Genomic DNA, 72,089 nt, shown 5'->3' on the forward strand with positions numbered 1-72,089 from the left:
TTTCACAGTAACAGAGCTGGTGTTCCCAGGATAATTTTCATTCCACTTTAAACCGTAATGGTTCACAAGAGAAATAAGTACGCTCAGTTAGTGTGGCTGCACAGTTTGGATATTGTCCTTGGCACAATAAAGTGGATCAGAGAAGTGCCGGCCAACTTGGGTTTTGTAGATGGGCTGGGTAGACAGCACAGTGTGGGACTCCCTCCCTTTCTCTCCCCGTCGCCTCTCCCAGACTCACTCGCCTCTGTGCTTTAGGGAAGGTCATGGTATTATTAGGTATATTATATTATATTATATTATATTATATATTTATATATATTAAATATAATATTTAATAATTGTATAAGAATTATAATTATTATTATAATTAGGTTTATTTATTTATCAACTTATTTAATGGAGGTAGTGGGGATTGAACTCAGGACCTCGTGCATGCTAATCATACATTCTGCCTCTGATGCTCCCCACTATAATGTACAGATACTGTAGAATCAAATCTGTGTTTGAGCCACAGCTCTGTAACTTACCTACATTTATGGTTGTCTCAATAGCAAATTCTTACTAAATTTCATCTTTCTTATCTAAAAATGGGATAATATTAATATCTTCCCCATAGTATTGTTGGAATGATTAGAAAGGATAACATATGCTAAGTGCTTGGCACAGAGTAAGCAAGTTAATTGTTCTTGTTGTTGTGGAAATGTAACTTGGTTGAAAATTATGAAATAAAATCGATAGCAAGAAAAATAACCCAAAAAACCAAACACCTGCACTGGGTAGATTTTAGTGCCTCTACTTAGGATGTCAAGCAAATGATGGCTCATTCTCTGTCAGTGACTCTATATCATGCTGTCTGGTCCAAGATCCAATGACAACAGAGTTAGTAAATGAGGGTATGTGGGTTAGATTATGGTGCTTTTTATGATTAAACTTCAGACTATGAGGGGAAAAAGACAGCACAATCATTACATTCAGTCAGATGTCTCATTGGGTGGGTTGAAGGCACTAAATATGGCTGGGAATCATCAGGAACAAGACAACAACAATCCATTCAATGATGGAGCTGCATTTGTGCAAGTGGTACCCATACTGAGGTCAGTCGCCTGAGGCACTTTGCTTGGTTGCTAGGCAACAAGGGACCTGCTATTCTGTAGTCTATCGATATCAATATTAAGCTCTAACCAAGCCACACTCCTGGCTCCACTTACGTGATGGCTGCATGGAAGTGCTGGGGAACAGAGAGGATTATGTAATGTGGAAAAAGTGAGAGTCGGCGGCATACAGCAAGGCATCATCTTTGCAGCAGGAGTGATTCAATAGGGATCATCTGCTTGTTATGGTTCCTGCTTAAATTGAAGATCTTATGGGAAGCATACTAAGTAGTCCCATATAACCAATAACCAACTCACTAATGCATTTACTTTGATCTTAGAGAGAAACGCTTAACTTCTGAAGTCCCCAAACAGGTGTCAACAGAGCTACATTTCAGAATATTCTTGGTTATAAAGGTACTTGCCCTAGAATTTGCGTGGTTCTCTACCTAGAAAGGAAGTAAGCATTGCACTAGGCTATCAAATAACCTCTCCATTTTTTTTTTAGCAGTGTGAATTGTTCCTATACTAGCTTCAAGGGAGTCGATGATGTAAAAGCCAATAATCTAGTATTTTAATCTGATTTCCTTAAATATGTTATCTATTAAAACAGAAATAACAAACAATAGGTTGTATTTACTTGGAAATAGAATTATCAACTGGACAGTCAGTGTAATTAGAGTATTACATGTTTGGGTACAAGACCCGTATGGGTTTTGCCTGAAATCAAATAGTAGCTATAACTGGCCACAAGAATCACCAAAAGAGGCTAATTAGATAGAAATATAGAACATTAGAAAAAGGCAAAAAGGAGACATATGGAAGTTTTTGAGATTTTGAGTCAATTTTGTGACCATAGGACAGAAGCTATGAGGAAAAGCTGGGGGAAAATGCAACAGTATAAAGGAAACTGAGGGAGTACCAGCGTAACTGCAAGTGCACAGATTGGTCACAATTAGTCACTGCTCATTTGCAACGTCCGTCATCATAAGTGTTTTGACACAAAGAAACCTTTGGTTTTATCTTCCTTCTATCCTTCTGGTTTCCACATGTGACTTTTAGAGAACTGGTCTGCACACCCAGGCCACTGAGCTCTTTGGAGATGTTAATGGAGATGCTCACAGAGCCACCAAAGGACAGGATTTCACTAGCTGTTGTTGGAAACTAATGGCGAGAGTGAAAAAAAGGCGCCTACAGAAATTATATTGGTGGGGTTCCTGGGCTGGTGCCTGGAACCCCAGCCAGGTCATAGCTAGGCCAATTAAACTGTGGCCACTGAGCCAACACCAGCATCTGCCAGGTCAGGCTCAAGCTCCTCTCTCAGCTCCACATGGGTTTGGTCCAGGCCAGACACCCTAGCAGTGCCTCACAATAATGCAAAACAGCTTGTACTGAAAACTTAGCCTTGCTCATGTCAGAGATGTCTTTGCTGATGTCTGGAAGATTACTCAAGGAGAAAAACATGTCTAGTCAAAACAGGGGTGAATGGACCTAAGCTTATGAGTAATCAAAAGATCAGGTGAACAGACAAGAATTTTTCAAAGGACCTGGATGTAGCCTCACATGACCAACTCATTGACCTTTACACTGCTCTTAGCCACAGATTCTCTTTCTAGAACAGACCAGAAGAGTCAGGAGAGAATCAAATCAAATGACTCATGGAGCCACCCTGCTTTTTCACAAATATTTACTGAGAAATTCCTCTGCTTTGGACACAGGGCTAGGTATTATGTGCTGGGTATAAAGCAGAGGGTAAAACAGATACACTTGCTTGTTCTGAAAAGTTGAGACTGTTCTCAACTAAGACATTAGCAAATAGAACCAAGTAGAACTTCTACATCATACTATATCCCAGCTGAATAGGCTATGTTCAAGTAATGCAAGGATGGTTCAACAACAATAAATCTATTAATATCATTATCCATAGTAATAGGTCAAAGGAGAAAAACCCATTTGATCACTTTTGCACAGGTTCCAAAATGCCATTTGAAAGACTTCAGGATTCAATAAAAATTGTTATTAAGTAGTAGATATAACTTGCCCCAAGAAAAGTCATTTATAGTCCTATAAATGAATAAGACTGTCCTATATAAGAATCAGACATATCCCATTTATAAAAATAACAAAAAATAAATGTATCAGATAAACTTAACAAAAATATTTAAGATATAAAGAAAACTTTAAAATTCTATTCTCAAAAAGAAAACTTGAAGAAATAGAAATCATACCATCATCTTAGGCAGAAATATTTAATATGGTAGAGATATTAATTCACACTAACTTGATTAAAAGTGATCTTAATCATAATAGTAAGTCTTCTGTCTCTGTCTGTTTCTTGTTTGCTCACACTCTTTTATTTTTTCCCCCAGAAATTGACAAGCTGGTTTGAGAGTACATACGGAAAAATAAACTAAATCAAATCAAATGAAGGTTAAATTTAAAGAGCTAAAATCTGAAAAATAGGAGATCCAGTGACTTGACCAATTCATAGAGAGATTAAAAATAAAAACTACAGCAATTAAACAATTTTGTTCTAGCATAGGCAAACAACAATGGCACAGAGTCTAGAAATAACTGTAAATGTCCAAGTAGACTCATATTTATATATGAGATATATATGTATATATGATAAAGAAAGACTTTTCAAACTGGAGAGGAAAACTCGGATTATTCAAATAAGGAGTTCTGAAATAACTAGCCACTTGGAGAACATATTAAGGTTGTCGCACTCTTCCCATTGGACAGCTCAAAGACTTAAACACATGTATTAAAAGAGCGAAACCAATAAAGTACTACAAGAAACAAGAAAAAAAAATCCTAGAGTGGTGAAGTTTTTCTTAAGCAAGATACTGGACACAAAAGGCAGACGAGATATAAAGGATTAACTTAAATCATTAAAAACAAAAAAACAAAAACTTCTGCATGACAGAAACTAGAATTGGGAAAAACGTTTTCAATACACATAAAAAGTAGCTAATTTTTAAATATTAAAAGAGCTCTTATAAGAAGATGAATATCAATTACGCAGAGAAAAATGGGACTGGGGAAAAACATGAGTTTTCAGTTTATAAACAAAGAAACATAAATGGCTTATAAACATGAAAAGATATTCAACTTACTCAAAGGTTGAGATATGTTCCCTCTATATCCACTTTGGCGAGAGTTTTTATCATAAATGGGTGTTGAGTTTTATCAAATGCTTTTTCTGCATCGATTGAGATGATCATGTGGTTTTTGTCCTTTCTCTTGTTGATGTGATGTATTATTGATTGATTTGTGTATGTTGAACCAGCCTTGTGTCCCTGGGATGAACCCCACCTGGTCATGATGTATAATCTTTTTTATGTGTTGTTGAAGTAAGCCAGAAAGAGAAAGAAAAATACCATATGAGATCGCTCATATGTGGAATCTAAAAAACAAAAACAAAAACAAACAAACAAAAAAAAAACAAAGCATAAATACAGGACAGAAATAGACTCATAGACAGAGAATACAGACTTGTGGTTGCCAGGGGGGTGGAGGGTGGGAAGGGATAGACTGGGATTTCAAAATTGTAGAATAGATAAACAAGATTACACTGTATAGCACAGGGAAATATACACAAAATGTTATGATAACTCACAGAGAAAAAAATGTGATAATGAGTGTGTATATGTCCATGAATGACTGAAAAATTGTGCTGAACACTGGAATTTGACACAACATTGTAAAATGATTATAAATCAATAAAAAATGTTAAAAAAAAAACTTACTCAAAGGTAAAACAACTGAAAGAATAAGATATTGTTTTTCACCAGTCTAATTGGCAAAGATGAAAATATTTAATGGTATACATTGTGGTCAAGAGTGTGGACAAACAGGCTAGCTCAGACCCTGCTGGTAGAACTATAAATTCATACAAACTCCCAGGAAAGCAGCTTGGGAATACATGTCAAATTTAAATGCGCATATTCCTTGACCCAGCCAAGTAAAATCTGCCTATCTAATACATATATTTCACTTCAACATTTCTGCCAAACCAGAAAAAAACCTAAATAGCCATCAACAGGGGACAATGAATATACCTACAGTTTTAGAAGTATTAACATAGAAAGATGCCCAAGGTATATATTATATTTAAGAAGCAAAAATAAATCAGTATTATTCTATTTGTTGAAAATTAAGATACCAAATATATGCTTGTATATGCATACACTATTTCCGCAAAAACATATAAGAAACCATTAACCAGTTATCTCTGATTATTGGGGCTCGGGAATTGGGAGTTATGAAAGGAAGCAATCTGCCTTTTGTATCTTTACATATTACTTGACCTTTTTCTTTGCCATGCATATTTACTGCTTTCTTATAAAAAAGAGTTTTCCTACTTGGCTGCACTGTACTTTTTAAACAAGGATGACTCATGTAATAGTATTGTTTTGGATAAAGGCTGAACTTGCTGCAAATGTGGATTTTGCCATCCAAGCCCTCTCTTATCTGAATGAAATAAACTCCAATCTTTGTGAAATATGCTTCGATGGCAAGCCGGCTTTTAAAGACTGAAGTAATCTCTCTTCAAAAGCATTCACTTCAAAAACCTACAACTGGGTACATTTTTGAAATATGGTTTTTTCCCCCAAGATAAATAATAATTCTCCAAGCAACATGACTGACAAAACTTCTGTATATGTGTATGCTTTAATTAAGAGATATATTTTATAATAAAGAAAAATCCAGTAAAGATCTACTAGTAATAAATATGGTGTTGTAGCGATAAGCAGAAGTGATGAAATTTCCATGATGCTCTATTACCTGGAAGAGGTTGAGTTGTTGAGACATTAGAGGAAACTGAAATAAAAACAAGCACCTGAATATGATGTATTATAGATGGAATTTAATTTTTAAAGAATAGTCTGTATTTTTTATACACCATGGCCACTTTCATTACCGTTCAAATTTTAGCATCACCAAATTAGCATATAATTGGTCTGTAATCTGTATTTAAAAGTGACTTAAAGTTTTGGTATTTTCATCTATAAAGACCTAATAAAGGGATTTAAAAACTCAAATGCAAAAATAAGCGCAGCACAACAGGCAGTCACCACGTTGCTCAATTTCTCATGATTTAAGAGGGGTTTTGAGCTGTTTCTGGGCTGGAACTGCAAAGGAACCATTCTGTCTATAAGGCATCTTAATAATGATCAGATGTTTCAACTTGGACCTGATGAATGAAGAGCGAGAACAGCCAGTCCTCTATTATGCTGTGAAGTCAGATGACAATTGGTAATCAGGAACAAAGATTAATAAGCAAACTTGAGTTTTTATCTGAAGTATAAAATTAGAAAGCATGAAGTCTGTAGATGTCGGTCAAACGGTTTTTTAATTCAGTGAATTTTTCCTGGGTTAGACAAGGTAATAATTTATTACTGTTTCCACTAGTATCAGATTTTGCATTCTAATACAAATTGAGGTTAGAGGTGGACAAAACTATGTCTGTGGCAACGTGTTCAATCACTCCTAATGTCTTCAGTTAGAACAAGACGACAGCAAGCCACATGGAATTTAACACTGATCTGGGCCAAACGAGAGAGAATGCATTCAAACCTTCCGAAAGGGAACAATCTAAGCTGTTCAACTTTCACCCGGCTTGTTTAGCACTGCTAGTCCAGAGGGGATGTCGGGATGGGTGAGAAAGCAAGCCACTGTGTAACCGAGTAGAAAGCATCCCAGACCAGGAAAGAAGAGCTCAGGGTCCTCATTCTGGCTCTGCCAGGTGTTAGCCGGGTGACTTGGGGGAAACTGCTGAGTCTCTGGCTAGCTCAGTTTCTCATTTGAGAAATGAAGGGATTAAATTAGGCTTTTAAGAGCCTTTCTAATTCATAGTCCATAAATAACACTAGAAAACGATGGCAGAGAATCTGAAGAAATAGGTGGCTATTGTGTTACCACTAATGACTACATCAGCACATGGGGAGAGAAACGTTCCCTTTCAGTGACTTCCCCTAAAACGTGTAGCATGATTGACTCAAGTACGCGTGAGTACTATCAGCACCGTGCTGGGGCTGCATGCTATGTTGGTGAGTAAAAGACATGGCCCTACCCTTGTGGCGTGTGTGTTGTCGTGTGATCAGGTGGGGCTAGAGGGCAGTGGAGTGAGACCCCAACAATTAGGACAAATTAAATTCTAGCTTCATATACCTTGGCAAAGTCTTCTAAAAAGCAAATACCCAAATCATGAGACTGACACACTTCATGTTAATGGGACATGGCAAATTGAGAGTGTGGTACACATGAATCACTTCTCAAATTAATCCATGTGTGTTGCCAATGCTGCCTTTTCTCTAAACAAAACAGAACAATATTTTGTATTCAGCAGTTGTCAGTGGTAATATTATAAACTTGTCTTCAAGTTATTATAGATACGTTGTAAAATAAAACAAGTCATTATGTTACTGTTGTTAAGAACCCAGATTTTCAGCATGAAAGGAAACACATGACAGCATAAAACCAAAGGGAAAAAAAAACTTTTAAATATTATTTGGAAACATCAATAGGAACTCATGAATTTTTTCTCTCTTAATTTTTATGTCTTAGCTTTGTCTACTGCAGAGGCTTAGAGGCAATGATCATCCAGGAGTGATAAGCAACCCTAGCATGCAGATTGTGATCTCCAAGCGCTCTCTCTAAGAGGAACCAGAGTTCTCAGAAAAGGCTGAGGCTAGGTCTGAAACAGGAGGTGAAAGAGATAATCCTGGGAAACCGTGTTGGGCTCGTCAGCAAGGAAGCCAACACACTAAGAAGGATTATGTCAACAGACACAGGAGCCAGCCATAAGGTGACCCCACTGCTGATCCGGGATGGTGCCAATGTCAGACAGAACAATCACAACAGACTGAAAACTATCAAACACATAATATAATTAAAAAAGAAAAACAAACTCTGTTTCTAGGGTACCACATATTGCTCTGAATATGGATAAATAAAGTAATTAAGGATTTATCTTGCTTTTACTGTATTTCAGGGGAACCAAATGGTCAATGAGGGAAAGTTCTTCATAGAAGAATTCCAGCCAAAAGGATTGAGAGATTGAGATAGTCACCATTTTGCAATCTTAGTTAAATAATAAAGGTGAGCAATGCTAAAATGACCTGAAAATTTGCTGGGAAAAGTTTATAAAGGAGGGATTGGGCTGAAAGCATATAAATCCACCCTTCAGTCCCTTAAATTGGGACAAACAGACCTTATGTTGCCTCAGCACGTAGTATAATAGAAAGTACACAAAGCCATCTATGAAACAGGCTTATCTAAAACCATGAACTAGAATCTAATCAAGCCCCTAACTCCAGCCACCATCTAGAAGAACTATGGGTGGCAGGACAATGAGGAATCCCACAAGGAAGCAGTCAGACAAACCCAGAATGTGTAACACTCTACAGGACGGATGGCAATTCCTCCAGCAAATCAACGATATAAAAAGCGGAGGAACAGACTCAGGAAACAAAACCCCCAAATGCGTATTTTGGCCATGTTTTCGTCCTGATTTAGACCAACCATTTACAGAGTTATCTTTGAAACAGCTTGGGAAATTAGGTATTGAGATGTATTAAGGAATCATTAGTTTTATAGGAGTGATAATAGCATAGTAACTATGTACAATTTTCCTTAACATTTAAAGATGCAGACTGAAGTGTTTATGTCCTTACGGTTGACGCAATGTCTAAAATTTGCCTTAGATGCTCCAGCCACGTTCCTCGCCCATAACACGTGAGGCTTCCTGACACGAGACTGGCATAAAGTTGATTACTGTTGAAGGCGGGCAGTGGGCATATGAAGATCGTTGACTCACTCTTGCTTCTTTGTGCATGCTTGACGATTTTCATCATAAAACATTTAAAAAGTATACAATTTAAGGAAAGACACACTATTGTGGCGATATTCAGCCAAGCTTCATTCACTTCTGGCAGTATCTCACTTTGTTCCCCCTAAGACGGGTCTCTGTCTTGTTAAATTCCCCTTGTCTTGACTCCCCAGTTTTTCTTTACATCAGCCAATGCCCAATTCCATTATTGCCTCTTGTCTGCACTGGCGTCTTGAGATGGGATCCTGTAAATATTCCTAGTTTTCCACGCTCTTAGATAACATAAGACTCTGTGTCTTATTTCTCCATCACCTCAGGGTGCCCATCTTAATTCATCTGTCTTCCCGAGAAGCATTTTCAATTTGTGCTGGATTTGCGGTGGAATTTCCTGATGTGTAATTCTTCCTAGGGAGGAACTTCAGAAATCCTCTTGAGATACAGTTTTCATCTTTACGTTTACAACCTCACACTAACAGATGATGAATATTTAACTCATGTCATCACAGTCAAAACAGGAGGAGAATGTGAACCACATTACAGGAAGCTGCTTTGTGTTCACAGAACGTTTTCACTCCTCATCTACGGGCACTGGTGACGTAGAAGATCATTCACTATTTATTTAGAATTCTGTGTGACACACCGATCATACACAACATAGTATGCAAGCACACATCTTAAAACAGGCCATACGGCATTCACATACTAGACTGGGTATCAGCTAAAACTGACTCATGAATCACACATCTGTTTATAGGTCTATTGAGAAGGAAACTGATGAGGAGGGAATTTTGGACCAATATTTGCTGAGCACGGAGTACGTACTAGTATGTACTATGTTAGGTGCTCCACATACATTATTTCATGAATGATAGTTAATAGTCACCAAAGAAGTTATTATCATTGCAAAGATCATTTATTTAGCATCTACTGTGTCACGCTTGATATATTTTCCATTTGAACAAACCAAAGCTCTGAGGTTACTGCAGCTCGTTTTAAATGAGGTTAAGTAACACACTCCAGCTTGCTCAGTTATTAAGTGGGGAACTCTGACTCGCAGACCTCTGTTGCCTCCACTAGCTTTTTCCATCAGCCATTTGCATATGACTTGAATAATTTTTGCCACCCCCCGCAAACCGCGTGTACAATTATGTATGTAATAGCTTTACATTGACATATTTTTCCTTAAGTAGATTTACCCCCAAAGGAAATGAAATACCACAGTCAGAAATGGAAAACTAATATCATTTGTCATAAACTGGAGGTAACCATATAAATAAACGCAATGAAATGTTGGCCTCTGCAACCTGAGACTGGCTCCAGTCTGACGGAGAAGACTGATTCCCCTCCTCGTCTCTGATTACCCCGTGGAGCACGCCACCTAAATGATCTTGCGTACTCTTTGTGGTGTGGGTACCATATGCTAGGCAATACTTTGTTTACTATCATCCAATATGGCTTCAAAGAGGTGAAGATATTATGGATCATGGGTCTCTGCTATAAAATGCAAATAGGGTGAAACCTTAATCATACTTTGGCAAACACGCTCCTGACATGAGGCGTGAAAACTTGAAAGAAAAAGTTGAGTTCAAATAACTAGATTAGAAAACAGACATGTAAAGAGAAACCTCGTGAATAAATGGGAAATCGTATTTCCTGGCAACAAATTTTGACCATATTCAGGTTTCCAATGAGATAGAGCATTATATTTATAGCTATGCATAAAATATAGTGTGTATGCATATTTGTGGGCATACATACATATGACTGTACGTACATGCATATATACACACTTGTGTCTATATATGGATTATATTTATACTGGGAATGCTTATGCTATGCCTTCTGATGATTTTGTACATCCACACTAAATTAGTCCTATAAATGAAGCTCGTGTACAAGCTACCGTCCTGATTTATGCACAAGAAACCAATTCATAAGCAGTAATAAGCAGGATGTCGGTCACAGCCACTATCTGGCTGAGCACTGCACATTTACTAACTAGCATCAAGATTGTTCCTGACAGTTTTGGGTTGGCATGTGTATGTGGACAGAGTGTTTAAGGATGTCAGATCCATTTCATAAGCAATGGAAAGCTCATTCTTTACTTTTTTTTTTTTTTTTTTTTTTAATTCAAGGGGCAAGATATCATTGGAAGAACTCTGGTCTAAGATCACAAAGCTCTGTAGGCTGAAGTCGAATGTCTTTGGATATTAAAAGAAGTTCAGAAATCTTTCTTTTGTGAGAAAGATTTCCCATTGGAAGGCAATACAATTGGGTAGAAATAAAAGCGACTCTGGAGTCAGATAGACCTCAAGTGGAAATCCCCACTTCCTACCCACCAGCTGTAAGTCCACATCTACACTTTCATTTCCTCGTTCACTGAGGATAGTGACTCCTTCATCAGAGGACTTTTATAAGGTTAAACAAGAAAATATTTGTAAATTATTAAACCGAGTGGTTGGCCCGCTCTATCATTCATGCACTAAATCGTCAGACGAGCGCTGAGGGCCAGTGCACGCCAGACCCCGTGCTAGGTGGAGGAACAGCAGCAAATGAGGCAGACACAGTGCTTCAGTAGATAAACCAGATGAAGAAGATGATGAATGTGCTATAAAAGCAATTGGGAAATAAATCAAATGAGACAGACAGTAAGTGGTGGGCGTAGCGGCTGGCAAAGTTCTCTCGGAGGAAGTGGCATTTCGTCTGAGGCTTGACAGGTGAGACTGAGCCAACCATGGGAAGAACCCGGGGGCGGCGTTTGAGGGGGGAGGGCGGGGCAGTGGGAAGACAGGAGGCCATAATTATAGTCTGGGTGGAGGTGATGGTGAACTGGGCCAGAGCAGGAGCAGTAAAGATGTATCTGAATCGTGTAATAAATATTAGTTCTCTTCTCCTAAGATATTTTCAAGAAGAAAAACTATGTCATTGAATAATTTCCACTAATTATAAATTCAAAGGAAGGAAGTCGAAATGCTTCCTACACATAGTATAGGTTCTTAAGAACTCGGAGACTCAGGGCCTTTCTTTCTATGAACGATTTTTTTTTTTCCTGACCAGGCCTTGAGATCAGATATTTACTATGACAAATGGGTCTGCTTTAGATTTGGTTATTATTTTCATTTAGTATTGCCTGTCCAGATTTTTGGTAATAAAACTTTTCAGAGATTTTACATATATATGAAAAAGAATAAATGTTTTCTTCTTCCCTTGTGGATATTCACCATCCACCTAGCTGACTCATTGACAAATTTAATCATAGAAATTAGTTGTTGTTGTGTTGGGGTCCCTTGGCCATGGGCAAGGGTGATTCTTGAGTGTTTTGCTGGGACAGCCACAAAAACCCTAAGTGACAGGCATGAGTCAGGACACGTTCCACAGAGGAAAACAGCTCTCAGTTTACATTCTTTCCTTTCGGTGCTAATACTGGCTTAATTTGGAGAACAAGCAATGAAGAGCCAACCCTCGTTCTCTGTCGGCTTCCCAGACAGCTGGGTCAGGAAAGTCTTCTCTCTGCAGCAGCTCTTTTGGGAAGCCCTGTATTTGAGAGCATGGACTGCCCCCCACACCTGCCTTCCGCTCTTCTACTTTTGTGGTTCCAGCATGGGGACTCCCTCCTTTCCCGGATGCCTTTCTCTGGCCGTGGAGTGGGGGTCTCCAATACCTCGCTAGTCTCTACTTGTCATGGATGGTTAGTCAGTCTTAGGAAACCATTTATCAGTAATAAATGAGCCACATCTTTACCCCTGCAGGTACGATGAGGTAAGGATGTCTTGCTATTTAATAATCCTAGTTGCCTTGAGATGGATTCAGGAGCAACACTGGAGGGCAGCCACTGCAATGGTCTGAAATAGCTCACCCCTCACTTCCACCTCCCCCACTCCTCTCGTATTTTTATGTGGTTCTATGCATAAGTGTGTTTTTGCACACCTTAGCACTGCCTTGTTCACTTCCTCAGATGATTGGAGCACCATGTGACATACAAATAAACTAGTCAGTTACTTGTTAACGCCCTCTCATGGGTAAAATTAATTGGAGGTGTTCCTATTCAAAAAAAAAAAAAAAAAGACTCGACCTCTGATGCATACCCCAGAGAAAACGTCATGAGTGTAGTGTGGTGGGAACAGCGCGGGCTTTGGAATCAGGCTGACCAGGTCGGGACAGGGCTCGAGTACACTGTAACGGTGTGATCTCAGGCATGTTCCTGGTGCTGTAACAGCACATACCTTGTGGAGATCTTGTGAGGATTCAGTCTCCTAGTTCAGTAAGGCAGCTCAGAGCCTGGTACGTCGTAGACATTCAGTAACTGTTGGCTATAACTTTTATTACCACCACTCTTTGGGATGGAATAAAGAGTATAGAAGAAGTGCCTATGGCTGAAAATGAGCGTCCCATAATGACACACTAGGGCTTCGGTAGATTACCTTCTCTTTCATACAACTTCTGCCTCGGACTTGCTTCAGTACACTGCCGAGTGTCCCTTTATCTCACTGTGACCACAGGGACGGAGCCTCAGTCTTCATGCATCCTCGGTGTCCTACAAAGTGCCTGGTGCTTAGTAGGTGCGCAGTGCATGTTTGCTGACTAAGAGAAACAACAAACCCAAACAATTTATTTTCTATAGTCTCCTAAGCCTCAGATGCTGAAAGGGTTTAAAAAAAAATCAGTTGTTTTAAAATGGGACTGGAAAAAAATGCTTAAGAATCTTTAAAGCTGTTCAATAAGGTATCATTGGACAAATTCTAAATATTAAAAATATTTTTTAAAGCAATTGTGGATTTCAGGCAGCTGGATTTCAAAAGAATTCCAAATAATCTCCATTTTCTTTAAACCAATCCATTCTTTATCTGACTTTAAAAATTTAGACATAATTCTATAGACAAAAGACTTGGCCAGTTTTCATGGTGAGATTCAAATGGCTATCAAGAGACAATTTTTTTTTAAAAAAATATGCTTAAAATGCATTTTAAACTACAGTTAATAATATTGTATATTTGAATGTTGCTGAGAGAATAGATCTTAAAAGTTTTGATCAGAAGAAAAAACATGTTGTAACTATGTGGTGATGGATGTTAACTAGACTTACTGTGGTGATTATTTCACAACATATACAAATATGGAATTATGATGTTGTAGACCTGAAATGAACTTAATGTTATATATCAATTATGTCTTTAAAAACGTATTTTCAGTAAACATTTAATAGATGAGGCAACCAACCAACTTACTAAAAAAGTAGTCGAGTGATACTATTTCAAGATGTTCATATTTTCTCAGACTTGAATGACAAAACTGTCCAAAAGGAAAGATTATGTTCTTTGTCAACAGGTGGTTATTTAGAGACTGGCACCTCTAATGCCACATCCCTTGTAATCCCTCCACAACCACTCGCCAAAGTTCTCATCCCTGGCTGGTCATAGGTACCACCTGCCCATGTACGCATCTCCAGGTTTCATCTTGCTCTGGCTCTTCATTAAACACAGAGCCCTCACCCGTGGGCTCCACAGCCACCCAATAGGGCTTCCGCTGTGAGCCCTTTCAGCTATGAACCCTTACTGCACAAAGTGTGCGTGGTCTGTGGACCAGCAGCATTGGCATTACCTGGGAGCTTGCTAAAAATGTACAATTTCCAGCCCCAAGCAGACCTACCCAATCAGAATCCACATTTAAGATGATTCCTGGGTGATTTACATGCACATTAATGTGTAAGAGGAACCACAAAGCATAACTCACTTAAGAAGGCAAGATCTATCCTCAAGGAACACAGGACCCATGGTAGGATCCAGATGTGGGCATAGCAGAAGGCAGATGATTCCTCCCATAGCCCTTTTGAAAGCTAGGCTCATTACAGATCGCACTGCACACTTGGCACTGAGGAAGCCCTAGGCAGTCCTGGATTGGAATTTGAGTTCTAATGATGCCCACTGTGCAGCCGGTCTGAGCACTTCCTCCTAAAGATCTCAACAAAAGCAGGAGAATATTTAACACTCAACATTAATCCTTTTACAGATCACTTTTTAGCCTCGTGCTAAAACACACTGTCTCTTGCTGCAATAAACAGAAGTAATTGGGACTTGGTTCCCGCAACATCTCTGAATTCATGTAAAGAGCAGATAGTGAGTTTACAACAATGTATCCCTTCTCAGGCTCTAACCACCTTCGTTCTGAAGACAGCAATATCAGCAATAAAACTTCCTCACGTTCTTTGAAGCTTCGATCATTTATAAAGAGCTTTTGGATAGTACCGTGGGTTCATACTTAGCGGTGGGCAGGAGAGGCTGTTATTACCATGCCAGTTGGACAGTCAGGAAAGGGGTTCAGGGGCATTACCTGCTGACACAAATGATGCTAAGATGCTGAGCCAGAGCTGGTGTGAACGCTGGTCTGTGATGAGACCCACAGCCGCACACAGGAGAACCTGGAGCCTGACACTGAGCTGTGGGCTTGACCCACACTCTTTCTTTTTATAGGCAGACCTTGTTTTATTGCACTTCACTTTATTGTGCTCCACAGAGACATTTTGTTTGTTTGTTTGTTTGTTTTTTACAAACTGAAGGTTTGTGGCAACCTTACTTCAAGCATGTCTATTGGTGCCATTTTTTCAACAGTGTCTGCTCACTTCACATCTGTCGCGTTGGTAATGCTCATGGTCTGTCTCACATTTTCATCATGAGTATATTTGTTACGGTGATCTTTGATGTTACTTCTATGACTCACTGAAGGCTCAGATGATGGTTAGCATTTTTTAGTAATGAATTGTATATATATTTAATTGAAGTGTAGTCAGTTACAATATGTCAATTTCTGGTGCAAAGCATAATGTTTCAGTCGTACATGTACATAACACATATTCCTTTTCATTCTTTCTCATTATAGGTGACTACAAGATATTGAATGTAGTTCCCTCTACTATATAGAAGAAACTTGTTGTATTTTAATTAGGTATGTACTTTTTTAGACCTAACACTGTCTCATTCTTTTTTTTTTAGTGATTTTCATATGCTCCTATATTCTGCAAAGAAATATTTTTAATGGTAATTCTCTTAATTCAAAATATTCCATTATTTGCCCCAATAGATTGTAAACTTATTTTTTATTGATTTATAATCATTTTACAATGTTGTGTCAAATTCCAGTGTTCAGCACAATTTTTCAGCCATCCATGGACATATACACACTTATTGTCACATTTTTTTTCTCTGTGAGCTACCATAACATTTTGTGTATATTTCCCTGTGCTATACAGTATAATCTTGTTTCTCTACTCTACAATTTTGAAATTCCAGTCTATCCCTTCCCATCCTGTCTCATTCTTAATTGACTACAGTACAGTAGTCAATTACTTTTATATGCACTGGGAAACCAAAAAAAAAAAAAAAATCATGTGACTGACTTTACTAGGATGTTTGTTTAATTGTGGTGGTCTGGAACCAAACCAGCAGTGTCTTGGAGGAGTGACTGGGCTATCTGTTGGTACTTTTTTGCATTTGAAGAAACAGACCTCTAGCCCATACGCAAGGGGCCTGAGATCACCCAGGGCAAGTGGCTCAGAGTCAGGGCACAGGTGGGCCCAGCTTCAAAGCTCAGGTTTTTGGCTCCTGTGCAATTTGCTTCTCATGCAATATCCAGTTAAGGGGGCTAGGGACTTCCTCATGTGCTTTAGAATTGTAGGGCAAATGTATGCCAGAAGGCAGAACGTTGTAGACAAGAAGATGCCTTATCAAGATGAAGAAACACTGTCCTGTTTCTCTTTCCTTCCCCTCTTCTAGTCAAAAGAAAGGTTCTGCTCTTTCCTGCGTTTCTTTTGCAAGTCTCAATCCAAGGCAGAGAGGTGCAACCCAGAGGGAGTTAAACAAGTGTGATGTCTTGTTGAGGATGAGGCTCAAACCACCAGCAGTGAGGAATGGAGAAAATACTAATTATTATTAACAGTGATATAGATGAAATGCCTTCTCCTCACGTCCTTACCAGGTATCAGACACTGTGCTAAGCCCTTTCCATGTATTAGCTTATTTAAATCCTCTAAGCACAATATGAGGCAGGCCTTAATACCCCCACTTCGCAGCTAAGAAAACGGAGGACCGGAGAGGTTGAGACCACTGCTCAAAGTTGCATGACTGCCTTACGGTGAACACAGATGTGTGTGACTGCACAGCAGGGGCTCACAAGTATTATGCAACAGACATTTCGAGGCCAGCTATGAAGGTGGTGGCGCTTTCTACTACCTCTTGGAAGAGATAAAATAAGGCAATCAGACAGACCTTCTGAACCTTCTGGGTAAACACAGCCATGAGGTTCTCCAAGCTTAAATTATTCAGCCCAGGGGTTCTCAAACCTACCCGTGGTTCAGAATCACCCACAGGATCTGCTACAAAACATGCTGCCGTCCTCCCCTTCTTCCCCTTCTCAGTGAGTGTCTGATCCTGCGGGTGGAGCACCAGGCCTGAGAACGTGCATTTCTAGTAAACTCCCCCACAGGGTTTTTAATTTGTGGAATTCAGATCAAAATGAACATACGGGGCCCCCTATTCAAAAAGCAAGAAAAAGTGCTATTAGTAAGGTACTAGAAGATAAAACTGTTCCCTTTCTTCTGTGCTCCCTCTCAACAAGTCATGGTATTTTTTTAATTGCCATTTAATTATTCACCTGAAGTTTACTGTTCATCTGTTAAGTTGCACAATGACAGTTTTTAAAGAGCATTTAACTCATCTGCGAAATCACTGAAATTAATCACACAACTCGTCTTTGTAGTATGTGCGTGTATGTGTGTATATGCAGATCCCTTTCTAACCTGAGGGGTGGAATTGCTGCACAAAACTGATTCCACTGTTTCAAATTTCACTTCTTGATACGTAAATAGTCAACCGCCTCTCTCTACTTTTGAATTACTGGTGCGTATCTGAAAAGATAAGGAACCGGGGGTGCCCTCTCTCTTTCCTTCTCTGAGGGTGAACAGCTGGCTAATTCACAAACAAGAGATGATACGATAGTGTTTCTTGGCGGGATGTGTTTCTTAGAATGCCACTGCCTTTTTTCTGGGTTCTACGAAAGCTCTGGTGCAAATAGAAAGTGTGCCCTCTCTGAGATGTCAGTGCTCCCTTCATCTCCGCATCTTTGCCCAGTTAATTCAGTTGTAGACATAACATGCTTACCCTGTAGTGGCTTTGCGTCTCACTGAGCTCTCGCTCATGTGGGTCTGCTGGAATCCTACATCCATGGGGCACCGTGAATGCCGTCTGTGGATGGGGAATCTGCCCATGCAATGTCCCATTGTCCTAGTGTCCCACTGGGCTTTACTTACAAAAAAAGGTAAGAATTTCAAGATGATGATAGCATCAAACCAAGTATGAGGCCCTTCTTAACATGAGGACCCTGCGTCTAGGCGACGGTACCGGCTTGTGGACCACACCTTGATAAGAGTTGCTTTATATACTGAGATGCTCCTATGTTGGGTGCACATATATTTACCATTGTTAGGGACCACACCTTAGAACCACTGATTCAGAAATTTCTATAACTTTCTCATTCACTTTGAATGTATGCACTCAAGATCAGACAGATTTTTGCTGCTTTTTCCAACAACAAAGGCTTCTCAAGATTTTCCAAAAAGAATCAGATTGCTTCCCAAACAAACGACTCCGACAAAATAACATCTTAATGAGCTAAAGGGCAAGAAAATAAGAAACATCCAAATTGAATTTGTTAAAAAATACATACGGTTTTCCAAAAGTAAAGGCTTGCGGCAAAATTTAAATCATACTTTGAGTGAACTCCAAAGTCGGGGAAAACATTGCAAGATATTCAGCTGGACTCGGGCTGCCCGAAGCACATTTCCTTTTGCTAGAGTTTTGCCCTGGCAGGTTAGCTCCTGACCTAAGCTTATTCCACTAAAGGGGATAGGATTTCAACAGCACAGAAGAGAGGCTATTTCCAGAGTTAAAATTCTTCTTATTTCTCATTAATTTTCACTTACCTTTTTAGGTTCATCTAATTAGCTCAAGTTATTTCTGTCCTCTTAGCAAGGAAGAATTTCCCTCTTCCTCACCCCACATTTATTTTTTTTTTTTCTTCTCTGGTATGTTGCAAGGATAAAATCTGCAAACTCCAAAGCAAATTCCCTCAGTTCTGAAGCTTCTCTCTTTCCCCTTGACAAATGTGAATATTTATCACAGATGTACGGAATCAGATTCTGTTGGAGAATGAGCTCACAGGTGAAGCAGGCTTTGCAGAGCAGGAAAGAACTAGCGCCGTTGTGACCACGTGGGTACCTGGGTACTCGCACAGCTTCCTGCCCCTGTCATTTGGTCCAGCTAAGGACTGGAGAGAGCTATTTAAGGGTTTTCACTTGTTTTAAGCTTATGGGGGTGAACCATTAGCAAATTTATGCTGGACCAAATGGATTCCTCTTCTCTGGGAAAACTGTTTCCCCTCCTCTGTTTCCATCCTCTTGGCTTTTCTTTGAATTTGCTAGCATGCTGCTTTAATCTGTTTTCCTACACAGTCCTTTCAATTCATAGGGCCCCAGGGAAAGAAGCAGAAGAAGAGGAACATGGTTCCTCAGTGTGTGATCTTGAACGAAGAGCATGAGTGGCATTATGATGGGACTTTTACACACCAGCAGTTTGGAGTCGACCTGAACGAGGAGGCACAAGGAGCTTTGGCACTAAATTTGTGTGACCTTGGGTAAGCTGAACCATCTCTCAGGCTCAGCTTTACAATGAATAAAGCAGGAATATCACCACTTATTCTAGAACAAATGTTCTCAAACACCAAACAGGTGTTAAAATGCAGATGCTAGCCACCCCCATCTTAGAGTTCGATTAAGTAGTTGGGCCAGAGATATTTACTGTTCATGGAAGAGGCAAGGGCTGTATGCCAAGGCCAAGAGCTGGTGGCAGAAGTGACGTGTGTCACTATTTTGCCAAAGCATTTCAGAGCTGGTGCATGACCATCCCAACTCCCTTTTCCCTTCGACCCTGCAAGCCATGTGCTCCAGTTTTAAACCTACAAGATGGAAGCAGCTTGGGTCCCTGCATCATTGCTTGGGGGTGAGGTGGGAGTGTCACAGATTGCCGCGAGACCCATGGGAGGCTTTGAATAAAACATGAACTTTTATATGTGAAGCAACAGCTCTCTGGAGATGGGCTTCCTTCTGCTGCATAACCTAGTTTATGACCACTGCAGAATTGCACACCGACCGTGGGGAGCTGCTGCAGTAAAGCTCGCAGGGGGTATGGCGCTGGCCCAGCAGTCCGGTGACAGGCAGTGAGGAAACTGACAACAAAGATCAGAAATGTGGAGATTGTTATTCAGTGGCAGAAATGTTTGTTACAACTGTCAGCGTTGATGACGTGGGAGGGAGACCGTGTGAGTATGAAGCTGGCAGGTGCAGAGGAAGAGGTTTAGAGAAAAGAACATCAGTAGTGTGCATGGGCCACGGCTAGAGGAAGGAAGGAGGAAGGGAGAGATGCGCCCTAGAAAGAACAGGCAGAAATGGAAGGCAGCAGATCCCAGATATGTGATGCCTGGAAGGACTGGAAAACTCACTGCAACTGGACCACAAACTGTGAGAAATCAGATATAAAAAGGCTGCAATAATGAATGTCCAAAAAAAACACATGATCCAAATCACTCAGCACAGAGATCAGGTTTAGTGTGTGCCTAGTCGGCTGGAAGGAACCAACAAAGAAATCAGGCCATTTGAAAAGGCGTTTCTCAAACAAGTTGTGTGGATGGGGCCCCTGGCACACAGGATTGGTTGCGAGCAAATGCACTGGAAGTCTTCTGAATCTATGAGAAAGTCATATTTGTCTAAATATCAAGACACTTAAAATGACCCTGACCTCTCAAACCCCTTGATTAGAAAGCCCTCAAGGAGGGCATATGGCACAATAACCATTTTCCGTGGAACAAAGGGAAGTCAGGGAAGATTAAGAACTTCGCAGGGGGTGGAGCCAGGTGCCACAGAAAGGAACAGACAAGGGACTGCCCCCTCCTTCCCAGAGGACAGAAATAGGGCCTCCACATTTGGGTGGGGAGCCACCATAGCCACTGTCCAGAGAGATTTCAGAGTTGCCACAGCCCAGGGACTATGGTGTCTCCCTGTCTTCCCTTTCCCAAATGGGAGTATCAGTTGCAGTTGCCATGTCGCTGTTCCATCCTTCTCTATTGGGAGTATGAGTAGGGACTGGCAGATAACTTGCTTTTTAAATTCATCGTTCTCTAACACAAAAGGATGTCTGGATTAGCTAATGACCACTGGCCATCACCCAGAAATCCTAGGCTTTGAGCTCCATGCATCCACTGGATGGGACTAGCATTTCTTAGGAAGAGATGCACTTATGTTCTCTGTGTAGGAAAAGGAGGCAAAGGATGGAAAGTATCAGAGATATTTACTGTCCACTCCATGTCCTTGTGTCTCCTTGCATTTCCCAGCAACTTGCAGGAGGCTGGGTCCTTGCGCTGGTCATGGCAGTGGGCCACCAGGCCAGAGAGTAGTAGCATGGTGTGAATTCTCCAGGCCCCTTTGTTGAAATAATGGAACCAGAAATCATCAGCAGACTGGATTCTACTTGGAAAGGAGTATTGTGGAGAGCCACCAAACCTGCAGCAAACTTCAAGTGAGGGGGAGATAAACCCTGGTTCTGTCAAGCCACTGAGACTTTGAGATTTTTGTCAAGTCTCTATCCTAACCAATATGGTAGATTTGGGATAGGGTCCTTTTTAAGAAGCACCCTAGACCATTTTAACACAGATGGTATGCAGACTCCACCTTAAGAAACACTGGCTTTGAGGACTGCCATTAGCTAAGCTGTCTAAAAGGGCCTTAGAAGGGAGGGAAAACATTAAAACTTATTTTAATCATGGCTTCTGATAAACAAGGATATGCATTCTTAGAATACTCATAGTATTTGCTGCTTTAACGCAGGATGATTGTAGCTTAAGTGGAAATTGGATCAACTGTTTATGCCACTGGTGTAAACAACAGACCCGTCAGGAGAGCCAAACAAGAACACAGCAAGTGCCGGGGACGTCACACGCCGCACTCCCGCTGGGCCGTGTTCCGGGGGTGCCAGAGCCTCAGCTGTCCTCCGGACTGGAGAGGCCCAGAGAGACCCGATCTCTCGGCTGCGTCCCAGCCAGAGTCACCCTCTGAGAGAGGCCAGCCCTCTCTGTGAGCAGGAAGGGTTACTCTTATTCCTTATCCCCTAAAACTCACTCTTGACAATTTGGAACCCACCTGTACTCCAAAATGGGCGAAACTGCACCTCATCCAGAACCCTTCGAAGGCTGGTGTCAGCTGGTTCCGATGGATCGATGTCCTTACTTCTGGGTCTATTCCATTCGTAGTTAAATATCGTTCTTTTAGTGTCTCTTATGTTAAGCATAGCAGCTGAAAACTGAAGTTTGATTACCTGTACTCCTGTATACTCACTGAGAAACGTTTGATGAGCTCTTTCTCTGTCTCTACCCTCCCCAGCCCCCCATTACTCGCCCGTAAGAGGAAGATAACAGCGCCTGCACTAGAGGGTCACCGGAGGGTTGCCCGAGCCGGTGCGTGTCAGCATATGCATGGCGCGTGTAAGTGGCTAATTAACTTTGGTTGTGAGCATCAGATTGTACTGTTCACAATCTAATCTTGCATTTAAGCCTTTTTCTGGCATGCCCAAAGCATTGGAGACTAGTAGGTGCTCGATTTGAAGTCACTGCCAGGCCTCCTGCCTCTCTGGGATAGGAAGGAAGGCTTTCCCAAACACTTTAAATCACCCCGTAACCACGTTCATTCAAATGGTTACTTGAATTGAACAACTCTTTTTTTTTTTTTTTTTTTTTTTAAGTTCAAGTAAACCTTGACACTGAGTTTGTTGGTAGTAGGCTGACAAGTTAGAAGAGCCTTTTTGTTATGTGGGGAAGAAAAATTGGACCTTTCAAGAGTACATTCTTCCCATCAGAATTATTGAGAAGCTAGCTTGGAAAACAGCCGGCTTACTCTGGGCTTTGGAGATGTAAGGCAGAGGAAAAAAACTCCATCTTGGCTTTACATAAAGGGTGTGCATTTCTCAATTCAACCTGTGTTTTGTGTTTAAATGAATGGCTTTTTAGTGAAGAAGAGGACCTTCCATATAGGTTAGGTTAACCATCTACCCAGGCTGAGATCTGTTTCATTAACGCTGTTCACAATTTGACGGGGTGCCCACTCTTTCATGAATGATTTCTACCTGTTAGAAACATTTGAATTGTATTGAGCTTAAATATGCCTCCTTATAACTTCCACCCATTTGTTAGGTCCTCCATCTGTCTCAGCTCCAGATCCATATTCGTGAAGTTAGACCCTGCCCTTACTAAGCGAAAGGGCAGTCGTGGTGAACCACTGCCTTCAAGAGTGGCTAACTGAGCCCTTTCCAAAGCTGTGTTCTGATTATTCCAACGGTCTAGCAGCCAAGACAGAATTTCATAATAGCTCATCTTGGAGTCATGCATTAAAGAAACTCTGCTTAAAATTCTTCCTTTCCCCTACCCTCTTCCTTGCTCACTGCCACTGCTTCAGTACCTTTCTCTTCCAAAAAGAAGACAGGAAGACAGACAGATGATCTCTTCCTGGGGGTGCTCGAGGGAGTAAATCAACCAACAAGCAAAGTAAAAGTTTATTTAAAATTGTGTCCACAATCAAAATAGAATTTACAACGTGATCCTATTTATGCAGGAGTACCAAAATTACTGAAAGAGTGGTTCATAAACAAGAAAAAATGAAACACAAATAAAACCACTCATTCCTCAACCCTAACCTGAGCATCATGTCACCTGTTTTGCTCGCCTTTCTTCCAGTTCTGAAAATAAGAGCCCTGAAAGTCAGAGAGGGAAGCTCTTCTGAGTTTATCAAGGGTAGAGAGAAACTGAGTGGGCAGAACAAGACTCCTTCTGAGGGGGCAGGGGAAGGGTGGGAACACATCCTACTTTTTGTCCATCACGTTAGTGACAGCACTTAAGGAGAGGACCATAATCACACTGATGGGACTACAGCCCTAGGGAGTCTGTGGCAGACATCCGATCTTGTGTCTCACTTGAACACTTGGAGGCAGAGTTCATTCGTACATTCATTTAACCAAACATTTTTGAGTGCCTTTTATACGTAAGGCGCCACCTCTATAAGTTAATAGTAGTCACCAATTAGGTGGCAGTTCTTCAGATGATTAGTGACATCTTTATCCCCACTGTAATGATGAGCATGTAGTCCTACAGGTGTTTGATACCATATTAGACATTCTAAGTTTCAAGTATCTATCTATCCATCCATCCATATATTCACCATGATTGGGAGCCCCAAGTAGGAGGCAATCCAAGAGAAAAAACTTAAGAAAGAGAAGTTGGGCCCTGGGGAGTGGTAGATGGTTCTGTAATTTCAATAAGAAATAATTAAAAGTGCTCTAAGAATTCTGTTAAGCCTGTCTTAAACATAATACACACCTGCAGCTAAACTCTCTGAACCCGCATCAAATGTCCAACTTGTTGGACAATCACTCTGTTGGAAAATTTTATTTTCTTCCTACTCGGCACCTTGCACAAGGTCAAACACATAGCATACGCTTAATTCTACAGAACTTAAGAGCTGTAGGTGGCTTTGGAGACCTGTCACACAGATCAACCTCTGAATTTTTGTACATGAGCAATCAGGAACCTGACTGGACCGATCCAATAGCTTCCTACCAATTGTTAAGCCTCTCGTTCCCCCAAACTCTACCTTAACCATTTTACCCCTTTTCGCCTGGCAACGGCTGCTCACCTGTCAGGTTTCAGCTGAGTGGCCTCCCGTGACCCAACTTCTACCCAACCTCCAAACAAAATTAATCCTCCCTCCTAATTCTCAAAGCGTTTCCTGATCTTCTTATATGGCATTTTCTACTATTTATAATTAAATTTCAATTTTTTGACTAATTTTAAAACATCTATCTCCTAACCAAGCCGTAAGTGCCACCATACCAAGAACTAGTCATTCATTCACCACTATCTCCCCAGCGCCTAGCATAGTTCTGGCACATAGGAGCCTGATGAGTATTTGTTGAACTAATAGATGGTTGGAAAGCATGCAACAGAGCTCTCTTTTTAAGATGCAAATCTGATCACATCTTTCTCCTGCCTGAATTCCTTCTTCAGTTCCCCAGTATTTAATAGTGAAGAAAATATGGCCCAGCATTACTGAGACGAGCCATCACAATTTAAGTGGCTTTTCCCTGAGATGCTCAGGGGCTTCCAGACCTCCTTGCCTTTCAGTACCCTGTGTCCGCCAAGGAATGCCCTGCCTGTAGTTCCTGACCGAGCAGCCAAGCACACACTCATCCTTCACCTTCCTGGGGAGGTCCAGGCTCTCAAAGCGAGGGCTAGTTGGCTGGTTCTTGATGCTCCTTTGCCTGTTCCTCTATGGGAACAGAAGGGTGACATGGAAAAACGCACACTTTCTTTCCCCAAACCTGTCCCTGAATTCCCTCTACCGCCCCTGAGGCTGGAGTGAATGACAGAGAAACAGAGGCAACGAGCATCCAGTGGTCCTTCCAGCCCCAGCCATCGTCTCTCCCAGATCTCGGTCTCCTGTTGTTTTCCTGGGCTTTCTCCTCATCTCCCTCTGTCTTTTCCAGGGTCCTCTCTGTTCAATTTCAGTCCTATTTGGTTAGGTGTGATGATTTGGCTCTTCTTTTGTTTCTTTGGAAATCTGACCCCCGAGGAAGGGGGCAGGGGTTCACATATCTCGCCTCAAGAGTCTCAGCAAGGTATTATCCAGAATAAAAAGCTCTCTCTTCTGGGGTAGATTCTGCCATTCTCTTAGCATGCGAAAAGAGGGCAGTCAAGTTTCTGGCTGTGAAATGCAACTTTGCCTTCCTCCTCTAGATGACTTACAACCTCAGCAAAAACAAGGACCTTTTATAAAGCCACCTCACGTTGACATCTCAGATTCTCAGCAGGTTTTGTAAGAGCAGCAGCCCATGTATCTGTGGGGGCCGTTCTTGAAGTTGATGCTATGAACTCCGTGAAGCTCTATGAAGAGAGACATCATTAGGAAGGAGGTGTTTTTAGAAATGGCTCTGCAGGGTTTAAACTCCAATCCCTCGTTCAGACCACTTGCTCTTTAAGAGTTCAGGAAAGACAATCATTTTATGACTCCTGTCCTGAACAATATAGAAAGAAAACAAGCCCCACTGATTTAAGACACAGCAGCCGGTGATCTCCAGTTGCACCTCCCTAGTGTGGTCTCCTCTGTGTTTGGAGAGGCCAGACGCTCAATCAACTTTCGCCCTTTGAGAACAGAGCTGCCCATTTCTCCAGCTGTTTATAAACAAAACTGAAACACAGGACTGGAAATTTTGGAGATTTCTTTCCTCCTGACCTACGCCCTCCCCAAATCCCCAAAGCAGAATACTGGACTATGGCCTCTTTTTATTATCTCCATCCTTTCTTTTAAGACAAGAGGATATGAAGAAGGAAGAAAGAGAACCGGCAGAGAAAACAAGCATAAGTGGATATAACATGGATACATCCTATTAAACAAACAAAAAACCCCCAAGTTTTAATGAACTCAATTTCATTTAAATCTGCTGCTTGTTTTATTGAAACAAAATCATTCAGAAAATATGATGTAATAACATTTAGTACAACTCCTGAGCACACTGAAAGCATTTAGAAAGACAGATTAGCAACAGATGATACCATCTAATGTTTACGTAACACTCTGCATATTTAAAAAAAAATTTTTTTCAGGACCAGTAAGACTGAATCTTACATCGTTTGTGAAAAGAAAGCAGGAAGGGTATTTTTATCCCAATTTATAGATAAAGAAATAGTTTCAGAGCCCAGAATCACATGATAAATTAAATAAAAAGATCCTTTCTGCAGCAACTGGGGTTATGAAAAAAAAATAGTCAACAGATTCTAGAGGACTGTAGTTTTTTTTAAACTAGTCTCTCTTAAATTCAATCGAGAAAATAAGTGAGGGTAAAGCAAGTTGGTGGAAGAAGAGAAAAAGGACTTTTCTTTTCCCCTTGAAGCAAATTAAATTGAACAGTAGTTATCAGAATCCGAATATGCAAAATCTGTACCAATCTGAATTTGTAAGACAAACAGTGAAACACCTTTTTTTTCCCTCTACTTTTAGCTTAAAATACCAATTATGACCTGCATAAACCAAGAAATATGTACGTTGTCCTTGCACACATACTTTTGCAAGTATTATCACACAGAATCTCACTTTTTTTGTGGATGACAAGTCAGCTTTCATGAAGAGTCTTCGGGACAGACAAAACAAACAAACAAACCAACCAACCTACAGGATCAAGAGGGGCCCAGATCACAACAGACCCTTATTGCCTGGGCATGGGCAGGGTGGCGGGGAGACAGACTTGGCTAGGAAGACAAAGCGTCTTGAATGGTATTTGGTCAGTCATGATTAGCCAGCCGGTACGAGCCATCACTTGGTCACAGGGAGACAAGCGGCATGTCCCTTTCAACATTCTATATATGACCCAGAGATCTATAAGAAATCAATTCTTCAAACTTCTGGGATGAAAGAAAGTGAACAGCAACAATAGTTATGTCTGCATGACTCACACACACATTCTCCCCAGCCCTCACCGAAGTAAGTTTTTTCATTTCTTCCCTCAACATGATGAACTCTATCTGAAATCCAACCTACTGAAGGCCTCAGGTACGAAGTCACCATCCTGACTAGAGCCGAGCTCTCTCTGCACCTACACATCACGACAGGTGAAGTCTACTGTGGGTCTCCGCTCATGGAGTCCCGATTTAGACCACGGGTAACTGGAGCCAAAGCAGGTTTAACAGGGGGGCCCTGGGCTCTGGAATCCCTGGTCTGACTTGGTCCATCAAAGGTCCACTTGCCAATCTTCCGGGCTTGGTGCCAACCTTGTATTTTTAGACTAATCAAGTGGCAATCTGGGGCTGGAGTTTTAAAAGTGTGATTTTTTTTTTTTCTTAAAGGATTGTTTTATTTAGAGCTGGTACTAGGTGTCTTCAATCATTTGAATTAATCTTTTTTATCAACATAAACTAATTACTTGTTTAATGAATTTCTTGAATTTTTAAAATCATGTTCATTGCAACATGCTCCCAGGCATAAATACAGAAAATGAACACATTAATTACAATAAAACATTCAAGGGCTGAAACAAATTAGGAGAGAAGACAGCAACACTTGTGTCTTAAAATCTACCTTACCCGTGTACACATACTGTGCCTTTTTCTACCTAAAACGCACCTCTACACCGTCCACTACCTGCCTGTTGGGCGGTGGCTCTGCTGATGATGTTCTGGTGAAGACCGAAAAGGAGATGATGGTGTGTGGTCATCTCTCCCCACTGTTCTCCCAGCCCTGTGTCGCTGCATCTGCCGTGCTCTGAAATGCCCATAACTCACCTCTGAGAACATTTTCAGCTTCATGCCACAAAGGAGACACACATTAATTATAGGTTGGAAAAGAGGGGACTGGAATGCTGTGGTGGCACATTCCATTTGAACAGAAAGATGTGAGTGCATGCACTTGGCGTGCTTCCCCTCACGCATGCCCTCACTGCGGACCACTCCCTTTCTCCACGCCGTGACTTTCTTTGTTTTCTTTTCTCTTATTACTGCGTTTAATTTATACCACTATAAGATCTTAAAGTCACATTGAGTGAATGTGATAACAGCACACTGTATGGAAGGGAAGATATCTCATGAAGACATTTTGAAATATGCATTTTATATGTTAGAGTCTTAAGTGTCATCCAAGTGGATGAAGCTAGGATCAAACTTTTCATCTGTGGCTGGACCTGTCAGATGACTTCTCTTTGGATATAAAAGAGAACTATTTCCCGCTTTACTTATATCCTTTACTTCCCAATTTGCTATTTAATTTTCGATATTGTTCTCTGTGATTTCACACTCTTTGACAAACATCTTCATAACCAAATAGGCTGTCTTTAAATATTATAGAATTGTAAATTTGATTCTTTACCATTCATTCTCACAACATTAAGAATACTGCAACATTCAATTTGTGTTATTTAACATGGCTTTTAAAACTTTTATAAGTTACGTGCTAATGAGACATTCTAGGCTCCGTTACAGAGGATGTAGTCAAGGCTAATAAGAACAGAGCTTCCTTGACACCCAAGCATCAGATTTTTTTCTAATATGAGAAGACTGGTCAATTTTCTACTCCACTGGTATTTGCTATTACAGTAATGAAGCACATTATATTTTCTCTGTAACAAGCTGACTAATTTGGTTTTTGGCTTTCTGTTTCAATTTAATCTTTTATTTAAATTAGTTAAAAATCCTGGTTCTCTATTCTTCTTGGACATGTTCAGAGAGAGATATAAAAGTAATTTATTCTATTTGGATCTAACACTAAAATCTGCAAGGGATTTTTGTCTTCTCATTTCTTCCCCTACTTTACAGCCTCATTATTGAGGTAAGATAATCAACTGGGATTAATAGCATACAATGCTGCCCAACCCAAAGGAAAATGTGGCTATATCTCAAAATTCGATTTTGAATGTGGAATCACTGAGATGAAATAAAGCTGAGAAATACTGAGAGAAGAAAGTCATCTCCTTTCTCCTGAGACCAGACTCTACATTTTAGAGACAGAATAATTTCATGCCAGTTCACTTTGTGGGAGATGGGATAGTGGAGAACTTCAAAATACCTACACATACGACATTTTGATTATATGGACTTGTCTAGAGTGTTCTGAACATTGGCCTTCTTACTCCCAGTTAGTTGATGGCTCTTTGAAGACAGAAGCTGTATCTTACACATCTTTGTACAGTACCTAGCAAAGGGTCCTGCACAAAACAGGTGAACAAATGTCTCTGTTAAATAAAGCGTGAAGAGAGGCATAGACAAGAGAGAGGTGGGAGATACGAGGTTCCAAGGCATATCTCTAAGTAGGTACTACATGTGTTGTGTGCTTTATTTTTACTAGAAGTCCCTCTCTGAACCCAAATGGCCATCTACTTGTGTCCACTGGGGTCCAACCATTCCCCTGTGACTTAGCTTAACAGTCCTGCCTTTGAAGTCACTAAAGGCATAAGCCAGGAATGGTCCAGAAGATTAATCTCACCTATCAGTCAGTTCTGCTGAATTGGTGGTGACCCCTTGGGCTGGTGTATAGAGAAGGGAACTCAGATTATACCTGGGCTCAGTGACAAAGAGGGACAAGGCAGCCATTCTGGATCTGACAGCTGAGGCAGCCTTCTCTGCCTGGTGGTATGATCCTTCTCCCAGATTCACTCCTCATTCTTCTCTCAAAGCCCAAATCAAATTTCACCTCTTTTAAGAGGGATTTGCAGATCCCCAGGCTCAAGCTGGAATTAGTCACCCTTCTACCCCTGCTCATATAGCACACTATTCTGGTTTTCATTCTTCTATTTGCTACTCTGTCATCTACCTATGTATCTGTCTGTCTGTCTGTCTGTCTGTCTATCTATCTATCTATCTTTGCATCTATCGATCTATTTACCTTCCTTCCTACCCAGTTAGTCATTCATGTCAATTCCACTAAAGCAGTTGCTCTTAGGGGACAGTGACCATCCTTTCCACTTTTCTGATCCCACATGCCCAGTATGGATGGGTGTTATTTATGGGCGGTACTTACAGGACACGCTCCATAAATGATGATGAAGAAAAGAGAACAGTAGGCTAGTTGACGGAAGATCATGCGACAGATCATCACAGGGATTAAGGGACTGATGGTCAGTAAGAGGAGTAGAGTCTCTGTCACTGAAGCGTGATTCAGATCTACCGCTATGGAGGCAAGCGTAGGGGAATCCATAGACTAAGTACCAGTGGCACAAGATCATTCTTGAATTTTTGCCAGTTCAAGAGAAGACTGATGGCAACCTGAGTCACCCAGTGCTCTAAAGGTCACTCTACATCAACAAGAGGGGATGACCCCAGGTGGTCAGTTATACTCAACCACCCTTGAGGAAACAAAACTTAAAAAAAAAAAAGGCAATGATCTGCAATTCACAGCTTGTGATTTTATCAAGTTACTTAACCTGTAGAAGCCTTAATTTCTTCTTCCCATACAAGCAGAGATAATGGCATCTACTCTACATGCTGAAATTAAATGAGATAATATATGCAAAGTGCATGGTGTGCTGAAATAACATTCACATAATTACGAAGATGATTGGATACACTATTTTCCTATACTTTCTTTGCCATTTCATTTCCTTTTGTGGTTTTGTTTTAATGTCTATGAGTGAAAGGACTGTATGGTGGTGGAAACTATGGTCTGAGTCTTCTGTTTTTAGCTGTCTAAACCTATAACAATTTTTTTAAACATCATACAGCAACACTGAAATGAAAACTGAGGTCACATGACTTATCTAGCTTTCCCAAAAGGACATGTTTACTGCTCTACACACAGCTAGAGCAGTAGGCATAATTGTTATGAATCATGAATCCTTCAATTCATTGATGCATGAGTCAGTCAAGTTGGGATAAACGCCTTTAATGTACATTCCACAGCGCCCCCAGACTTTCATATCCCTCCCTACTCCCTAACCTAATCGTAAAATGTTAAGCATCTAGACAACAGCATAAACCAAAAACTCAGACCTCCTCTTTTGGACCCTTCCCAGTCATTTTTCAAGTGTGATTATCTTTGCGTGTAGGCAGAGCAGCCATCTCTATTTACAACAAAGATGCTGAAGCCCCAAAGGTTAAGTGACGTAACCATGGCAACCAAGCTAATCAATGGTCAAATCAGTACAAAGAATAATTTCAGTTGCTCCAGAGATGGAGGAGCTAGCCATTTTCCTCAGGGAGACACCGGCCTCGCTGTGGTCACCCGGCTGGGCTGATGCCCACAGAGTGGTAACGAGCAGCCTATGGAAAAATAATAAAAGCAGCTAATACTTATTGACTATTAAAATCCCACACACGGGGCCCAGCACCTTCCATGAATTATTTCTCATTGCAATAACAAACGGATAAGGTAGGACTATTATTATCTCTGCTTTCTTCATAAGGAAGGAGGCAAAGAGATATTAAACAATGTGTCCAAGGTCACCCAAGTAACACGTGGTAGAAGATACGACTTAAATGCAGGTCCTCCTGACTGCCAAGTCCAAATTCTTAACCAGTATGGGCACTGCTTCTCTTAGCCACTTAACATGCACTATGTCTATTTTATGACTAGACTTAACCTGACTTTGACCCAGCTGTTTGAAGAAATGGGAGTGGAGTGGGGTGGGATGGGGGAGATGGGGGAGATGGGGGACCACAGAGGTGAGAGGAGGGAGGACTGGTTCTTCTGGCTCTCATGAGGCTGAGTGCTCCAGGAACCCCACACCCGCTTCTTCCAGCACACCAAACGTGGGTGTCCACTTGAGAAGATGTGGGTATCACGCTGTAACATCACCTGCAACTCTTCTCGAGATGAGCTGATCAGAGAGAAGAACTCCCCGACAGCTGAAAACACCCAAGAGGATGTACATGGAAATCTCTCGCTGCTCCCTTTACAGCCACTTTCGAAGCCCGCGTTCTGACTTAGGGCACGTGTGATGTACCGTACACGCCCCTTGAGGTGGAGTTACGCGTAACCATGGTGAAGCAGCAGGCATAACGCTGCTGTTGGCTGGTCACTGTTTCTAATAACAGACGGGCTGCCTCCCGTGCAGGGTCCTGAGGGGACAGCAAGACACAGCTCGGGGTGTCCTTGTTTTCTGTGACCAAGGGTGGATATGGCCCCAGAGCAGGGCCTGGGTGGGCCTCCCTTCCCTAGGGCTCTTCCAAGGACTCTCCGAGCTGTCCCGGCATCAGTCCTACCCTCTTCCTCCCCATGCCAGGGTTGGCTTCCTCCATAGCCAACCGCTGTCAGTCATTAAGAGGTTCAGGACAGGGAAGAATGAAGCAACCCCAGGCCCCCCAGATGTGCTCGGCCATCATGACTCACTGCATCATCTGACCCCACAGAGCAATTTTGTAACGAGTTCTCCTCAACAACTCTTTCCATCAAACTAAAATGGCAGATTAAAAAAAAAAAAAAAGCCCTGAGTAAAGGCGTTTCATAATGGGATTTGAAAGCTGGGGCAATCATGTCATTTAAAAAAAAAAAAAAAAGCTGGCAGCCAAACAGTTCACTCAAATGACACCAGGCACACTGCTTAGTGAACTTCAGATGAATAGGCGTTAGAGTCTGTCTGTGCCTGATTTTCCGAGGCTTCTTGAAGAGGGGAATCTGAGGCCGGTGTGTAAACTACACTGAGCGTGAGCCGGGCCTGGTTAGCCTGAGGGAGGCTCGGGCCTGGGGAGCTTGGCCGGTGGCCTTTACTGGCTTGCCAAGGTTTCTGTGCGGTGTGACGCCCACCACGCCTTCTCGCAAAGGGACGGAAAACCAGAAACTACTCTGGCCCTGGCAATATGGTGAACAGATGTCGGTCTCACACGGTGGAAGTGGGCTGGCTTTCCTGAGACGTGAAGGTAGCAGGAGGTGACTTGGGAGCAGGGAGGGAAGGAAGCTCATAAACCATGCACCGCTACCACTCCCGGACGGGGACTAAAACACCCTTCAGTGCCACCCACCTGGAGCTCCCTCCAGTTCCAGGTCCAGATGCAGGAGAATGGAGCTCAAGAAGCAATAACGCCATTTGCTGCAACATGGATGGACCTGGGGATTGTCATTCTAAGTGAAGTAAGCCAGAAAGAGAAAGAAAAATGCCACAGGTTATCACTCATAGGTGGAATCAAAAAAACACAAATGGACTTATTCACAAAACAGAAACAGACTCACAGTCATAGAAAACAAACTTATGGTTACCAGCTGGGAAGCGGGTAGGAAGGGATAAACTGGGAGTTCGAGATTTGCTGATACTAACTACTATACATAAAACAGATAAATAACAAGTTTCTTCTATATAGCTCAGGCAACTATAGTCAATATCTTGTAGTAACCTATATTGAAAAAGAATGTGAAAATGAATATATGCATGTATATGTATGACTAAACCATTGTGCTGTGCACCAGAAATTGACATAACACTGTAAACTGATTATATTTCAATCAAAAAAAAAGAAGCAATACCCACCAGGTAGCTCTCAGAGCCTTGGTCACTTCCACCTGGGCTCTCCTTAACCCTCTGTTTACATTTACACATTCATGCTCCACCCTGACTCACATCCTTTGTTTCCTTCACAGACTTTTCGTCTCCTAGCAACTGTTGCAATCCATCTCTCCCTGGGCTCACCTTTTTCCTAGGTTGACCCCGTCGACGTGTGAGACAGCCAAAGGCCTTTGCCTAGCCCTTGAGTCAGCTGAATACACAGATGTCTGTACCTGGGCCAGTGCGTCTTTATCATACCTGCGGTCCACCTGCTCTTTGTTTACCACCTCCTGTACACACGTAAGTTAACTCTGCGTTCTCACTGGAGAGACATCAGTGCGTAGTGTCTTAAGTCACCACCTTGGGTGAGCCAAGAACATTACTGACAGTGAATCAGGAACACCTTTGTTCGTTCTGCGAAAACCAGCTTGTTGTTTTAAAAAAAAATGCACCTCATTTTACAAAAGCTTAATATGTGAAAATTCAGATCCAGGTATGAAAATTTAAATTTACACATAGCCACCTCCCCAGAGATGTTTTGGAAATTTGTGGGGGCATTTTTGCTAGTCCGAGCGACTGAGGTAATATGGTTGGCATTTAGTGAGTGGGGCCCAGGGAGCCTACATGAGACAGTCTTATTCAACTAAGAATGGTCCTGACAGACATCCTGGAGCCTAAATCCAACTCTTTTAGACATAATCACGAAATGTTTTTATATAGATTTAATGCAGTCTGAATTTTCCAGGAATGCAACTACTGTACAAATCAAAGGAGGTTGTACTTTGATTTGTTTGGAACTTTACCAAGAGGGTTTCATCATGGAGAAGGGTGGGGGCGGAGCACACACACACAAAAAAAATCACATCACAGACAGCAACGCACCAGTTAGTTTTTGAGTCACCAACATACACACCTGTAACAGGCTGCACTGTGGTTGTGGTACTGACGGTAACTCACACTGTCCGTATTAGAATAGTAATATCCACGGTGATACACTGTGTCTCCCTAAAAGTCTCTTCTACTGTCATGCCTGAGATTTTTACTGGTGAAAAGCCATAAATGTTTATTTCTCTTTTTCATTATATATAGGGCACTGTATTCTTCTTTGTTTGTTTTTTTTAAATTGACGTTTACAATGTGTTAATTTCAGGTGTACAGCATAGGGGTTCAGTGATACATACGTATGTATATATTCCTTTTCAGATTCTTTTTTTCCAGATATTTTTGTTGAGGTAGAGTCAGTTTACAATGCTGTCTCAATTTCTGGTGTACAGCATGTTTCAGTCATACATGTACATATGTTTGTTTTCATATTCTTTTTCACTATAGGTTACTATGAGATATTGAATATAGTTCCCTGTGCTGTACAGTAGAAACTTGTTGTTTATCTATTTTAGGACATTGTATGCTTTTTAAAAAATATTAGAGTTTTTATGAGTTATATAATCTATGAATTTGTATACAGGATGGGCAAGAAGCTGTTACTTTATTTTTTATAAAAGTGAACTTTGGGTTTCTTGGAGACAAGAACCATTGGCATGAAACAACATCTGTGTGCAATTCACACAGAAACATTTTCCATTCGCACCAACAGGAGAGATTTCCAGGAGAGCTGGACCAGATGAAAATAACGGAGCAAAGATTTTCAGCAGAAGTGATGTGGTAGAAAGTCTAAGAAAGGTGTTCTATTTAATTGCACTTTAGTTTAGTCAGTCACCTATCAAACAATCCTTCTTATGACTAATTCCTTTTCATTCCAATATTTGAGATGTTTCCTGATTGCCTCACTTTGCTAGATCTCATGGGGATTAAGAAATTCAGAGGCCTGGCCATCTGGAAGCGTAGAGTGCCCTCTCTTGGAGGGCAATCCGCATTAAGACGGGAGTATTTAACAGATTTGGCAGTCATAACCTTGACACACAGGGCATTGATTAATGTTTCTTTGAACTGAAATTCTGAAATGCCCCTGAACCTTTCTTACAACATCACTGAGATGGTTCTAATGCAATGCTGGGGTTCTCAAAATCATTTAAGTGTCAGATGGCCAATAAGGAGTCTGTGTTATAAAACAGAAGGGGAACAAATTGATTTAGAGGAGTGGGAGGAGGACGGGCTTTAGAGTTTGGTAGACCTGGGTCCACACCTTGGTTCTACCACTTGTCAGCTACCCAACTTGGAAAAACTCAATTTTCTCCTCTGTATAATGGGCATAATCCCAACTGCCTCATTGAGCTGATGTGAGGATTAAGTGAGATCAAAGGTGTAAAGCCCTCCATAGAATGCCTAGCATATAAAGGGGACCAAACAAAATGCAAGAAACACGTCATCCCCTTTGCCTTGGGAACTCTTTGATAAATCCTAGGACCTGTGCATTGAGAGTGACCCAGTCAGCCTGTCAAATGCTCCGTTAAGACAGTTTATATAAACCTCTTCTGCTGATGATGAATGAAAAACTCCAAACCCATATTGTTCCCATATGTTCTCCTCTATTGATCAGTGGTAACTGACTATTTTGGTGACTTGAATATCTTGAGAGTAAGAGCAAAATATGAAAACATCTGACGTTTGATCTATTGAAACTTACAATCAATTCCTCTCCTCCACAACCTTCTCCCTCCCCAACACAACCAAATCGTTCTGAGTCCTAAAAATAGAATGAATGGCCAGCTCAGATATATGTATTTTCACAGATCACTTTTTAAAAATTTCAGTGCTCAGCATATAAAGGGCCAGACTGCTATACAGAACATCCCCAAATTCTCTATGTACTTGAGCTTAAAATAACAAAGAAAGAAACGTATTCTTTGCCATGAATACAAGATCACTGATGGTAAGACTGCTCAAAGGCCATCCTGAAGAGACGGGTATTTGATAGCCTCGAATATGTGAGCAAAAGAGGCTTCCAGGATTGGGGTCTTGAGATGTAGACAGCTGTATGACCCTCCTGAGAGAGGCTCTGCTTACAAGTTACTTCCTCTTTCCTTATTCAAAGTTGTGAATTTTGCCTTGAGAAAATAAAAATTCAGTATAATCAACTGATGTTAGGGGCCGATAGCATTCTTCCACGTAAACATGTCACCCCCAGGTATGTGCTTTTGTTTCTAATCTCACTCTACCTATAGTCTATTCCCTCCCTGAGTAGTCATCCATAGAAGACACCCTTCTACTCCATTCTAGAGAGGCAGCTGAGGTCCACAGACTGGCTTCTGGGCAAGATTCTTCCACCTAATGCTTCTTTGGAAATAATCAAATCACTGCTCTCTTTCTAAAAGGCAGCGGGGGTGGGGGTCCTACCTTGCCTTCACCATAGGGTATGTGAAGGGCCACAGCATGCCACATAATGCTTTATACTGTAACATTTAAAAAAGTGAGATATAATTGACATATACCATTATTTTCAATTTAGATGTACAACCTAAGGATTTGATATATGCATATACTACAAAAGATCACAATAAGTCTATTTAATGTCTATGACCACATGTAGTTACAAATTTTATCTTGTGATGAGACCTCTTTATATTAGCAACTTCCAAAGATACAAAACCGTCTTGCTAACTACAGCCACCATGCTGTACATCACATCCCAAGGATTTAGTTATAAATGGATTATGTACCTTTGACCCCCTTCACCCATTTCACCCACTGCCTGCCTCTGGTAACCACCAATCTGTTCTCTGTATCTATGAACTTAGTGGGTTTTTTTTTTTAATTCCACATGTAAGTGACATCTTGTCTTTCTCTGTCTGACTTATTTCACTTAGTATAATATCCTCTAGATCCATTCGTGTTATCACAAATGGCAAGATTCCCTTTTTATGGCTGAATAATATTCCTTTATGTGTGTTTCTATGTATACACACACACACACACATATACACACGTTTGTATGTATATATCTATATCATTTTCTTTGTCCAGTCATCCATCCATGGTCACTTAGGTTGTTTCCATGTCTTGCCTATTATAAATAATGCTGCAGTGAGCATGGGGATGCAGGTATCTTTTCAAGGTAGTGACTTAATTTCTTTTGGATAAACACCTAGGAGTGAAATTTCTGGATCATATGGCAGTTCTATTTTTACTTTTTTTGAGGAAACTTCATACTGTTTTCCAGGTGGCTGCACCAGTTTACATCGCCACCAACAGTGTACAAGGGTCCCCTTACCTCCACACTTTCACCAACACTTGTTCCCTTTTTTTCATTTTTGGGTAATAGGCATTCTAACAGGTATGAGATGATACCTCATTGTGGTTTTGATTTGCATTTCCCTGATGATTAGAGATGCTTAAGAACTTTTCATTTATCTGACCATCTGTATGTCTTCTTTGGAAAAATGTCTTTCCAGATCCTCTGCCCAGTTTTTAAAGAAACTGTTTTTCCTTTTTTTAAAAAATTGAAGTATAGTCAGTTTACAATGTTGTGTCAATTTCTGGTGTACAGCATAATGCTTCAGTCATACATATACATACATATAATTGTTTTCATATTCTTTTTCATTATAGGTTACTACAAGATACTGAATATAGTTCCTTGTGCTATACAGAAGAAACTTGTTGTTTATCTATTTTATATATATTAGTTAGTATCTGCAAATCTCAAACTCCCAATTTATCCCTTCCCACCCTTTTTCCCCCCTGGTAACCATAAGTTTGTTTTCTATGTCTGGGAATCTGTTTCTGTTTTGTAAATAAGTTCATTTGATGTCTTTTTATTTTGTTTTAGATCCCACATATAAGTGATATCATATGGTATTTGTATTTTTCTTCCTGGCTTACTTCACTTAGAATGACAATCTCCAAGTCCGTCCATGTTGCTGCAAATGGCATTATTTTGTTCTTTTTTATGGCTGAGTAGTATTCCATTGTATTAATATACCACAGCTTCTTTATCCAGTCATTTGTCAATGGACATGTAGGTTGCTTCCATGTCTTGGATATTGTAAATAGGTGCTGCTACGAATACTGGGGTGCAGGTGTCTTTTTGAATTAAGAGTTCCCTCCAAATATATGCCTAGGAGTGGAATTGCTGGATCATATGGTAATATTATTATATTATTATTATTAATGATAATAGTGAGCAAAGCCTGACTCAAGGACTGACCAGAGGATGACACCCTCCTTCTACCATCCTTTGTGTTTTACATTATAGATGACACAAGGAGAGGCAACGGAAGCAAAATAACAAGTGTTATCTTTTTGTTTTGGGTGGCAATTATCTTACGAACCTAAACTCCAAACTGTTTTTTGGGTGGCAGCTACAGTCGCTCTTCTGTCTTCAGCTTATGCAATGTTTGAGTCTATACCACACGTGCATAGCTTAAGAGACAGTCACAGATACGGGTAGAGAATTTAGGGATTCCTACAGCTCTCTCTAGATATTCCTTTTGGCAATTTTGCCACTCTTTTCAGTGTGTCTTGGTTCCCCTGGCCAGAAAGACGTTTTTCCCAAGCACCCCTGCTGCCTGGAGTAAACTGTGTCAACTATATTAGCCTAAGATGCAAACATGGGAGCTTAATTTATACAGCTTCCCTTCTACCCTCCTTTAGGGGTGTCCTTCCTACCGGAGTGTCTCTTGTTCTCTCTCCAGTATCTCCAGTTTTTTTATATTATGTCAAAGCTCGTAGCTGTTTTCTGCAGGGAAGTCATCCACTAATGTCTTATTCCATCATTTCCTGAAGCAGAAGACATACCACCATTCATTATGAATGTGGAAAGCTGGGACACTCCAGGAAGTCTCAGTATTGAAAAGGTATTGAGCATGGATATGAGAATTGCTTAAAACCTGAGCCATTCTCTTAAAGACTATCAACTACTGTCCTTTTCCCTTCACTTAGAAATGTCATAACCATTTAATGACAACTTATTCCATCCTTAATTATCAGACTCAAAGTTATAAAAGAAATATTTTAATTTGACAGGATTTGGATTTCAGAAATTCACGAATTTAAACCAGTTTAAACCAGTTCACGTTTATGGGGTCAGTTCACACGATGGGGTCAGTGCCCTTTTTCTTTTCTTCTAACAAGATTTGCAGCAACGCTGGAACTTTTTGGTTTAGGATCTGTCCCTGCTATTTATTTTCCCTCTAAAGCCACAATCTTCAACGACACTATCATCATTTCCATAGTCACTGACTTCTGTGACACAAGCTGAGAAGTAATACATTTAGAGGAAAAATATCTAACAGGAGGAGACAGGCTTCTAGGAAATAACCTGTTTTTAATCACATAAATGTCATTTGTAGTAAGACAAATGATAAGAAATATTAAAAGTGCAAACTAACAGGAACTTTTCCCTACCCATTTTCCATTTGGCCTCTGTTATTTCTTTTAATAACATTGACTTGGCTTTCCAATTAAGTTCACCACTCGGTCGATTAAATGGGCAAAAGCATGAAGTCTATCTTAATAGTTTGCCAGCAACATCAGTATCTATTTAGACTAGTGCAATGTTAATTATGCAAAAACAAAAAGGTACGGAAGAAAGATGAGAAGTTTGCTACAATTTTAACTACAGTCCTCTCTGAAAAGATGGGGCTAAAAAAAAATGGATGCTTTCATCTTTTTACTGGCAGGAAGATATACTTAAGCTCATGATCGTTAGAGCAAGGCCAGGATAGCACCATTCTAATGAAAGGATACGAACTCAGAGTTAAGGTGTAGACTGTGGGAAGGTGGGCTTACCGGGACCCTGTAGGGCTAGTGCAGGAACATGAAAAGATGCTCAGTTTCACTCATCATCAGGGAAGCGCAAATCGAAACCACAAAGAGATACTACTTCACACCTGTCATTATGGCCATCAACAAAAATACAGCCCAAAAAAGTGCTGCTGAGGATGTGGGGAAAAGGGAACCCTCACGCACTGTAGGTGGGGATGTAAACTGGTGCAGCCACTATGGAAAACAGTGTAGAGGTTCTCCTCCAAAACTGAAACTAGAACTAGCATATGACCAATTCCACTTCTGGGTACTTATCCAAAGGAAATGAAAACACTACTTCAAAAAGATACACACACCCCTACGTTCATTGCAGCATTATTTACAAGAGCCAAGATATGGAAGCAACTTTAGGACTAATTGATAGACGAATGGATAAAGAAGATGTGGTATATATACACAGTGGAATACTAGTCAGCCATAAAAAGAATAAAATCTTGCCTTTTGTGAAAATATGGATGGACCTAGAGGGTATTATGCCAAGTGAAGTAAGTCAGACGAAGACAAATACTCATGATTTCACTTATATGTGGAGTCTAAAAAACAAATGAACAAATATAATTAAACAGAAAGAGATCTATAGACATGGAGAACAAACTGGTGGTCACCAGAGAGTCAGGTTGTTGATAATGTTCTCCGAGGACATCCCAGCTCATTGGTGTCTCTATATGGACTTATGTGACTTCTGCACAGTGGCCTCGGATGGCCAACCCCTAGGCCCAACCTGGCCTTGTGGACACACTTGGCTTGGGGCCACTTAATATTTTTAATTGCTCCAACAGTTAGAAATTGGAAGAGTCATCCAGGGTTCTGGACTCTTTGGAAAAGTCAAGAGATCTGGCAACTCTGGGCTTGCATTCTTTTGTGGTCATACTTGGCTGGGCCTCGCCATGGCTGCCCCCAGCTGCATGTAGTACCCACCTGGTATTTACGTTATCTCGTAGACACTTTGGCTTGTTCTCTCTGCTGCAGCCTGGCTGAACCAAAACCATCAGCCTTTTCCACCATGGCTCCCAAAGCCTGCCACATCAACACGGAGACCTGGCTGCGGCCAGTTGAAATGGCCAATACTCATGTACCTGTTGGCTCTGTCTGTGATCCCTGAGCAAGGAAGACAGTTCCTGCTCCTGCTAGAAACTGAGAGCAGAGACTTTCAGGACACTGGGGAGTGACCCTTGGGTGGGCAAATAAGTTTTAGATCGATGGAAAGAAAAGCATTCACAAGAGCTGTGTTCTCATTTTTTTCTGTGTGGCTCTTCCCTTTCTCGAGGACATTTTTGTTCTCCCTTGCATCCCTTGGGAGATTTTAAAAGAAGTATTTGGGAGGGAGTTTCATGGAAGAGTCACAGATTTTAATGACAGGGCTTAAAATTTTTTAGTCAAGTGCCAGGGATTGTATTTTAACTAGATTTCCTGGTCTAAGAAGGGCTAGCAGGTGGCCCACGGCCAGGCAGGCAATCATTAAGGGTAGGGATGACTCACGCTGCGGGGTGTGGAGAAGATGACCCAAAACTCTGGAAAATCTAACCTGAACTCACATTAGGAAACAGCCCCAAACAAATACATTTTCCACCCCTACTTCCCCTTCCCACCTCTGATTGTGTTCAATTCTATCTGTAAGTGTGGTTTGGGCTTTCTAAGTTGTTTACGGGACAGCAGAGGCAAGCAGTCCTTTCGTATAGTCAGACCCCTGGCTGGAAATCACCACGTGTGACATTTTATAAAGCCAAAGGATCTTTCACGCAAGCTTAGAATCTCCTCTCCTTTATTTGTATTATTCAATGAAGCAGCTCTTTCCTGGTTCCCAAAACACAGCTCGAGCTTTGAGCAGAAGGTAGGCTCAGACCTTGACCTGGATCTAGGTCAGAGCTACCTGCTTTGATTCTTCGTGGAAGGAAAACCCTAACGCGTTCACAACTGACAAACAGGACATTTTAGTGTGTCCAGGAGAATTGTTTGGTAGGTAGAACAAGAAAGTACTCTCTTCCTGACTTTTAACTTCTTGCCCCAGAATGTCAAGTGGTCAATAATTATTCACATTTCTATTAGTCATTCAACTACCTGTTTAACAATAACATACTCTGCTACTGATGGGTTAAAATTTAACTCCCAAGGGAGTCACACATGACCATCTTGTAGACAGTCCTATTCTGTAAAATTAGGAAGCAACTGTTTTTGTATTATTTGAAAACTCTTTAAAAACACTTCTTTAAGTCAATAATAGCCCACAAGAGTTTCATGCGTTCAATAATCAGCAAATATTTACTTTCTATTTCATTTCTGGACTTGGGGAATTGAGTGGGGACCAAGACTATCAGGGTCCTTGCCCTTAAGAAACTTAACTTCCAATGGGTGCAAGAGTTGATGGTGGAGAAATGGAGATGAAGACTGATACACTCAAAAAAAAATGAAGCAGATAATAGACAGGGAAGTGACTAAGGAGAAGAGGGCTGCTGAGGTTAAGTGCTGGCGAAAAGCCTATTTGAGAAGGTGTTACTAGTGTTCACTGCAGCATGATGAGAAAAACGCTAGCCATATAAAGAGCCGGCGAAAAGACAACATGAAATGCAAAAGCTCTGAAGCGGGAGAGGGAAAAAAAAGAGAGCTTGGCAGATTAACAAAAAGAAGGCCAGAGCACCTGGTAAAAAGGTGAAAAGTGGTACCAGGTAAAGTCAGAAAGGTAGGCAGGCCCTGAGCATATAAGAAGCCATCAGAGAGGGTTTTTCATTGTATAGGGCTGCATCTTTTGGGAACTCTAGGCCAGGGCTGGCAAACTACACCCTACAGTCTACATCTGGCCCTCTGCCAGTTTTTGAAAATAAAGTTACAATGGAACATGGCCACGCCCAGTCATGCATGTAAAATCTGAATGCTTTTGCGCTAAAATGGCAAAATTGCGTAGTTGCAATATAGACTAAATGGCCCATGAAGTTGACAGATTCTAAGGGGCTAGCTGGCCCTTAACACAAAAGGTTTACCAACTCTTGCTTTAAACTATGCGTTCTTACTGGGTTTTTGGATGCTGCATTTGGTTTCTGCAAAACTGTCTGCCAGGTTGGTCTCACTTTCTCAGCAGACACTAGATATAATTGCAAAACCAGGAATATTTAAGAGAATAAAAATTTGCCTTAAAACAAGGATCAGACTCGCCTGTATCCACCAAGCCAGTAAATTACCTAGCCAGAGATGGTTTCATCACAGCAAGAAGCTATCTCATACTGCAAGAAGGCTACAAGTAGGTTTGACTATTTCAGGGGTATGACATTGCCGTAAAGACCCAGGTGCTGGCCAGCTTTCTGCTGCCCTCAGGACGTGGGAAAGCTCACTCCTCCTGGTAGCAAGATGGCTACAATGAGCCAAAGATGGCTCAACTGCAGTAGTTAATGCAGACGAGATGTGAGCTATCTAGCAGCAAGAGGAGCTGGGTATTTCCTCCCACGTGCCTTTTTATTAGGGAGAAAAATCCTCCCCAACCCATTGCTTGTATCATCTACTTATATCTCGTTGGCTAGATAAGCCTGGGTTCACACCAATGTCTGGAAAGGAGCATGGACTCACCGTGATTGGCTCAGGCTAGCTAACGTTCATCACCTGGGAGGCTGCACACACACATGGGGAAAGAACATCGAACAAGGTCAGGCAAGGAAGCAAGGAAGGTGAGTAAGAAAGCCGGGCAGCCAAGGGTACCGACCACAGGGTGGGATCTTCATTGAACAAATCCTCTGTCTGTCCCTGTCCACTCAGAGGATGAATGTGAAAGGTGGAGATCAGCAAACAGAAACTGAACAAATCCTCCCACTGGGATGTGGGTAGGTGGTGGTGGAAGACAGGAGATGGCACAGTTCTTCGATTTAATGCAAATATCATTTATTGCGTCCACAACCGTTTGAGTAACTCATTCCCACATGTGGATAACTCGCTCTCAAGGCAACATCTATAGTATATTTAGCCTCCCTAGTGAGTCATTTTTCTGGACAGCTGTCTCCTGAGCTCGAAGAAACCACAAGTGTTTGCACATGGACTTGTTCCAATTTAGTTTTGCAGCTAGAGGCTTGATACCACATTGGGCTTACCTTGGGTTCCCAAACAGGTTCTCCCCAAACACATCTCAAGCTATTTGCTTTCTTCACCTCTGTAGCTGGCTGGGAACCACTGCCTCCTTTAATTGTCTGCTTCAGGGTTTTTTTGTTTGTTTGTTTGTTTTGGAAAAACTCCGCTCCAGGGAAAAGGTACATTTGCTTCTTTAGCCCCGTGTCTATTCCCCACATAAATAGAGGGCCTAGTGCCCAGCCCTGGGGGAGCCTAAAGTCTGGTTCTCATGAGACAAAATTAGTTGTTGTGTTAATGGCATTTTCTGTGGCATTTGTGAAGTTATTGTGGAGAAAAATGTTAAAAGGTCAGGAAAGCTGAAACCCAGCAAAGACGAGACCAGAAAGAATCTTGAGTTTTGCTCTATAAGATGAATTTATGTAACATCTGAGTCTTAAGTTTTGTTTGAGTCTGTTGATTTTTTGTTGTTGTTTTTAATAGGGGAAATTATAACAACAAGGGAGTGGCTGAAGACCTGTGACATTTGTGGAGGACTGGCCAAGGCCAAGTCATTGCAATTTTGAGACTAAGTCACTTGGATTGAACTGACTTTTGCAAAGCCCAGGCCATAGGTTCTATCTCCCAAGAGACTAATTATGTGATTACCAGTCTACAGGGGAAGATTCTTTTCTCTGGCCTCAGTAGCCGTCACTCACACCCTTTTTCTTATTTTGTAATGAGAACGCCTTTTGTGTGTTAAGCACGATATTTGGAATTGAGAAAACAAATCAGACATTTATTAAGCATTTGTTATGAGTCAGGTGGCGGTTAAGGCAGCATCTCTGCCCTTAAGGATCTTACAGCCTAGAGGGGAAAGCTGGCGTCTAAACAAGTAACTCTCACACAGGGAGATGAAGCCGAAAGGGCACAGGAAGGAGTGGCTTATAGCCGAGAGCGTGAACTTGAGAGCCAGATTTGGGACTCAGACTGTGTGACTTTGAGCAAGTTACTGAGAGTCTGGAAGCCTCCATTTCCTTATTTGCAAAGTGGGAACACTGCCAGGTGTCCATCACAGGGTTACTGTGAATACTAAAGAGATGAGCGCTCTCAAGTTATTAGCATAACACCCAGGACGTGATGAGAGTTCTGGGGTTTGGTACCTGTCAGCTATTGTCATATGCCACGGCGGGGGGTGGAGGGGTCGGGGGCAGCACTGCCAGGAAGTCTGGTGGCTTAACACACGTGAGTGGACTGCAAATCGTGTCCTGTGACTCTGGGCGAGTTATTTACCCTCCCTGTCCCTCAGGCTTCTGCTCTGCAAAATGCAGGTAATATCTAGTTCAGAGCATTGTTGTAAAGACTTGAAAATGTAATCCCTGTCAATACTTGGCACGCTGACTGGCCCATGTCGACTCAATAAATGTCAGCTGTGCTACTGTAACTGCTGTGGCCCCTAAAACGACAAAGATGCCAGTCCAGAGGGCCAGAACACATCTTGCAGAGAAGATGGCGCTCGGAAACCTGGGTCGTTAGCTGCAGAGGCAGAGGTCCAAGCCATCGGCCTCCACGGCTGTGAAAACAGCCCTGCACCTGTTTTCTGGATCATGGATCAGTGGCATCTTGTTTGTGCCGTTTGGACAGAACATGAAATTATGGAAAATCTGAGAGTCTCTGCTTTTGTATTTTTGTGGGATAGAACAGGGTGTGCCCAGTGCAGACTTTCGTCCCCCTCCCTCCTAAATGGCCAAACTTTCTTGGAAGTTTTTTCTCTCAAGTTATAGAAAACAACTTCAGAATCATCGAGGGGAGTACATGACTCTACACTGACCCGTAATGTCCTACCTTCCATCCCCCGAAGTTCTGCTTAGCCACAAAACTCTAATTTTAGTCTGTGGACAGCTCTGTGCCCTGGCAGAAATCCTAGGAAATGGGTGTGAAGGAAGCAAATGATGGATAAGCAGGATGACATGAGAAACCAAGAGATGCTTCTGTGTTCCCCAGACCCGACGGCCTGGCGGGCAGCCCGTTTTGCTTACTGGGAGTGACATCGCCAAGGTCACTCTCGCTCTCTGGTTTCCTTACCATCGTTTTAGGCTACTAAGTGTTCTATTAGAAATAATATCACTGCTTTTTTTTTTTTTCTCCTCTCTCTCTTAGGGGATAAACTTTCCCTCTACTCACAATACAAATGCTTTCGTAGCATTAACCCTGCCACAAGTGATTCACGAGGGGTACCTAACTGGCCCAGGTCTAAGCCCATCAGAGAATTCCCTTCTGCCAGCCTTGGCTTAGGAAGAGGCACTGATTCCATTCAGGCCAACAGCAGTCAAGCGGAGGATCTCGGTCCTCTCTTTCAGGTCATCCCTTATCTTGGAAGGATGTAGGCCTGCAGCTTCCATACCTGGGAATGCAGCAGATTCTAGGGAAGGCAGAGGGCAGAGAAGGAAAATAAGGCGTAAGGATGCTATGTAGGCCCCCGAAACATTCTGGACCCTGGGCTTTTCATTTCTATGAGCCAAGGAGGTCACCTCTTTGCTTAAGTTGGTTTTGTGTTCCATTTCCTGTCTCTTGCAACCAGCAAAATCCTAATGCCCTCAACAGCAGGGTGTCAGACCTGCAAAAAGAGACTGGCGAGATGAACTCAGTTGAGCCCTGGTACGTTATTCTCTCGCCCGACCAAACCTTGTAAGATACGGGAGAATAACGTCCAGTTAGAAGCGTGGACCCGACACCAGTCACTGAGTCGCTTTTGTGGCCCTATTTCCATCCCCACCCATCGGAGTATACTCTCGGCAGCCCTTCCTGGGATGATCCAGACAGAAAAGCGGTCCAGGGACCTGCGCTGGCATTGGCTCAAGCTAGACCCTGTTGCTGGAAAGCAGTCTGTGAATAAGACTTTTTACCCAGAAAAGCGAACTGTTTTCAAGAACCATATGCTGAGTTCCTTTGAAAAATGGACAATTACCCTTCATTTTTATTCTCAAGGCCACACTGGGTTATTCCCTACTGGGTTTTCTGAAAATGAGAAAACATTGGCTGGCTGTAGGCTTGTTTCTAGGGTTGGTATCAGGTTTTATTGTGTTGTTTATTCCAAGTTGTCTTAACCTCAGTTTGTTACTCAATTTTTAAGGGTATTTGGTTTGCGGGGGAGGGAGGAACAGCAGCAATGAAAGCAGCAGTGACCATATACTGAGCAGTTGGCTTTGCCTGGCTTGTGCCATATGGTTTATGCGTTCATGTGCATGGTCCTTAGAACAAGGGTAAGGCGTGATTATCATCCCCATTAAACAGATGAGAACACTGAGCCTGAGGTAACAGCTAGTATCTTTGAGAGTCATGGCTTTGACTCAAAGCCCTTAAACATGACTCTACCTTCTTGATATGTACCCTTGTATGAGACACATAAAAATGAGCATGATTTAGTCAGCATAATGCCAGCAAACACGAGACTTACAGAAACCTACGTTCTTTACCCCAAGAAGCATGTATTCTAGGGGATGCCAAGACTCACTGACTCAAGACTCAGAAAAATTACAAAATAGTTCATTTTTAACCCAAATTTTTAAGAGCTACAGACAAAAAAAGAGAAGCTTCGTGATGGGGGTACACGGTGGGAGACATCGGGGATTTTAGATGTTTAGGTCATTTTGGATTTTTTAAATCTTGCCAATCATTGAAAGCTAAATGAAGAAAGACAGAATCTATTTATTCTGCTTTCTGCAGCCTTTGTTAGGAGCTTGTACAGTCTAATGTGCCCAGCAGACAAACGCTGTCTGGTCCAACTGAGATGATTACACACAACCATGAATTCCCATAGGCTGTTGACGCTCAGAGAAGGAGACAATTACAAGACCAAGCAGATAAAGAGTTCAAGATTCTGGGCTCTGTTTCACCCTGTCTTGAAGTGGGAGGATCCCCAGGGTACACTTTAATCAGTCAGCTTAGAGTTAACAAGAGCAGCTCAGGTACTTTGAATCCTGTTCATGGGACAGAAAATATTAAAAGAAAAATAATTTGTGGATTCTTTAATGATGGCTGATTCTGAACAGTCTGAGGTGATACCTCATTGTAGTTTTGATCTGCATTTCTCTGATAATTAGCGATACTGAATATGTTTTCATGTGCCTGTTGGCCATCTGTATGTCTTCATCAGAGGAACGTCTGCTTAGGTCTTCAGCCCATTTTTGGATTGGGTTTTTGTTGTTGTTGTTGTTGTCGTTATTGAGTTGTATGAGCTATTTCTATATTCTGGAAATTAAGCCCTTGTCAGTCCACAATAAATGCTGGAGAAGGGGTGGAGAAAAGGGAACTGTCCTACACTACTGTTGGAAATTTAATTCAGCCTCTGTGGAAAACAGTATGGAGATTCTTTAAACAACTGAAATTAGATTTACCATATGATCCAGCCACCCCAGTCCTGCGCATACATCTGGAGGAGTCTCTAATTCAACAAGATATATGCACCCTAATGTTCATAGGAGCACTGTTTACAATAGCCGAGACATGGAAGCAACCTAACTGTCCACTGACAGATGGCTGGATAGGGAAGTTGTGGTGTGTATGTGTGTGTGTGTGTGTGTGTGTGTGTGTATAAATATATATGTGTAAAATGGAATATTAGTCATACAAAAGGATAAAATAATACCATTTGCAGCAACATGGATAGACTTGGAGATCATCACACTAAGTGAAGTAAGCCAGAAAGAGAAAGAAAAATACCATATGATATCACCTACATGTGGAATCTAAAAAAAAAGGACACAAATGAACTTATTTACAAAACAGACTCACAGACAGAAAAAAACAGATTTATGGGTACAAGGGTGGGGAAGAGGGTGGGAAGGGATAAATTGGGAGTCCGGGATTTTCAGATACTAACTACTATATATAAAATAGATAAACAGCAAGGTCCTACTGTATATCACACGGAACTATATTCAATACCTTACAGTAAACTATAATGAAAAAGAATATGAAAATGGATATATATGTGTATAAATGAATCACTATGCTGTACACCAGAGACTAACATAACATTGTAAATTGACTACACTTCTACAGAAAAAAAGAAACACAATTTTGTTTACTGATTATGAATTACTTCAAAAAGGGGATACGACTTGCTTATGTGACTCACAGCACCAGCCCTGCCTGGCCAGCCCCCTCCCTTTGACTTTCCAAATGGCAGCCAAGGACTCTTTTGCAGATTTCAATCCCCTAATGACACTCTTACCACGCAAAAGGCCAAGAGGCACCAACAAAATTAAAGGTGGTGAAGTCAGGCTACAAAAGCAAACGACACGGGATGGGCCGAGTTAGGTGGAACGTGACTTGGCCTCCTTCTCCGCCGGGGAAGTCACGGAATCAGCGGCGAGCGGGTGGCCGAGCCCTGCGCCGGGAGCACGCTCCCGCTGCCTCTGCGACTCAGTGTGCACGTCTGTGACACGGGCCGCGAGAGGCGCTCGTGCACCGCGCCCCGTGTTCCGGGCCTTCTCCCTGCTGAGGAACAGCTCTGTTTCCAACTGAAGTTCACAGCTGTGGTCCACACTGTGCCATATGGCTTAGGTGGCATGGCCTCTTGGGAAATGTCTGTGGCGGAGCAAGTGTTGGCTCTGTGTGCAGAGGTGCGACGACTTGGTCATACACGCATCCTGCCATTGAGCTCTTTTTCCATGGGTCTGGGATGATCTTTTAAAGACAAGTCTTTGAAGGGACAATTTCCTGGTTAATGTTTTCTCCCTCCAGACCGAGCTCTTAAGAATCTCTGACCTGGCGCTTGAGTGGGTTCATGTTATGGCCTTAAATTCAACAGAAGATCATCACCATCAGCTACTCTGTGAGGCACGCCCCCTGACGGGGGGTTCTGAGATTTGGATAGACAGGTAGGTGACAGTGCACAAATCATTCCACTGACAGGTTCAACCTCATTCAAATGACAAGGGGGACTGGGAGGCAGGGTTTCAAACAATGCCAGGGCATCATGTCACACTTTGGATGAACTTCATGAGGACAGGGACTAAAGCTGTGTGTCCTGGGGGTCGGCAAACTATGGCTCATGGGCCCAGTCATCTGGTTTCGTATGGCCCTGCGTTAAGAATGACTTTACATTTTAAATGGGTACATTTTATGCAGGCATAGAGGTTCCTACAATATCCTTGATTTTACTTCTAGGCCTGCAAAGCCTAAAATCTCACTTTTTGACCCTTGAAGAAAAAGTTTGCTGAACCCCTGGTGTAAGTCATTTTAACTTCCAAGTCTAACACAGTGTCTGACGTGGGCATTAGATTGAACTGAATATTTGTTGGATTGAGTTATCCAGAAATAACAGTATTGACTGTGGCTCAAGGCCGTGGTCCATGGGCCCCATCTGGTCCGTGTGCCCTACCTTGGCCAGTGACCACCTTGGGCCAGTGATGTACAGGGAAGTTTTCTCGGGGTTTCTGGGCAAGAGCTTTCAGATGGAATCATGGTGCGTGAACAAGAGGCCTGGAACTTCTGCAGATGAAGCCAAAAAGAGGGGGCTGGAGCCAAGAGGACCCCAGGGAAACGGTGCTCTTAGGACAAGCAAGTATCTGTCTCTGGCCGTCCTGCCAAATGAACTGAGAGGTCTCCACAAGATAGTAACTATTACTCGCTTCCGTGGCAGTCACTGGGTGATTGTGTTACAGACTTTATCTCATTTTATCTTTAAAACAGCCTGTGAAGAAGGTATACCTCTACTTACATGTAAGAAAAATGAAGCACAAATGTTTTTAAAACAAGCTTATAGATAGTAAGTGGCAGAGTGATGAACCACTCTGTTTCTACCTCAAAGTCAATTCATTCTCTACTCTTTGTTTTTTGGGGGGGGGGCAGTAATTAGGTTTGTTGTTTGTTTGTCTGTCTGTCTATTTATTTAATGGAGGTACTGGGGATTGAACCCAGGACCTCGTGCATGCAAAGCACAAGCTCTACCACCGATCTAGACCCTGCCCCCTAATTTTATACCCTCCTCCCCAATTCTCTACTCTTAATCACTATTCTTTATTGTGACTTTCAACTACATACAACTGCATTGCATGTGCCACTATACAACATGCGTAGCAGGAAAGGCCCTCTTTTTTTGACAATTTGCATTTATAAGAGAGGCCAGAAACCCAAACATTTTTTTCAGTGTTCTTACTCATGAGCCTACGGTATTAAAATGATCTTCTTTTATCCTACACAGGATCTTTATTTTCCTTTGGTTTTTAAACATAAAGATAAAAGAATTACCAATAGGTGCAGGTGGAGTCACACAGCTCTGAAGGTGTTCCACATCTTTATGCTTCTTGGTGCACTGTGAAAAGTTTTACGACCATATTAAATCACTTGGACACACACGCTTTCCCAAGATGAAAAATAATGCTATTTTAAGACTTTTTATTAAAAACAATTGTCCCTTTAAAAAGGGACAGACTGTAAAAAGTCTGTTTCTGTGTATTTATTATATTGAATATTACAGTTGCTTTGCTTTCTTGTGTACACACAAACAAGAAGTGTCACGTTGTCACGTTAGTTCCTGGGAGACTCTTTGGCACTGGCATTGTGAATAAGCCCTTTCAGGCCAGGAGACTGGTGTTTGGTAATTTACTATTGAAGGAGACACCGAGTGGCATTCTAGTGGCATCTAGGGATGAAAGGAACGTTTTATCCCTGAGAGAATCTGGCTGAGCCAACTCATCCTGGAAACTACTGGAGGGAGGGCGAAAAAAAAATGGCTGTCACATCAGAGTGACTGCTCAGTGACACCCAGCACCAAATGCTTTGACTTTGTACAGACTTAATTCGGGAGGAACGAGCGGATCAGAAGTCTGCTAACCACAGACAGAATTTGCCTTTTGTTTTTGCGTTTGAATGAAACGTTCATAGCTAAATGGTCCTGAAATGTCATCTGGCATCTCTCTGGATGGCTCTCGGGAGAGTTGGTGGTTTTCCCCCAGTTCTCAGAGCCCAGTGCTTCCCATCCCAGAACTGTTCTGTGTTAGACGAAATTTTGCCAAGTACAAAATCAGCACTGTTTGGAATACATTAACCTTAAGAACTGAATAAATCAGTCAATAGCATTTATCTGTTGCCCACTGTGTTCAGTCCTAAGGGGGGGGGGGCGGTGGTTGGAAAGTCACAATTAAAAGAGAACACGTGAGTGGTGGATGTGGAACAAGTGAAAATGTCAACGATCAAATTTTAGAGTCTAAAGAGAATTTGGAAAATCGCTTTCCAAGTTATTTTCTAGGGAACATAGCTCTGTGAGATATGACTAAGTGTTCTGGGGTCAAATAAGTTTAAAGAGTGCTATGGTAATAGATTTCTTCATGCGTGACCCCATGGTGCCTTTAACATGCTAATGTGCACGGCAAGTCTCCAAGTGTGGACCCTTAACTGTCAGCCTTGGCTGACTGTTTGGACCAGATTTGGGAAAACATTGCCTAGAAATTATTAGTTGGCTTTCGTCACTTTATAAATGAAGAAAATGAGGAAAAGATATTTATCCAAGATCTCACAGCTAATTATTGGCAGGACCAGGAGCAGGACTTTGCTTTTTCATTTTGAATCTAGTGTTTTCCAACCGAGGCTGCTGTCCAATCCTAGTCTCATTAAACACATATTTGACGGATTGCTCCTCATCCCGCTAAATCGGTTTGTTGCATTATATAATCACAGGTTAGAAGGGAAGAAGGCCAGGGGTTGAGGGGATAATGGCCTTGAACCTCCCTCTGCTTCCTGGGACTAGTTTCCAAGCTCGCTTACGCTCTCTCAGCCTGCGTTTCCGCCTCTACCAAACGGGAATAACAACACCTGTCTGGCTGAACTGCTGAAGTGTCTAATGGAGACGCTGGTGGTGGGCAGATTATCTAGAATTTTAGGAGCTCTGGCTAGGAGGTCAACCTCATTCCAAAGGCAATGGAATTCACGGGAGGAATTAAGAAGATCAAGGTGAGGAGTTTGGCCAGATTGGAAGCTCATTGAGGAAAAGGATGTTCTCTCTTTCCTCACAGTCCCTGCTCCAACACATTGTACTGAATAGATACTTAATTAGCAGTAAATGGAAACACCAGCTTTCTCACGCTGCACACACAAAACTACAAACATGGTGCTGGAGGAGAGACCATCAATGTTTTTTGTATACTATGAAAAATGTATTTTGACTAGTTAGACTCCCCTCTTTCCAGTTCTCTTTGGTATTAGAAAAGGAAGCAGAATCATGTTGAAAAATAATTTGGGTGCTTAACTAGCCGGGCCCAGGAGGGTAATTTATAGTACTTAATAGTGTAGTTAAAACTAATTCCATTTTCCTAAGATGGATTGCTTCTCCGGTGCCCTAGAGGGTTATCCATTCCATAGACTTTTTACTCAGAAGCATCATCTTCCCCAGGGCTGGTTATAGAGCTGCTTTGTTACCTCATTAGAAGGATCGGGAAAATAAATTTATTTGTCAGGAATTTTGCAGGGTCATTAACTTTACCCTGCCCTTCAAAATAAATATGCCAGCTTTAATTTTTCATGCGAATGGTTCACCTACATCCCAAAGTCCCTGTGGCCCTTTTGGGCCCTTTTGGGGAGATGAATGTCATAAATCAAAACTAGCTTGGCCCTGTATAATCCCAAAGAGCTGGGAAGTGCAGATAAAGAGGAAAGGCACCGAAGAGGGACCTTCATTTACTTTTGTTTGCCTTCAACACAGTTTCCACAGGCAGTCATAACCAATGACAGCTAGAAACGACAATGACCCTACAACTGCTCTGAAGTTTCCAAAATACTCTTACAAATAAAAACAAATGATGCAATACGGACAGTAAGCCTTTGGGGAAACTAACCATAAAGGACACTGAAGTGCACGCAGACACACACAGCTCTGCCCCGCCAAGAACACATTCCTTTTGAAAACTAAATGAGGATTCTCACACTTCAACAAGCCAACTGTTAGCAGCAGACTTCAGTGCTGCGAGAGGCTTTGTTGTTTAATCACAGTCTCATTGTCCCTTCAAGACATCCCGACCTATTCGCAACATCTGTGAGATGTGCCGCGTTGAGCATAACAAAGGGAAAATAAACACGCTCCTGCAAACAACATTATTAAAAACAAGTATACTGCACAGTGGTTCGCCTCGTTCTAATTAAAGGGAAAAATGGGAACAAGGAAGTAATATATTTTTTCTTTTTTTTAAGTTTCAATGGTTTGACCTAACTGATGTATTTGTGTAATATTGTTAATACTCTAATTAAAGTTATGCTAAATAGCCAAACACTAAAGTGTCAAGGAAAATGCCACAGAACAATTTGATATGGAGAAGAGAAGCTTAATTAAAAGTGACTTAATTTCTATCCTCGGGGAGCATAAATGCTAGAAGCAATGGCATCGGGAAGGAGTATGCTTTCAAATTTAAAAAACTCATGTTTGTTAAAGAGGATTTAGGTTATGATAATATGACAGAATAGTAGATTAAAAAAAAACTTGACTGTTTTCTTGGGGTGGTAAATGTTTGCATAAAATTGAATTTACGCTGGATTATGCTAGCCATTAATACTTTTCATAAAGCAACTAAATTCGCACTGGCCTTGTGGATCTCATACCTTTGAGCCCCCTTAGCCACTACAGCAGACAGACTCTAAGGTGACTCACAGGACTCCTGTCTCTGAGTGTTCATGCCACAGTGTAATCTCTTCCCATTGAGTGTGCACAGAAACTATGACTTCTAACCAATAAAATATGGTAAAGATTACAGAATGTAAGTGATTGCAGTTCCTATGATTGTAATGTCTGTCTTGCAAGGAGTTCTCTGTCTTGCTGGCCTTGAAGAAGCAAGTTGCCCTACGTCGTGAACTGCTGGTGGAGAGGGTCATGTGGCAAGGAACTGAGGGAAATTTCCAGCTGATGGCCAGCAGAACACTGAGACCCTCAATCTGACAGCCTGCAAGAAATTGGATCCCGTCAACAACCATGTGAGCTTGGAGGTGGGTCATTCCCCACTTGAACCCCTGATGAGACTGCAGCCCTGGTCATTACTGTGATTGTCATTATCTGCATTGCAGCCTTGCAGGTGACCCGCTTAAGCCTCAGATCTTTTCTAATGCCCTGGCACGGAGCATCCATGGGAACCCACTCTGCACTCAAAAAGCACAACCCCAAACTGTAGGGGACTTAATGCCTGTAGAGCCACCATTGAACAATGGGCAATGGAGAATAAGGGTACATCCTTCTCCTCTTTCTCCTTAGGAAGTGCATTTATAAAGCTCCTCAAGAGGTCTACTGGAATGGAACACTGGATGTCCGTAGCAGGTGCTAACTTGACAAAGCTTCCTTGCATTGGCCTTTCCTATTCTCTTGTTTCAATCTCACCCCTTATCCACAGAAACCATGAAAGAGTAAATACGTATTGTTTTAAGCTGCGAAATTTGTGGTAGTACTGCTAAAGGGCAAGAGATAACTAACACTCTTAACTAATTCTTAAATGACCCATACGTAGCTCTGGGGGAAAAAGAATGAACCAGTATATGTATGGCAGCCAATCATAAGCTATCTTTATGGGAAACCAGACTGGTCCACACCACATCATTCATCAGTGCTATACGAATATAAGCATTCTTCCTCTTCACCCCTCAAAGCTGTATTCTGTCCTTTGGTTAGTAAGCATAATCAGTCAAACTGATTGCAATCTCTCCAACCAAAAGTATATTCTTGTATCATACAACATAGTTTCGAAAACGTAAGCTTTAGTCAAAAACCAGAAGAAAACATTTCTGATCTGACACTCATTAATTTTGTATTTTAAAATAGTAGAAGCCATCTGTGAGAGTGTGCCCTTACTGCTGTCTCTGTGTTTCTCTGTATTAAGCTGTATGTTAGAATAAAACATCCAAATGGTTTATCTCGTGCCGTCTAATACGCACTTGGGCTGATGTGGGGACTCAGCTCCCACAAGGAGGGCAAAGAACCAAGAACTGGCTGGACTTTCTATTCACAGAGCATCTTCGGCATGAGATTCCTCTGCACCTAATCCCACTGACCCCTGAGGACCACTGATGTCTCTCGTTGGGGCCAGGGGCAAGGGGGGATCCTACCCAGGGAAACGGGGGCAGCAGGAGATCGAGGAGGCTGGTGAGGTGGCTTACTTCTGGTTGCCTCTTCAAGTCTCCCTGGTGGGAAGGGGGTGGCAACAGAGCCTGCCCAGGCTTCTTCCCTTTGTCTTGTTGACTAGGCAGGAACAGATGCTTAAATGGCAGAAACATACGAACGTGGGTGTTGAAGTGAGGGAATAAGGCATGAGAAAAAGAGCAATTGCAAGTGGCAGATCTGGGACCCAGAAGCTGGTTGTTAGAGTCAGCACTAGACGAAGTTCTAAGAAGTCCCACTCATCGGTTTCCTAATGATGTGGCCATTCCAGTATAGAGGCCAACGACTACTTGCCAGGAATCAGGCTGGGTGTTGGAGATCAACGGTATGTAAGAAAGACGTGGTCCCTGTTTGAAAAGTATTGGTGACAAATAGAACAGTACATGCAAAGACCCAGAGGAATCTGCTGTGCTGTGGGACCAGGCCAGGGCCACTGAGAGGGGCGGGAGGAAGAGAGATCAGACAGAACTTGGAAGCCAAGGCAAGGATGCTTGAGGAAGTACAGTTTGTAAGCAGCTCCCCCGACTTTTTCTTTCATATTTCACATTGCCATCCTACTGCTGGAACCCTTGTATTTCGCTTTTATCAAGTGATCCTGTGCCCTTGGCTCTGGTGCTCTGAAGAAGCCCAGCCTGCCTTGGCACTCTCCGGACCTCTCCTATCTCATTAAAGCATATTGGGGGGCCACAGAGCATAGTAATAAAAACGCCGACCCTGGTGTCAGATAGTCCTGGCTTAACACTTCATTTCCACCACTTCAAGTCCAGTGCCCATGGGTAAATCGTCCATCCTTTCTAAGAGCACCTCATAAGGTTGTTGAGAGCATTTTGAGCTTGGAGGCTGGAAGACAGCGTGTGCTGAATAAGTGATAGTCACTATTATTTTCTGCCACTGGAACGCTATACTTACTTATCAGCTAATGATGATAAATTAGGTTGCAATAATGTGTTAAAGGAAGACTTTATAAATACTCTTGGGAGGAGCATTTAAAAGTGCCTAAGCCTGGAGTGGTGGTTCTCTAATGCCGGAGATGTGGAATGGTAGAGCCATTGGTAGGCCAGCGGGAGAAAGAGTTCTGATCTTTCGAAATGGACTGTGGACCAGGTAACATGCTAAGCATCTTGCAGTTCTTCTCGAATTGAATTCCCACAACAAGTGTGTAAGGCGGCGTTCCCAGTACTTCCTTTCGCCAGGTGAGACAAACTGAGGTTTGGCGGCTTATGTCCCTGGGCAAGGCATGTGACTGTCACTGTCAGCAGGGATATTTATCTATACTCTTCCCAAATGAGGTGGCCAGGGTGAGAGATCCCCTTGAATTATGCTCATGGTACCTGCACACATGTGCACTATGGGCCAGCCAAACAGGGCCCATGGATCCCGATGGAAGTTTCCTTTTTGTTTTTGGAGAGTAACTACCAGCCCCAGGCTCTCCTTGAAATGTAATGCAGTGGACAGTTTTTCTGGGTCTACCGCGTGGCCAGCTTTCCAGCATCCCAGCCTCTGCTTCTTCACCACCCTGGCCCAACTGCCCCCAAGCCATCGTTTGGACCCCAGAAATGTTTGCCTGGTCAGTGCTAAGAATCGAAGTAGTCTTGAATTTAACACACAGAATTTGAAAAATGTTACCCATGGCTCCCAAACAAAACCAAAACTAAACTTTAAAAAAGAAAAAAAAAAAAACCCAAAAAACAACTAGTTTCCCGAGGCTCATTCCACCCGGGAAGGCATATAGGAAAGCGGACGAACAAAGCCATTTCATCTTGATTTCAGGCACAGACAGCAAAATCAACAAAGAGGAACAGAGGACTGCGATGTCCCCAGTGTAATGGCCTTTGGCATGGTGCTGGTAGAGAAAGGAGAGGCATATTTTACAACCCAGATGAATTGCTGGTCCCAAAATAATGATTCCACGTGGATGGACAAATCTGAAAGTCAGTGAAGATTTCAGGGGCAAAACAAACAAACAACAAACAAAAAGATTTTCCTATGTTCTTCCAAGACTGCCAGTGAATTCAGGGGAAGAAGGAAGACAAACAACAGAGACTCCTGGAGGAGACAGAGACAGCCAGGGGAGAGGGGAAAGGAGAGGCGGAGAAATAAGATGAATTACAAAGATGCTCATTCAGCCCACAGGCATTTAGAAGCAATATAGGGCCGATGGTTCAGTGCTTGGGCTCCACTGCTGGCTAGCTGGGGGACTGGGTCTTAGACTCTACTCCTCAGTCTGTAAAATGGGGATAACATGGGGATATTAATAGTATTTACCTTTTCAGGGAGTTGGATACGCCCTTAGTGTCCTGTCTGACCCACAGAGCCCCTAGCTGTTACCGTTATTATTTGTAATATTATTTACTTGTTCACTATTTGCGAGGTACTTGAGAGGCGGGCACCGAGGTGACAGAGACAAGAACCCAGCTGTGACCTTACAATCGAGTGGAGGAGTTAAGAGGAGTGCACTCATTCTGTCTTTGCATTTTTAAGTATCGTAAGTTACAAAGAATTATGGGATTCAAGAAAGTTGCTTAAATTAACAGGGTCAAAGAAATGCTCAAAGGCATTGCTGTTTTACGTCCAGATAGCAATACTGGACACAGACTGATGAACTGCCTTCCAGGGCCAGGAGGTCAGAGAGAGGACAGAAGGTGGCAGAAAGGAGAAGCTGACACACACAACTCTCTACCTTTTGGTCACCTTCCTATATTATCCGGAGGCAGACACACGCCCTTGCTTTGCTTCTGGCGCTAATTCAGGCTGGAGATAATTAAGTGCGTGGATTGAGGATGACAAAAGTTGTCTGTTTCACGTCTCAAGTATCAGGTTTCTAAGCCACAACAAGTGGTCCGGGCAAAAGATCTTCACCATACACTGCATTCCTCTGCATTAGTGCTCAAGCGCAATTTGGAAATGCTATTCCAATTATGGAAGATCTTGGCTGGCCTGGAGGTGATCCTTTCCGAGGCCCAACTTCTCAGGTTTTTATGACAGGAGCAGCAACCTGAACCTTCAGGAGGAATCAGTGGTTGCTGTGAAGGTTGTTAAAGCTCAAATACGCAACTGGGGCTCTTGCTGAGAAGCTGGTTACCTCAGCAGTCCGTATAAACTACAGGAGGCTTTTCAACCTCATCCTCTCCCTCCCAGTGCACGGGGAGCCCAGCCCACTCCTCTGCCAGTGTTCCAGGACATGTGTACCCCTGCTGTCCACACACGGGGAGCCCCGGCTTTCCCATCGCCTCCAGCACTGTTGCTGTGATCATGGCATTTTCAAACAGAAGGCAGCACAGCCTGTCCGGGCAGGAGGAAGACTGAAACCAAAGCTCAGTACCGCCGACCATCGGAAAACATCCCTGGGTGGTGCCAGGTACAGATGAGGAACGTTCTGCCTTTTTCTGTACACTCCTAGTGCTACGTGTTAGTAAACAGTTAAGCAAAGGACAAAATTCAGAGCTCTGTTTTCCCATTACTTGCATAGGCTGCATCACTGTTAAAATCTCTGAAGGTAAAATTGTGACCCTTTCCTAATTTACCTGGGCTACTTCAAGTCTACCTGGGGGAAATCCTTTCCACAGACAAACTGCCACTGCCTTTTAAGGGTTTCTCAGGATTTATTGGCTAAGAATCTGAGACTGGCAACCACCCTGAACTGGGTTTGACTCCTGATTTACCAGCTACCTACTAGCTGGGTGACCTCAGGCAAGTGACTTCCTCTCTGCAAGCCTGTCTCCGTATCTGCAAGGCAGGCAGGAGCACCCGCTGCCTGATTGAGAATTCTTTTGAGGATTTAGAGAGATCATGACATCGTGTTCCTCTCAGTGACTGGCACAGAGTATTCAGTAATTTTTTGTTTACTATTGTAATTGTTTTACTATTACAAAAGAGACTCGAACAAAATGCACCAGCTGATGTAGAAAGCAATTGGAAAATGTATTTAAGGTGATGCACATTTATTTCTGCAATTTAGAATGTGACAATCAGACAAACAAACGTTTCTTTCTTGATTGAGTGCTCAGTAGGGTTTGCATAAAGTACTATTAGAAATGCCTTGTTATAAGGGGAAAAAAACCCCACCAGGTTCAGAATATCATTTGAATTTGGAGGAATTCCTTTCTCACCAAGTTGCAATTTGAAAAGATAAGTCGCTATGACAAGTGGAACAGACAGCAGAAAGGCACGGTTTTTGGCTACCTGAGCCATCTCAAATAATTCATCCAGTCCTCTCCACCTCTGCTTCAATCTCTCTCTATCCAGAAAAGCAAAAGGTGTATTTTAGGCAAGGACATTATTTCTTCCTCAAAGCTTTGTTTTGGAGTCAGATAGAACTAGCTTCAAATTCTAGCCCTGCAGCATGCGAACTGGGTGACTAATGATTTGGAGCACCGGTCTATGCTTCTGAGGGCTGGGGGTGAATGGAGTACCTTCCTGGTAGGGTTGCTGGGATGATTAAGAGAGAATATGTAGGAAATGGCGCAGGCTCAGCAAATGGCAGCAGGGAAGATGATGAAAATCATTCTCAAACGTTTTGTTCTCAGAATTCCCTCTTAAATTGAGGACCCCAAAGAGCTCTAGTTTGTGAACTTAATTAATTTTTAATTAAAATTAAATTAAAATAAAGCTTATTTTGTTAATATGAAAAACTAAATAAGAAACTTTAAAAATATTTGTGTATTAATGACTTCACCTATTTTATTAATATGAAAAATTAAATGAGAACATTCAAAAATATTTGTGTATTAATTTAAAAATCACAGCAAACACTACAGGCCAACCTAAAAAAAATTTAATGAAAAATAACTTTTTTAAAAACAAGAATAATAGAGAAGACTGTCATTACTGCACATTTTTTTCAAGTCTCTTTAATGTCTCAGTAGAAAAGTGGAATTCTTACATCTGCTTCTCCTAAAACCTGATGCAATATCATATAACTTCTGGAAAACATCACCTTATACTCACGAGAAAATGAAAGTGGAAAAAAGCAATAATCCCTGGTGTTGTAAAAATAGTTTTGACTTCATGGACTCCCTGAGAGGGTCTCAGGGACCCCCACACTTGGGAAACAATAGACTTAGAGCAACTGCCTTTCGAACTCTCAGAGGTTAAAGATGACCATATTGTCTTTAACTCCTCCCATCAAATACATATACACACAGTGTGTACACACACACACACACAATGGAGTATTACTTAGCCATGAAAAAGAAACCTTGCCATTTGTGACCACATGGACGAATCTAGAGGGTACTATGGTAAACGAAATATGACAGAGAAAGGCAAATACCTACTATATATGATCTCACTTATACGCAGAATCTAAAAAACAAAACAAACAAAATAAAATGAAAACAGACTCCTAGATACAGAGAACACACAGATGGTGGCCAGAGGGGAGGGTGAGTGAAACAGCTGAAGAGGATTAAGAGGTACAAACCTCTAGTTGTCAAATAAATCAGCCATGGGGGTGTAATATATAGTGTAAGATCAATAATATCATGATGACTTTGGATGGGGACAGATCGTTACTAGAATTATCATGGTGGTCATTTCATAATGTAGGCAAATGCCCAGTCTCTATGTGGTACACCTGAAACTAACATAATGTGATATGTCAGCTATATTTCAATAAACATTTTTTTAAAAGGTGAAGTCTATTTCCCCATGGTTGGGCTGGCCTCATGTCCTGATCACTAAATGTGGTACAAGTGGCAAGTGCTAACTTCTGAGCACACTCTCAAGAGGGTCTTCAGCTTCCACTCTGGGCCCTGAGCCCCCAGTCTGTGATGAAAAATCGTTTGGAGGCTGAGGTCCCAGACATCTTTCTCATCCAGCCTCAGCCAAGCAGCCAACCTGAGAGCTCCCACGAAAACAGCAGAACCCCCACCCCGTCTGCCCACAGAACAATGAGAAATGGTCATTTTGGGGCCATTAAATAGATGGATAACATCTAGGGTGACCCCTTTGTTCCAGCTTGCCTGGGACTTGCCCACGTTTAGCCGCAAGTCCCACGTCCCAGGGAACCCCTCAGCCCCAGGTGGTTACCCCATTTATAGCACAGCCACAAACACCTCACACAGGAGTAAGAGTGTGCAACTCAGCATGTGAGAGGATTAAGAGAAACACTGATGCTAAAGGCAAAATAGAGCCCATACGATGGTTTCTCTCTTATCTTCAATTTATAAAATAACTTTACAATAATGTATTTCATAATTATTTGATCTTTAATGCAATAAAGATTTCCATAGCTAACTGAAATCTGATCTTTTATCTTTGTCTACAACTGAACTTCTCATACAGGGTCCTAATTGCTTTAAATATACCAGAGAGCGTTCCCTGCTGGAGAATGCGACATTTTAAGCTCAGCACAAAGGTAGCAGGCCCCTGGGAAATTATGAACCAAAAAGAGAAAGAAAACATTGGACTTAACTAAATTCAAACCGGCTGTGAGTTCTCAAAACAGTATCACTGTTGAATATGGAAAACACTTAATATTATGTCATTCTGGGTGGGTCTAGAACAGGACCTTTTTTTGGACAATATTTTTCCCCAGGGGCATGTCTAGTAAAAACTAATCCAAGGAGATGATTTGCAGGTAAGGTCAAGGCCATGTACCCACAAAAAGGCAGAATCCCAGGGGGCTACTGGGTGTGAGAGTTGAAATCTTTAAAACTCTATTTTAGAGCTGTTCCTTAAGAAGAAAAATGGGAGGTTGGGGTGGGCGTAGAACTCTTGCAAAAATCTGAAATTCATTAAATGATGGTGTAATCTTTTCCTCATGTCATAATTATTTGACCTAAAAATGTATTTCAAATGACCAAGAAGTAACATGTCTCTCTGCCTCACTGAAATTGCCTGTTATTCACACAATTCAAATGACTTCCCCACCCTAGTGGCCAAAAGAACGTCACGCTGCCAAGCAAATAACCATCCTGTAACACCGCAAAAGAATTCTGACTCTGCAGAAAACACATGTGAAATCATTCAGCAGGCCGAACAACAGAAAATGTCAGCCTTGGAGAATTTAATCAAGAAGGTATTTCCTCCTGCAGACTTCTGACAGCCAGCATGCTGAAAACGGCCCCGACACATCTGTATTGCATGTGTCTTCCTCGCACATGGGGACATTATCAAGAGAGTCAGGAAAAGCATTTCTGTTGCTCTGCGAACAAGCAACTGCCCGATCCTTGAACAAGATCAAACTAGGATTCAATTAGCAAAGTACCAACTGACACTGCTCCCTGGGGAGAACAAGCAAATTGTACACAAAGAATATAGATCTTAACTTCTTAAAGAACAGTGGGTCGGCAGGACTTCACTTCGTTTAACAGCCTCTACAAGCAACAGACTGCCCTCTGTCGCATGGACTTGTATATTTGAGGAGACACGTGAACTGACGGATACATGGCTATCTGCATCTATCCCCATTTTCTGCACCTATAACCCTGTCCACATCCATCCATCCATCCATCCATCCATCCATCCGGCATTCACTTCACCAAATACTGAAGAGTACAGTCCCTTCACTTTAAAACAACGCTAGATTATTTACCCCCAAATTAACAACTTCTTTATCCTGTTGGCCATCAGAGAGCCACTGCAATCAGGGAAAGCACTCAACATCACAGAGCAGTGGGTTTAAATACTCATGATTTTCCAGATCAAAAATTAACATCAGGAGGCAAGTTTTAGACGTATTGGGGCAGATTTTTCCAGCCATTTTCTAGGCATTTGTTGGTATTTCTGGAATTTTAATATTCATTCATTCTCTAAAATTAAGTACCTCAGAGTTTGCTAGTATAAAAATGTATACAATGCTACAACAACAACAAACACAAATCAAAAATCTGTTTTTCAAAGGATGAAGCCTCAACAAACACTAAATGAAATAGAAGTATGGTGACACTTACGCATTCAAGAGAATAATGAAAGGAGAGTGGGACGTATGTCAAAGATGTATCCTTAACTGTGAAAGTTTGTATACGTAGCCACAAATGCCTCCAATGTGATAGAATATCAAAAAGCTTCATTCCTTTCCCGTAGCCACCACCCTCTCTCATCTGAATGGGGATCTAGGCTTCTCATCTGTGTCCCTTTTACTCACAATCTGTTCTTCACATAGAAGTAAGAGTCAGCTTAAATCAAAAGGATCATTAGTTCTATCAGTTCCTCTGCTTAGTGCTCAACAGCTTTGGATTTTTATTCTAAGAGCAATGCAAACTTCTTCCTTTTGACAAGGCATTAGGCAACCTGGCCCTTGTCTACCCTCTTGGCTTGTTTGCTTATTACTCTGCCCCTTGGTCAGTGTGTGCCAGGTGCACGGGTCTGCTTCTTGAGAACACCTGCGAGCATCCTGCTTTTGGGTTTTTAATGTCCCTCTTCCCATTGCCTGGGATGCCCTTTTCCTGGCACTCAATATGGCTGTCTCCTCTCATCTTTCAAATCTCACTGTGCCAGAGAGGTTTCCCTGACCACCTTCATTTATGTAGCCTCTTCCCTGCTCCCCTTATTCCCTGTCACCTCCTTCTGGCGCACACCTCCATGGCTCTTATCGAAGTCTGAAATTATTGTTTATTAGTTTACTTGTTCATTATCTGTCTTGAATGCTAAATGGTAAGTATCTTGGAAACATGACCTTGTCTTGTCATTTACTTCTGGATCCCCTGTGCCTAGAATGCTGCCTGGTTTGGTTTCAGGAAAATTGCTCTGTCTGATGCCTAGAGAATTGGATGGAGGAGGGCAAGACTGGAGTGGGGAGAACATTTAGAAGGCTGTAGTAATCTAGCAGAACAATGATGGTGGCTGCAACCGAAGTGAGGGCAGCGGGGATAGAGAAATGGGGATGCGTGGGAAAGACCTTTAGGAGGTAGAATTAGCCAGACTTGACAATTGGTTGGATAGGTTAGATCTTAGGGTTGGAATTCAGGTTTCCCTCTTTACAGTGAATTTCCCAAACAGGTTCCTTCCTCCATAACTTTATATGACTAGTAACTTAAGTTTTTCATAAAATCAACCTGCTACTGACCACAGCTGATTGGTACAGGGAGTGATGTATGGCACGTGGTACCCATACGTAGGTCGTAAGTCGGACGGCAAGGTGTTTCGGTTTTCCCAGGGAAATCTGTCCTGGGCTGTTGTTGCAGCATATTATTACTACTGCCCGCTTTCCGCTCACAGGTGCCCAGGTTTGAATGGTAACTTATATGGTCAAACTAGACACTTAAGGAAGGTAGTTGCCCCTGCAATTATCTGATATTAACTCTGCCCAAAAGGGGTGCTCAGTGTTGAATGGTGCCCATACCAGTAGGACCCAGCTTTTAGGATCACAAATACTGTTTGAACAAAAAGAGACTGGGCAACGCTCCATGTGAGGTGGTGCCTCCGTCTGGGAGGGCAGCTGCCTATTTCAGAGCTGGATGTCACTGTGAGTGACAGTAAGGCTGAGACTCCTCCCTCCTTAATTCCAAGCACTCCTGCAGGCTACGTCCACCACTGAGCATTATTTGAGCTAAATCTCTTTCACACCATTAATGAGCTTAAGTGACAAAGTTACTAGCTTAAGGCAACAGGAGGGTCAAATGGGTGGTGCCTGTGTTCTGTAAGCATTTGCCTATCATGGGTAGGAAGTTGCACCAGCAGAAGGATAAAGGCTTCTCAACCTGTCATGGAGGGTCCTGGAAGCCAGCAAGACAAAAGACAGGACCTCATACTATGCCCAAGAGCTCAGAGCTGGAAACTGCAAAATGAGACGTAAGCTCTCCAGATGATGGTGAGCAGGAATAGAGATCCACAGCCAAAACATGTCTTAAACACATCCACAGAACCCAGGCTTAGAAAATAATGATGTTGTAAGTCATCATTTTAAGGCCTCGGGGCTCAATAATGTCTTAGAAATCAGCATCGATATCCACGTTTCTCAGCTGGTGGTCTGAACTTACCACGGGCTGTTGGTCTATAAATCGCAACAGTTACTGTACCTTCCCTCTACCCCATCTTTTTTGGTTGAGAAAAAAATACTAGTTATGGCTCTACCCGGCATTTGTTTTGTTTTGCTTTGTCTTTAACACTAAAGACCTGGTGATAACTGTGATTTGATGGATGTTCAAGAAAGCAGTCTAAGGTTTCAAATCAGTGACACACAGGTCTCAGTAACTGAGAAGACGCTGTCTACACTTCAGCTCGTGGAGTTCCAGTCAAGCACTCAGCCTCCTATAAAATATTACTGAGGCTCCCCTTTCTCCTGTCTGTTGGCTATCTGGCCACCCCCCAGAAAGAGAAACCCAAGTTGGGATGGAAGGTAAGTCTTAGATCAACTGAGAGAAAGTGTAGAAGCTTTGTCAGAGTAACTCCCTGAACAAAGGAATTCCTTGACCATAACTTGATTCACCAGGAGGCAGAAAACCTAAATGATAAGCAGCAACTTAAAAAATCACCAGCTCTACAATGCAACGATACAGTGCCAGAAACGGAGAGAAGTGTTTACATAAATAAGTTCCAAGCACTAGAGACTTACACAAATTTTTATCCTCCAAAAACCTAAATGTACTATGTATACATAGAAGAATGTGAAAGAAAAACAAAAGGACACAAGGCTACAATAAATTCAAAGGGCCCCCAGATATTTGAATCTAATAAAAATATCATTATTGGCAAAGTTTACCAAAGTGTCATCAGGAAAAGCAGTGCTGACATTTTCTGTTTTCTCTCCATTTTTTTTTTTCCCCTCTTAAATTTAAACTCACAGCAAAACAAAGCTTCTGGCTGGACTACAAGGAGCACTATTCATTTTCCCCGCGACCTGATTAGTCAGAATGTCTTTCGAACAATTAGTCTTCAATTTGCACCACTGCCAGGGAGGAAGGTCTCCAAATTAATGGCTGCGTTGATTGTTTATGCCTCCAAGAGGCACATTAAAAAATTTCAGCCATGATGAAAGAATTGCTGATCTTCAGAAAGGATTTGATTTAATGGGTTTTTGTTTTTAAATTCAAGGTTTGGAAACTTGCCAAAACTTGTTTAAAATTCCACTGACAAGTTTGTCTGCCTAGAGAATTTGAGTGGTGAGGGCTCTGTCATTTCTTACTGTAAAAAGCTTACACCTTGAATTCTGGGACCTTTGGACCCGCCCGCGGGGATCTTGATAGAACTGCAATTCTGGCTCAAAGGCAGTGCCCATTTGCTACCCTGGTTTCCCCTTAATAATGCGTGCTGTCCCTCATCATTCCCCCAAGAGTCCCTCCTGGGTGGTTTCTCCTCTCTGCCTCTGCTTTTGGAAGCCACATGGAGGAAAAAAAAAAGAAAATAAAAGAAAAGGTTTTGACAAACATTGGTGTGTTTGGTTGGCACAGAAGGGATGGGAAGTTGCACAGAGCTTTTGTTAGGTTAAGTTTTCCTTAGCTCCCTGCCAAGGCAGTTTTATTGCTGTGCTTCAAATGGAGGACGGTAACAACAGATGACATGACTATTCCTTCCATCCGCTGTTTTCTCTAAAGAACTGCAACGCGTATTTGCAACAGGGGGATGACTCCCTCGGAAGCAAGCTCACTTGTATTACCGATGTCTCCCATTTTGAAACTGGCCAATATAATGACGTAGTCTTATGGCTTATTCATGACAGCAGCATGCACAAAAATCACAGCTCACTGAGGACGAATGAACAATGTTTGGGGGTGAGAAGCAGAGACACTTCAGTTCTTACTGAGATTTAACGTCCGGTTTATGCTGTGATAAGTTCATTAGATACTAAAGTAGTTCCCATTATTGAGAGTGGTACCGATTGCTCATTTTTCTCAGTGCCGTCCTACCTCCTAAACTTTTATATGTGTGTCTTAGCCAAGCAGCCCTACTCCCTCTCAAATGCCCACACGCTTCTTGGTAAACACTTTCATCTGGTTTTGCACATAAGGGAGGTGTCAGCCTTAAATGACACCTCACTGAAATGAGGTGCAGTGATGGAAAAAGAGATGGTCAAAACCAAGAGCCTGTGAAGGCAGAGGTCAAACTGATTGAGACTTGGTACCCGGCACTTAGGAAACTACATCCACCTCTGAGATTATTCCTGGGCTCAGACCTGCTGTCGGGAGGCCAATGCAGTCAAGACTGGTTCTCAACTTTGCAGCTGTATGAAACAGCTGCCGCGCAGAGTAACGGGGCCCCAAAGTCACTGCCTACAAAACTGACAAGCGTAAGACCGACCATATGCTCCATAGCACAACTTATTCATAGCTGAGTGGTAGGATTTCTAGAACTGTTGCTTTGACCATGTAGTATTAATACTCACAGGGATCTGATAACTTACTTCCAAACACAACAGAGAATTTTAACACTTAGGTCATCTGAGTCCCATGCCAACTACACCAATATGACTGACCTGTTGTCTGCTCGGTTCTATCTACGGTCATCTCCCACTCTTGATTCACTTATTTAGCTTTGAGGTGTGCCGTTACTCAATGCGTGGAGTGGCTTTCTTCTTCTTCTTACTTGTATTGTATTGCTCAAGTCTTTTTAAAATTTTAAGAACAAGCTCTTGCATGAAGCCTTCCTGGAATCACTGGTTCCACTTTTCAGGCCAGAAATAGTAGCCCGTGTTTCACTTTCTTGGGCAATGCACTGTCAAAAATTCTGATTATATTTCCTAGTAGGACGCATCTCTTGTTACACTTAAAGCTCTTGAAAACTGTCCTTCATAGATACTTAAGGTGCCCACTAGTTTATTAAACTGGGTTGGGTGGTAAATATAGTGGGCTGTGTGAGCAGTTTGCTCTGGTAGAAAGAGTATTTTTTTACAGGCATTGTTTAGAATTACTGGTGCAAAGGCATAATGATAAGCAGACCAATTTTTAGTTTGCTTTATTGTTGCTTTAAAATTCTCTACAAAGAACCCTCTTATTCTGTCTCCTTCGGCAGACAGCTCCCACCTGATTCTTGTGTATTACCGTTGAAAGCAATTCCAAAATGACCACCTTCTATTCAAACACAAAGCAATTCTGTAAGATCCTCCTTACTGAAGCACATATTTTACCCAAGAGTCAAAGATTTCAAAGACTATAGGAAGAAGAGGCAAACACTGTGTACATAAGCAATTAGTTATCCTTATGTAGACCTAAGATTGCAAAAGACACACATCAACATTTATGTTCTAGCTTATTCCTTCTGTGTTAATACAGATGAAATGAAAATGTAAGATCTCACACTCCCCCTTAATTTGATAGTTTTGTCTCCACTGTACCCAGCTGAATTTCTCTTAGGGTCTCCCCCCATTTAAGTAAAACTAGTAACACTTAACAAAAAATGGCCAAACCAAGTGTGTATATATATTTTTTCTTGTCTTTCTCTGGCAACTTTCCTGAGACTCAAGGTTCTCCTTATACAAGGTAATGTCCAAGAGTTTACCTTCTTGTCACTGAAAACACTTTCAATAACTCTTCCAATGACTTTCTTTCCTCGTATACTAGTTAGGGACGTGTAAAGAACACGATGGTGTGTGCAGAGATAGACGCAAGGGAGGGTTTTGGGGCCAGGCCTGGAACGATGCACAGCACACTCTATACCACTCACTGGAAGAGCTCAGCCACGTGTCCCACGCAGCAGCAATGGAGGCTGAAAATGTCTGACCAGAAAGAAGAGGAAATGGATGTTGGTGACTCATCAGTGTCTATACCATACTGCCAGATGGTTAGAGCCATGGAGGCAAGGCATGCTCAGTCCCATCGCAGCCAAAAAACCTTGTGCTCAGTACCTAATACATGATAGAGGCTTAGTAAACATTTAGCCCACAGGATGGGGGGTAAGTGTTTTATGAACAATAAGGAAAGAACTGGGCTTAGAGTAAAACTCAAAGACTTTAACCAATCTATTAGAGTTAAGACTTAATCTGCTAAAATCCATGGAGAGACTCAGCAGATCCCATGAATGCTGATGAACTTTTATCTTTTGGTTGAGAATTTTAATAATCAAGGACAATTGATAGCCATTCACTTAAAAATTGTTCATTTTTGTCAACTTTCTAAGTAATCAGTTTATACACATATATATTTGATTACATAAGCTACTTGCATGTGTAAATGTACAGAAAAAAATTTGGTTTCATACGGTTTTCAGAGACCAAAGAGAGAACATGCAAACATTGACAATGAACAAACAGAGCCTAAATTCAGTATCTTTGTACAAGGGACTGTGGAATAAATGGCAGAAAATTTACTCTGTTTTGAGTTTCCCACGAAGGCCTTGACTGTTGCATATCACCCAGAAAGCCTAGCAACCAGTTTATAAACATTCACAAATCAATCTCTGTTAGGCAGTGGCCCACGTTTTGTTCCAATTCTAAGCATTCCTACTTGGTCAAACAGCAACACTGACATGGAATCTCTGGAGGTGTGGTTAATTCAGGTACAATATGAGAACAGCCATGACTAATGAGCTACATTCTTAAGATCGTAAGAGAACTGCAGATTGATAAGCAAAAAAGTAATTATCCCAAAATCATAGGCATTAGCAAACAAGACGGATTGCTCCAGCACACTGAAGAAACTCATGAAATCATTCTCCCTTTTATGCTCCAAGACAAAGAGATCTCACACACACACACACATATATGCACAAATTAAGTGGCAGGTCCCTTTTATTTAGGAATGAGCTATTTTTTTTCCCCTGATGATAACGGATGTCATTCTATGAATGTTATATAGGTAAGTCATGCTGCATCAAGTCACTGCTTAAACAGGATGTTTCTGAACCATTTAACCCGTTACTACAGAATAAATCATATGATCAACAGGCTCCAAAGACGAAGAAAGAGAAAATAAATGGTCTTCCACTTACCTGAAGAACATGCCTGGATTCTATTCAGTGACAGTTTTAGTCGATTGCAAGCTCACCTTGATTTTGGCATCTGATTGTTGGTTCCTAGTGGTTGGCTGTGGGACCCACCATACTTGGAAGTACACTCATTTCACACTTACCAACATGGGGAATATAACATAAGAACGTCAGGACTAAAGCCTGCTCAGACCCATTCCCTAGCCAGGGACTCCAGTTAACAGTAAACTTTAAATCGGAGACTCTCAAGCTTTAGGGGTCATCAGAGCCACCTCGATGGTTTACTAAAACCCAGGCTGCTGACCTCCAGGCTGAGTTTCTGATCTAGCGGATCTGGGGTAGCATCTAGAAGTTTGGGTTTCTAACGAATTTCAGGTGAT

The 72,089-nt window shown here is 41.9% G+C and overlaps 1 long non-coding RNA gene across 1 annotated transcript; it reads left to right on the forward strand.

The window, feature by feature from the left end:
- Positions 1 to 11,419: 11,419 nt before the first annotated feature.
- LOC135321077 (uncharacterized) lies at positions 11,420 to 56,651 on the forward strand. Its single transcript, XR_010380501.1, has 6 exons — positions 11,420 to 11,645; positions 15,802 to 15,867; positions 34,121 to 34,325; positions 50,520 to 50,656; positions 55,567 to 55,748; positions 56,011 to 56,651. It is a non-coding gene; the product is annotated as an uncharacterized LOC135321077 (long non-coding RNA).
- The last annotated feature ends 15,438 nt before the right edge of the window (positions 56,652 to 72,089 follow it).

The sequence above is a fragment of the Camelus dromedarius genome, chromosome 3 (assembly GCF_036321535.1).
Source record: "Camelus dromedarius isolate mCamDro1 chromosome 3, mCamDro1.pat, whole genome shotgun sequence".
Taxonomy (NCBI): Eukaryota; Metazoa; Chordata; class Mammalia; order Artiodactyla; family Camelidae; genus Camelus; species Camelus dromedarius.